Source organism: Lepisma saccharinum, chromosome 13 (assembly GCF_977018435.1).
Source record: "Lepisma saccharinum chromosome 13, izLepSacc3.1, whole genome shotgun sequence".
NCBI classification, from domain to species: domain Eukaryota; kingdom Metazoa; phylum Arthropoda; class Insecta; order Zygentoma; family Lepismatidae; genus Lepisma; species Lepisma saccharinum.
In genome coordinates, this window is record NC_139241.1 from 48,645,885 (window position 1) to 48,706,832 (window position 60,948).

A 60,948-nucleotide genomic window follows, 5' to 3' on the forward strand; every position below is an offset into this window, starting at 1 on the left:
CAATGTTGGTTTTCAGGGTATCTAAATCGTGGGGATTATTTTCATACACTTTCCCCTTCAAATAACCTCACAAGAAAAAATCGGGTGAGGTTAAATCAGGTGATTTTGCCGGCCAAAGCCCTGATGAAATCAGGCGGTCATCAAAAAATTCACGCAGAAATGCCATGGTGGCATTGGACGTATGGCATGTTGCCCCATCTTGTTGTTACCAGCATTGCTCGTAGTTCATTTCCTCGCCACGACTGCTAGCGCCATCTCTTGTGTCATGTACAGCCAAGACCCTCGCAAACCAGCTTCCACAGAAATTATTACATTATCATCGTAACGACCAGCGAAAAAAATTTTGAAGTTTGGGTTTGGGGACTTTTCGATCGCACTGTATTTGGTGGAACATTGATTTTACATTTTTCAGGAGACAAAGCTGAAAAAACATAAAATGTAAAATCAAGGAAAATTTTAGAGCATTTTGCTAATCGTTACCATCATTCATATATTTCCGCTGAAAAAAACTTTAGAGTATCTCTTCCCACCATGGTGCAGTTATTCTGTGATCAAATAATGAAGTCAAATAAATAGTGTTGTCAAAATTACAGTACAAAAAGAAAAGGTAATAGTTTAAATGTATTTATTGTCCATGGAGTTCCATCTTAGCTGAATGGTTAGCTCTTGCTTTCAATGCAAGCAATGCTGGATTCATTCCATGGTGGGAGCTCCATCATGAGGAGAATTGGACAGCTTCTTGAAAGGCATAATAGTGGAATCCAGTCTCAAATGACAGAATGAAACATTGATGAGACTCGAATAATTTGGCACATAATTACAAAGTGTGTGGCGGGCCTTGGCCGCCAGGTGGGTGTTGCATTAGTAGGGAGTGTCTGCAATAGCATGCATGTGACAAATTAATTCAAATTATATTTTCTCTTTAGCAATATTTTGTGTATGAATGATAATTCACCTTTGCTCATGCTTTCGGTTTGCACTTTCATTCAGATAAAAGACGTGAACGACCACAAAAGAGAAGATCGAATGGAGTCCTTCTTCCTTGCCGAGACGACAAAATACTTGTATCTGCTTTTCGACGAAGACAACTTCCTCCACAACACAGGTCAGCGAGGAACGGTTATCCAGACAGCTTATGGAGAATGTGTCATAGATGCTGGAGGATTTGTTTTCAACACAGGTACTGAAATGACTCATTAGGAGGATATTTATATGCTTTTGGTGGGGTTTTAAATTTTTTTAGATCAGGGTGATTTAAAATGAATGAAACAATTACAGTACTGAACAATTCTTAGAGCAAGGTTTGCGCTGTTATCGCACAAATGAAGGTGAGTAGAAGGCAATTTGGAAACAGTTCTTGCAGAAACTTTCACTATCATCCTGGAAGATCTGTTGCATGATGGTCAGACTATGCGAGATACAGAATGTTTGCAAATATTATATGATTATATGATTACAGCACAGTTGCCTATTTTGTTTACATTTTTATGTGCTCACCGGAGTATAGATAGTTGGAATAAAATAGTGATGGTATTCTATGAATCAATATGGTCACTTTATGATTAGTGTTCATATCGTACAAGTTCACATGCGTGTACGACTCATGTTGTTCAGCTGGTATGTGAACTAGCATATCTGACAAAACATGTGTTCCTGAACACAGGGTTGGATTGTCCAACAGATGCCATCTAATAAAAACAGGGCCAGCATCCTCCCCAAGAAGTTCCAACCCATTGTACACAAGAGCGAAGATTTGGGCTTCTTGCTTGTTACCTCACACTGTGCTGTTACTTTTTTCAGGTAACAAGTAACAGAAATAAGTTATTTTTCTTTATCTTTAAACGTGGTGTCTAAAAAAATAGATATAGAATGTTATTTTTCATGTATGCACATTTGTTATGAACAAATATTTGTTCATGATGCAATTCTTTCAAATATTAAGTGTTTACTTTCAATTATATTGTTAGCATTTGTTAGCACTCTTTGTAGGACTGAGTCAATACCAGTTGTATTGGCTGGATTTTATTTATCGATACTTCTGTGTCATTTTGATCATTTGCAGGGTTCACAAAAATGTCATGCAATACTTTCACAGTCTAATTATGGAAGTTATGCAAAATTTGAAGTTTTTGTGGTTATATAACATATATTTTCATATTTTGACATAATTTTTGAATATTTGAAAGCAAATCTGTGGTAAATTGATGCATATAATTAGATATATGGAATACTCACCCTAATATCGATCAATATTTTGAACAACTTTTAATTGTTATAATTTTCAAACATCTGTATCTGTTTTGGTGAGAATTGCAAGGGTATTGGTTGAAAGTGGTATCTGTTCAGTCCTAGTTCTTCCATTTAGAATTTTTCAGTTTATATTTTATCTCTTTATAAATAATTTTTACTGTAAAAGAAAAATTATGGTTTGGTCAAATGTTTAACAAAGGATTTCTTTGTAATTTTAGTAATAACTGTAGTTAATACAGTGAAACCTCAATTCTACGTTCCTGGATTTTACATTACCCGCATTTTAAGTTTTTTCAGCTTGGTCTCCTGGAAAACATAAAATCAAAGTTCCACTGTAGTTTCCATTTTTGGGTCATATTTTGATAATGTAAGGGCAAAAATGCATATATTTTTTAAGATACTCAAACTGCATACTTGCTACCATGGTAATTCTTTAGTTTTTAGGTGATAAAAATCCCAAACCCTATAATCAAATATTTTCATTCTACCTTGCAGAGGCTCACCCAATTGATCCAGGGGCATTGCATTGTTGCAGTGGACAGAGAGATGCAGAAATCCGAGAACAGATTCCAAAGAAGATTCTCTCCCTCTTGGATCCCTCGGCCTTCAAGCCATTTCAAGGCGAGAAACTGTCCAGGAAAATAGAGCTCAAGAAGCAAACCAGAACAAAAGCTTTCAAAAAATCTATTTCTGACGTGGAAGATGCTTCAAGGACAAGTATCCAGAAAAGTGAACAAAGTGCGATAACCAAAAGGGAAGTGGAGAGTTTAGAAAGTATTCATGCAGCAGAAATTACCACATCTAAAAGTGAAGAAAAAAGTGTCGGGTTTGATGACGTTACAAGAGACCTTGTGAGGAAACTCGTCGAGAAACTGAGCAACAATAAGAACCACCCTCAAAAACAGCCAGGTGCCGAATCGAGTGTCAGTACCACGTTTAGATTGAACGACAACAGTGAGATCATCAAGAATCATGCAATTGGTGAAAAAGTGAAAGAAAATGTAAGCATAAAGCATGGCGTGGGTGAGGAAGGCCACGACGACAATGAAATTTATTTCACCACGCCTGAAACTGGTACTTCTCACAGTACAGAGACCATTAACGACGATATGGATAAAAATACGGATATAAATGTAATCAATTCTGCCACTTTCGGTAACATTGATGAAGCAGACATGACTGTGGAGGATGAGGTTGACGATTTGAATGGAGGCGAAGGGGAGGTTACCGTTACCACAGCTAGCGATTCATCTCCGAAATTTGTTGCGCGACAGCAGATCACTAAGTTGTCGGAGGCTCAGCAGGATATCTTCGGCTTGAAGAACGATCAGTCATCGGTCACCGTCATATCAGAAGATCAGACGATAATCAGGCCATTCAATGTGAAGAAAGAGTTCAACCCTCAGGTGCTGCTGGAGAGGCTGAGATCTGATACGAGATTCGTTTTGAACTCGACCTGGGAAACCGATTATGAATTTCTGATGTGTCCGTCACAGCCATTCATCAACAGGTTGGCACTTCTTGGGGAGTTTCTCGACCCATCTTAGGTAAGTAAAGCTGCTCTTTCTTTAATTGATTTTGTTTATTTTACTCTGCATTTCTTCCACTTTTGGCTATTTGCAAAGATGTATACGAGTGATGATATGATGCTGCTTGGAGCCCCCATCATTGTGAGAGCAAATGAGGCTCTGGTCTTGAAAGTTGAAAGCCAGCCAGCAATTGGACTTGATGACCATGCAAAAAGCTGCTTGGCTCTTAAGAGGATTTTTTTTTGCCATGGAGTCGTTTCTTCTTTGAGAGATTTAAACAGTAGATATGACTGCCTTCATCAAGCACACACATTAACTGTATGACACATTCAAATGTGTGTTGAATTTATTCCCAGCCACACTGCCAACCAAGCGTGTTCAGCTTGAGAATGTTCCTTCACCAAGTTCATCTACTCATCGTTCATCCTCAGGTAATCAAGGGGTCCCGGGTTCGATACCCGGTGGAGGCACATAGTGGTTCGGATCCCACTTAAAACTGTAGGTCCAGTCCCAATTAGCCTTACTGTGCATAAAGTGGACTTAAAACACCAAATCAATCCATCATCTAAACAGGCAACAAAAAAAATCAAAGGTTATGTATACTGGTGTCCACAAGTGCATGACCCCAAAACGTTAAGAATCCTTTACATTCATGCCGACACGCCATGCTACAATGCCAAGGGTCCCAGGTTGGAATTCTAGCCTGGGCACAGTTGTTCTTTGTAGGTGTCCCTTCATCAATTTCATCATATCATTACTCATCCTCATTGTCGTTATTGCCAAGCATGTTTTCAGCAGGATATAAGTAAAAATTTGTATCTCAGTAACGATGAATGCTAGTTACAAATTTTAGGTTGTTTTTTTTCCAGTACAGATTAGGCTAGATACCTATCAGTGTAAAAGCTTATTTTTATTTATCAAGTAGAAGAAGAATACACTAAGAAAATATGTTTTAAACTAAATTTGAAGTTTGACAGGCCTGCATGCATGCAACTTCAGGAAATGAGGGTGCAAACCTGTAGCTACATATTGTCTGTTGACAAAATTTCAGCCTCCTAAAGTAAACACCATGAAAATTGTCCAGTCAAGGTCATGCCACCCACCTACAGTGTTGCCAATAAGCAACAATTTCAACTTTCAATAACAATTCCAAAAAAATGTAAGAAAATAGTACTTAACATAAAGAACATTACGAGTGATTTTTTACACTGAAATACTTTCTTGGCCATTTGGGAAAAAAAATAAAAACATGTTTCCATGAAATTCACAAGGATTTTTTTTTATTTTACTTCAAACTGTAAAAAATAATGGAAGCAGTGACACAAGAGGGTTGGAAAAAGTAGCGAAACATTCTTATGGTTCATAGATGCTTACAGTATATATTTTATACACAAAATGTATAAGCATGTGAAGTTAAAAAGTAAAATGTTCCAAGATTCGCAAAAATGTTGGTGTTATGTAGTGTAAAATATTGTCGCTAGCTAGCTCACGTTCTATTTGATCACGTAAAATCTTTCAGCGAGAAAGTTTCTAATAAAACATTGAAATTAATTTTAAGAACACATACAGCACTTTTAGAGTGACATGACAACTGTATTTTATGTTTTATTTGAATGGATTTTGCTGCTCATGGATCTTGCGCTTGTCTGAGCGCTGCCTGTGACGTGTGCCCAGTTACATTTACTTACTGGGGAACAAAATATTTCACGGAAGTCCACATGTTTGTTCTTCATCCCACAGTATATAACAGAGGCGGCACCAGGATAATCATCTAGGGGTGCTGGGGGAAATGTGGCATCAAATTAAGGGGGGCGCAATGTTGAAAATAAAGACAACGTGAAACAAACATGTATGGGTGTTCATACCAATCAACGTTTAGTAGGTTTCCATAAAAAATATGCCATTGAAAGTGAATTCTATCATAACAATTGGCTTAATGTTAGTGTATTTGTGTTATTTAGCACCGATTTTCTGTCATCTTGGACCAATCGCAACAATGAGGATGAATGGTTGGACAACATTGATGAATGGACACTTACAAAGAACACAAGGCTGGGACTCTAACCAGTGGACTTCAGTATCGAGAGCAAAATTAGGCTGCTTACTGAGCTGTGCCACCGAGGCGGTGTTTCATTCTTGCAAAATTTTAAAATAGCCAACAAACACATGTTTTGTAATTTGAAACTAACAAGGGTTGTTCAAGGAAGGCCAATGGCATACTATATTACATTTACTCAAGAAAGTGATTATAAAATGTAAACTGAAAACAACAAACGCTGGCTGAATAAACAAAAGGGGAAACAATTCTTAACAACAATGCTAGCGAAAGAGAGAGAGCAGCTGATCTTTGTAGAGGCCGCTGCTACTACATCAAATCAAATGTTAAAATCGTCCATTTCAGTGTTTTTGCATTTCTCTTTGTTGGTGTGTCTCAAAAACTTGTAAACATTAAAATGATTACCTTACTTTGTTTTTTAATGTCCATTTGCCAGGCATGTACACCACCCTCACTTCCACCTTCTATTGTACCGCATGTAGGATGCTGCTCCTCAATGTCATTCATAACTGATGCAAAACCAAATAATCCGCACACCATCACATACGTACAAAGTGTCGACTGAGCAGCTTAGAAGAAATGTGGCAACCCTGGAGGGCCAGGGGGGTGGAGGGGGGAAGGGGAAGCTCCGACCTTCAATGGACAGTTTTCGTGGCGGAAACTATAGTGTTGCCAGCTTAAGGAATTATGCCCGTAAAGTGCCACTTTTTTCACTTAACACCTATAATCACTTAACACCTACAATCACTAGACTCAAACCCATTAAATGCTGCACATGACTCATATTGGTCGCAAATTACAGAGTAACATATTATCAGTCATCAGATGTCTATAATAATGACCCTTCAAAAATTTCTTGTAGTTTTCTACTAAAATGTGCATTTATGGATCGATGACTTCCACCAGTTGTTAATTTATAGAATTTTCTGTATGCAGTGAACTGACAATGTTATGCATTATGAAGAAAACCTGCTGTAAATCTCTTATGGTTTTAATGTTACAGGTGACCAAAGGTTGGGGGTGTGCGACTCTTAAAACACTTTGTAATTAGACCCAGACCACTGTCCCTCCATTGGGAATTGAACCTGGATGTCCTGGATTACAAGATGACAACATTACATCATTAGGTTGACATAAGAGGCACAAAAATGTGAAAGTTTGTTTTTGTTCATTTTATTCACAGATAGGCTAATCTGAACTGGACCTACAGCTTTAAAAAGGAATCGGAAGAACTATGCAATATGTCTCCAGTGATACCCCTTGATTACAAGACAACAGTGTTACCACTTTGCTAATAGGTAGGCATGTACACATATGCATGTGGGGCACATAAGTAGAAGCAATGGGCAAGGTTTGTCTCTTGGCTGCTACACCATGTAAAATTATTTAGCTAGTTCCAAAATATGACATTTTGAACCTCCAAACTCTCAACTGACGCTGCAATTTCTATTCGCCACATTTTTATTGGAAAAAAACCCACCCATTCACAAAAGACTGCATAGACAACAGAAAATGTGATAGATAGCATGCTAATGAAGAACTGTTGTCATTAACGTTCAAGCCCCCATGCATAGATTACCAAGCACACAATCCCATCCTTGAAATATATTTATCTGCTTTATCGCACCGAGTTCCAATCAAGACTTTATACCTGAATAAAGTACTTGGTACAGAATTTGGGAACTCTGAAATAAAATTCCATATTTGTTATTGAAAAAAACTTTTCTGCCACTTTTGGGTAGCGTTGTCACCTTGTAATCAAGGGGTTCCAGGTTCGTTACCCGGTGGAGGCACATAGTGGTTCAGATCCACTTTAAACTGTAGGTCCTGATTAGCCATACTGTGCATAAAGTGGACTTAAAATACCAACTCAATCAATCAATTCTGCCACTTTTGGCTAACTGCAATGATGAGGATGAGTGACGATGTGATAAAATTTGATGAAGGGACACTCGCAAAGAACACCCATGCTCAGGCTGGGATTCAAGCCCAGTACCTCCTGGTTGCATAGCACTCTGTGCTAACCACTTCACCACAGATGTTGGCCTTGAATTTTAAGAATATTTCACTGTATAAACACAGTAGAATAGTTATATAAGTATACATGACCAAATCCAGCAATAATTATTTCGATGATAAACAGACCACTAGGAAAATAATATTCACTTCAAGATTCTTCAAAATGTCTAATAATAACCACCTTTTAGAGGGCTGATGCAATACCACTTTGAACCAATTGGAAATATACCATGGTTTTGCTCCCAAATATTCACATTAGAGAATAATTTAGATACAAAAACCATCCTGGCCTCCACAATCTGGCTGCTAAAATAATTAAAATTATGCATTTTGCATATTGTCCAAGATATAAACATGCTGGAAAAGCATATTGAAGGTATTTGTGATTAAATTGCACCTCATACCATACCAGTGGTATAAAATTAATCCTATTTATTTATTCTTAACCTGCATGGGTAAAAATTACCAAGCTGATATTTAAATATATTTTTTGATCACTTGTGATGAGTATGAGTCCATCCTTCACAGTACCTTTCCAATGAACCCTTATGAGTGTTGGAACCTTGAATCCGCTGTTGAAACACTGCTTGGGTGAATTTCACCGAATGTGCACCCATACATTTCAGTTTGATATTTTAACATGTTCCTTTTTTTTCTAATTTTGCTCAATTGTATGATTCTATGCAAATGTTTAAAATTTATAAAATTAGAGTAGCCTTCTTGACACTTAGCACGAAGAGTGGGATGCGGCAACGGGGAACAAGCTTCACGCGATAGGTGCTTGGCATACCTCATCCCGTCCCTCACCGAGACGACATTCTTCTAACCCGAATGCATATTGTGACACAGCCGTCTTAACCCATGGTCACTTGCTGCAAGGGCAGGACCCTCAGTAGTTTTAAGTACTTGGCATATTCTTATTGAATGTACCGATCTTGATTACCTCCGGCAGACTTTTAACTTTTCCGACTGTCATCTCTGTTGGGCGATAACAGTATTTTATCAAAGGTTTTTAGCTTTTTGCAAAGAGCTGGTCTCTTCCACCGTCTGTGAGGAAGCTTTTAGTTTTTTCTGACTTTTTAATGTGTTGTGTTTGTCTTGTGCAGGTCCCTGTACAGCCTTGCACTTTTAATTTTTCCTATGGGCTTTTTTCACCCCTTGTTTTAATTTTTTTCACTCAGAATTTTAGGTAAGGGAATATTTTCCCACACAATGAAGGCATTATTATTTACATGCTTTTAAATAATTAAAATTCGGAATAAAGAAGTAATTTTGCTTGTGGGTATTTCTTACCCAGTGTGCATCCTTACATTATGGCAGAGAGCACTCATCTTACCATCTTTTCGTAATGATATTAGCTTAATCAATGAAGGTATTATTATTTGGATGTAAGCAATTTTGCTTGTAGTTATTTTTTACCCATTGCAAATTATGTGCTGATAAAATTTTATATTTCAGTTCTGAAATAGCATTAACTGGAAAGAAGAGGTTGCATCCAACAAGAGGTCCATTTGGATTTTCTTGTCTTGAAACCTGGACCAGAATGTGTGATTTTTTAAAATCTAACGTGGCAGTGCAAGTTTCCCAGAGAACTCAAATCTGCAAGTCTGTTATGTAAGAAATATCTGGTCAAGGGTTTATTTAAGAGGGCATTGATTTTGTAATATTTATTTATTGAAGCAATAAGAAGCAAGATGGTTGGGTTGATGTGGGATAGTTTGGTGAATTGTTGTTACTTTTGATGTTGGTTTGTTCATTACTTTCAGATTTTGCCTATGGGAAACTTCATTATAGGATGTCGGTTACTAGAAATGTGAATTTGTAATGGCCACGGATAATGGTAAATGTAGACACATTGGGTCCCTTACGACTGAATGTACAGCTTGCAGATGACAAGGGGATGTGAAATGATGTTGAACATCATCAAAATAATCAACAGATGAATAAAGTTGTGAATATTGTCACAAAAATTATTCCTGCAAGTGCAAAGGTTCAATCATAGCAACATGTTTCAGGAAGAAATAAGAAGGCATTGCCCAAACATGCGTGCATTTAAACATTTCTATGGATCATAGAAATAGTGGCAACTATAACAGTTACCACTTTATTTGTAATTCTTACCATTACAGAAATGAATGTTTAGAAAGTTTACATCAAAAGGATGGTAGCCAAAGGGGGAGGTAATCTGGACTTTTGTTTTGCAAATGTCTGTATGAATAGTTGTTTCACATCAGTGTTTCAAGGAATTCTAGTCATGTTTACATTCAAAGCATAAATTTACTTATACAAATATATTCCATGTAATTTTTCTGGGGAAAAAAATATTTGTCTATCGATTTTGGGAACTCGGATAAATCAACAGCCAGACTTTTGTAAATAGTGACAGGGACTGTCAGAAATATTGTGTGCAAATATTTTTTTTTTAAGTTGCCAAGAATTATTACACATTTGCGTAAGAAGTGAATCCTAGTCATTTTGGGAATTACTACAATTTGGGACCATTTATATTTGTTAGGACTACTGACATTTTGGAGTCCAGGTATGTGTGTCATGCCACTTTTGCAGTCTACGTATCCTGGAAATTATGCAAAATATGTAATTTTATTTATGCACAAACATTGTGAAAGAAATGGATTTAAATGAGCAGAATGTGCAATGTTCAGAATATTATTTTCGTTTTTTTAAAATACATTCATGTAGAATATTTAAAATATTGCATAAAACATAATACATTTCAGAATCTAAAATTTTCTGGAAGAGTACTTCATCAAATTGACAATTTGCAGAGTTTTTTAATATACAAAAGTTTAAAAAAATACTTGTTATATGTATTAACCATGTTTTTTATAAAATAAACCAAACAATTCAAGATTATTGAAGTATACTTATTTAATTCTGATTGTTTGTTGTGGAACCTAAGTTCCACTATTGAAGATACGAAGGCAAATCGAAAAGTCTTTGCGCCTAATTTTTTCTAGCTTGTTATAAGTGTTACAGTAAACCCTCGTTAACACAAACTCGCTCAAGACGAACATTCTGTTAACATGAACAAAATGTTAGTCAAAGCAGGGATGAATTATATCTTATAGAAAATGTTATTGGTTAATGCGAATTTCGGTTACCACGAATTACGAACTGCTTTTTAGTCTGTTGCGTCATTAGATCTCATTTAACACGAACTTTCAAAGTTTTTCATATTTTTTTTTTCTCTTGTTCCTCTGCTAAGTATGTAAGAAATCTCTCAACAATCTCTATCAATTTGTCAACAATCAACTTATACAGTATTGTAACAAACAGATTCAGATCAACAATGCATTCAAATGTGTTTTTCTATTCTTTAAAATGTAGCCAGTATGAGTAATATCAAGTTGCAAGTAGACGGGAGTCGTGGCCAAGAGGAAGCAGACAGGCATAGATCTGCAAACAAAACTGAAAATCACCGGTTAGCATTAATTTTTTTAACACGAACTCTTGATTTTTCGGTCCCTTGGGATTCGTGTTAACAGTATTACAAAAGCGAGATGTACGAGCGATGCAGTAGGCTTTTCTTGGAACGGCCCTATTGTAAATTACGATTTCTTCCACGGCACAGCACTGTTATCAGTTGGCAAAGATGGCCGGAGTGGCTCAGGAAGTCCACACCATACGCCATATGAGCAGCGAAGTGTTATTTGTTTTTTATGGTGCAAAGAGTTTGAAAATGGACGGGAAAATGTGGAGGACAATGACCGACCTCGTTCCTCGCTGACACCAGACATTACCAGTGTTGATGAAATGGTGAAAGCTGATTGACGTTTCATCTGAAGAACATTGCCACTGAACTTGGCATTTCCTATCGTAGTTTTTAAGTCGTGTTCACGATTCCTTAGGATACCGCAAGGTGTCATGTCGGTGGGTTCCTAAGCTTCTTGATGATGTCAACAAGGGCAACCCATCCATTTTCAAACTCCTTGCACCACCACTGCACACTTCACACTGATAAACACTTGTCCCCATACACTGGTTTCATTTCCCTGTGGATAGCTGTGGCTGTTTGTCCTTTGTACCATAAAAAATGAATAACACTTCGCTGCTCATATGGCGTGGACTTCCTGAGCACTCCGACCATCTTTGCCAACTGATAACAGCTTTGTGCCGTGGAAGAAATTCGAAGTTACAATAGGGCCGTTCCAAGAAAAGCTCAATGCATCGCTCGTATATCTCGCTTTTGTAATAACACTTATAACAAACTATACTGCGTACGCTTTTAGAAGAAACATGAGTTCCGCCAATACCTAGCCAGTGCTACTGCGCTGTTGTCAAACTAACTGCTAGCGCAAGGGTAGGATGCACAGTATATATGACTATGAGTACAGTGAAATAATATAGTGAATTTTTCTACACAGGATTATAATATTATATCACTGTAGCATATACGAGAAACCCATACCTGAAAGAAGCTTGAAGGTATTTATTGTAGAGGAACTGCCAGGTCATCATCACCGTTCTCGTCGTCTTCCTCGGTCTCCGTGTCACTGATTTCACTCATTTCAGAGTCACTCTCCTGGAAGTTAATGATTAGATTTTGCACTATGCTGTCTCTGGCCACTTCATTGTGAAAATCCTCTTCCTAAAGCTTTTCGACGTGCGAAGATTATCACCAGCCGCTCTCAGGTTGTGCATTGTTCTCAAAAATGTAATTCTCACCGAACTATATCACCATTTTCGAACAGAAATTTATGCCCATCGTTTTTTTTTTATATTTGTAGCCCAACCGTTTTAGTATTTACCCCATAAAAGTAGAGGAACCAGTGTAATGAATTCTTTCCCTCATGACGCACAATCATCTAAGCTAGTAACACTTTTCTGTTTTCTGGCATGTTTCCCAGGAGATTTAAATAGAGGTTCACCGATTTCTGTGGTAGATGTTTTACCCTGTTTTACAATACGTGACACAGTATGAACACTTACACCACACGCTTTAGCCGTTAAGTTCTCTACTATGCGAAAACACTGTTTCAGCATGCACTTCTTCCGACGCCAATTCCTTGAAGTACGAATACACTTTAAAAATAATATTTCCCCATTGTGAGTGTATTATTGTACCCTTGGTACCTGTACTACTGGTGCCAGGTTTTCGAGAGTGACATTATTTAAAATAAAAAGAACACACACTATTGCACGAAAGGGCTGTATTTAATATTTTCACAAACTGTTCTTTGTGGTGCACGAGTGAACGATAAGTGAATAATTTTAAACCGGCCTTGCTACGAAAATGCTGAACTCAAAGTGACCCAGGCTTTCAATGTTCGAGAACGCCCAGAACAATGAAGGGTCTGTTTATATCGAGACGAATTTAACACCCACAGTTTTCTCTAGACGCAACAACTCAGCTGCGTCAACATGGTGGCAACGAAAAAAACAGGCGGAAGGAAATGAAAGGTGATGTTTCCCTTGTTTCTTCAAGGAACGATAACTCCGGCTGTAGGCGACGGAAATTCATGGGACTTGGAGAGTCAGGTTCAAAATGTCTTTCCCCTTCTTTTGATGAACCTTAAAGTGGCGAGTTTTATGAAAACTTCTTGCGCGCAAGAAAAATACAGAACACTGCTTTTAACTTCTGCGCCGCAGTCTCCTAACCGTACAACATTGCACTCCTGCCATTGGCTGATTGCCATGCACACCCTCTGCATAGCCCCACCCGATATCGCTTCTAAAACTGTGCGTCGTATAGAAAAAAAATAGGTGCAAAGACTTTTCGATTTGCCCTCGTAGAATTACTATCTGGTTGCAGAGACATGAACCAAGCAGTTTTGGACAATGGCTACAATGATGATATTGTAATACGAGAAAGTTACTGTTAAAACTGGTGATTTTGCTGTTCAGACGAAGTAGGAAACTTGACTCATTCTTTAGTGAGCTGCCATATTAAGGTATTTTTAATGTTTTTAGCTATGTGGAATAAATCTTTGGCAAAGTTTCAGAAACAAAGCTGCAAAAACTTATAGGAACAAAGATATGAAGGGAAGTGGTTTCCTTAATCTTTTCTCTGTTTACACCTTGTTGCAATGCTGAGAGTACTTGATTGATTGATTTGTGGTTTTAAGTCCATTTTATGCACAGAAAGACTAATTGGGACTGGACCTTACAGTTTAAAGTGGGATCCGAACCACTGTGCCATGTGCCTCCACTGGGTATCAAACCTCTTGATCACAAAGTGATGATGTTACCACACTACCATTGGGGAGGCACTGCTGAGAGTACTTGAACAGAATGTTAACCTGTACATATGCAACCCTAGAGCACAGAATCTAGGTTGTCACTAATATTTACAGAAAAACAAAATCAAGCACCACTGTTTTCTGTTGGATCACTTTTTTATATTTAGCGTCTCTTTTCCCCCTCAAGATCACTGTCAGCATCTGCAGTGGGTACTCGGTGGAAATGTTTCCTTAGTTATCACTGCCAGAACCTGCAGTGAGTAACCAGAGGAGAAGTTTTCCTCACTATAACCCCAGCACCTGCAGTATGTACCCAACAATTCACAGGCCACTGGAAATATATCCACAAGCTACCGGCAGCTTGCTATAGTCAATTTAACAATCTCTGATTTAGATTTTGTTTTGGAGTCCATGTACAGAAAAGGTCACCAAACTGGGCCTACAGTTTAAATGTGCCTCCACCAGGACCCCTTGATTACAAGGAGAAGACTATGCCAACAGGAATGACTGTCTCAGATTTACAGCATTATCTTAGAGGAAGAGACATTTCAATGTATCACATAGTTCTTAATAGTAGTGTAAAAGGCTTTTAAAGAAACTACCTGCACAAAGCTGGTACTGCGTCTTCCATTTACCATTAAGGCTGAAAAATAAATGACACATACATACAAGAATACTTGATTTATTCAGAACTGGTAACAAATGCACTGATATATATATAAAAAGAACACAACAAGAACAGTCTTAGAATATTTTACGCAATTTGAACAATAATTTGCATGCAAATTTTTCAGCATCTACTTCAAATGCCCTTCTCTCCAAACTTGAGAAACTAAAAGATCAAACAAGAGAAAATGAGTACAAAATATATAAACTACAGGAGATTCCTTGTCACCGTCTTTCAGGGTGTAGCAACAATACACTCAGTGCAATATAAGATTCTACTCGGTCCCTCCCCCTCTTCTACTTCTTATCTGGTCATGCTGAATTTTGAACAAGCCACTATAGTGGTATCATCTCCTTTACTCTCACACGCTTTGTACTTCTATTTTAATGAACAGCTCATCATTCATCAGATAACCAAGGGAAGAGATGTCTTGGAAGGTGATGAACTCTGTGTAACCAAAACCACGAGGGTTGGTATCTTCCATCGGGCGTTTAAATGCAGCCAAATCGCTTCGGGACATCATCGTTTCTTTGAAATGGCGTTGCGTGTCCCTCTGGTTGACAAGGGTGAACGTTATCTTCCCCGTAAATGGCCAGTCGAGGCAAGCATCGTGCTCCCCCTTCATCAAGTGAATGAGCAATGCCATGTACGATGTATCAGTAGCAGACACGTTCAGTCTAGCACAGAATTTGTACCCGTACGGGGATGTGTAGAAACCAGGACTGTAAAACATTGGGGTTTGATTACTCAACATGGCAGTATGCTTCTTGGAAAAGTTGGGCACCCTCCAGATGAAAACACCGTTGCACATCTCCAACATGAATTTCTTGAACATACCCTCCATGTTTGGTACAGCGGCATTTGCAGCATTGAGCTTACTCAGTATATTCTCTATTTGTATATCCTGCACACGGTTCTTTTGCTCCAACATAACAATCCTTTCATACATGGCTGTCAACAACCCCTGATAGGAGGCAACTTCATCGTGCTTGCAGCCTGTTACCTCCGTTTCCTCCTTGACTAACTCATCACCGTGGGTGTTCCCATTGGTGGTTGCACACCCTTTCGGTCTGGGGTCCCAGAAATGTAACGCTTCCTGCTCTTTGAAGTCCATGTGCACTTTATTCATGTCATTTACGCTAACTGTCAGCTTACTGTATGCATCTGCTACGAGCTGAAAGTGCAAGAAAATTTAGGTCATTTACGTTACTCATGTATATTTAATCACTATAAATACAATGACATTCAATTTTCAAGTACAAAATACACACACACAAACAATATATCTACACTATCTACCAAAAAGTAATTGGGCAGGTGTACAAAATGGTTATCTGGTGGTGCGAACCCTGTTAGAACCTCGTGGAGACACCTCTTGCTGCTATATCAGCAGCCACTCGGTCAGGCATGCTCTCGACTAGTTTGTGGAGGACGTCCATTGGAATGTGTCGCCATTCCTCTTGCAAGATCTCACTCAGTTGGACAAAATTTGGCCGCATCTCCCGAGACCTCACCCGCCAGTCCAATGCCTCCCAAAGGTGTTCTATGGGATTGAGATGAGGAGTCTGTGCAAGCCAGACCAATCGGTGAACATTGTTGTCGGCATACCACTGCATAGTAGCCTCCAAAACATGCCACCTAACATTGTCATCCTGGAAGTAACAGGGGTCCATTCCGTAAAAATGCCAGAAGGTTGGGAGCATTTCATTGTCTAGTATTGTACAGTATGCCTGTGAGTTCATTGTGCCACGAACAACCACCAGTGGTCCCACTAAATGATACTAATGATTCAAATTAGATACTAAAATTAACCACCATCATAGGTGTCCAATTACTTTTTGGTAGATAGTGTATCTGTCTATATATGCAGCATATAGATAGATATATATAGTCAGCCGTGTCAGTTCTCTTATCCCAGCAAGAGGCAGTTGTGTGCATACAGTGTAAGCATAACGACAATCTATTGCGAAAGGCAGTTGAATGCGAGCAGCAGAATGTCGCAGTTTGAGCAACGGGCAAATGTAAAAGTCCTGCCAAAAATTAGGCAAATCTGCTTCCGAAACATTTCAGATAATGAAGGAAGTGTATGGCAATGATGCCTTGGGCCGCAGTGCTCTTTAAGTGGCACCAACACTTTACGCAGGGGAGTTTGGAGGATGATGAGTGAGCCAAACTGAATGTAAGATCGAACAAGTTGCAACATTGGTGCATGCCATGCGATTTCTTTCTCTTTCCCCCCACTTGAAAGCAAGATTTCATTCAGCCGAGAAGATAATCACTGCCACAAGAGAAGCCACACAGGATCTTTCAGCAGTGTTTCCAACAGTTATACCAATGCTGGCAGATGTGCATAGCGACTATTTTGAGGGACAATGTGGATCTGTGCAAGTGTATGCAGTGTTGTGTGGCTGCCTACATTTCAGGTGCCACTAAACAAACGTATTGAATGTGGTAGTATATATAGGTGCAAGACCTGTCAGATGTTATCACTTCGTCCACCCTGAACATCACACTGTCATGGGAAACTTCATCCTTTACCCTACTCCTCTAACCTGATATACATTCCCACCTGCCAACCTGCAGTGGCTCTTACATGGATGATATGCTCAACAGTTTCATGCATTTAACTAGCTTACCTGTGCTGTACAACAAACTTACTTTGGGGAGCATGAGCCTACACATTGAACTGATAAGTAAAAAATTCAAATGTTTTATTCTGGAGGAGAACACAAAATACAACAATCACTGTCTTAGCATATATTACTTGCATCGCATGTGAAAAATAAAGTGACCTCTATGGCAGAAGAAGAGGCCAGAATAGAAACACAGTACAAAGATGTGGATTAGGAGAGAAGATGAGAGAGATGATCTATTAGTTAATTTCTATAGAAGGAACTCAATAAATGTTGGCGTTGAAACTACATTATTCCAATAATGTAAAAGAAGATGCATGTGGCTTTGCTCAAAGAACAATGAATGATGGGCGATTATCATGGTGGAGGGGAGGGTGTACCAAATATGAATTTTTACTCTCAAATTTTGCTTTTCTTCTTTTCCTTTTTACACTTTCATTACTAGAAATATAGGCGCACCCAGAATTTTCTATTGGGATTGGGGGGGGGTCATTACTAGAAATATAGGTGCACCCAGAATTTTCTATTGGGATTGGGGGGGGGGTCAACCAAATGGAGGAGAAAAAAAAGTGTGATTCTTATTCTCAAGCAAGAACTTTGGTGCAGGATGAACTGAAAGTCCTACAAAAGGGTGCAATGATTGATAAATGCTGCTGTGCCATTCCAAACAGTGATTATTGTTATTTGAAAATCACATGAAAAATTTTCCATTATAAAATTGTGGAAAACAGAAATTTTCTGTATAGCATGATGGCCCAAGTGAAGGGGTTCTCACCCCCATAACCCCCTCCCTCTCTTCCATGCACCCATGACTGGGAGGTGAGAGGTTAACATAAGAGAGGCCACCATCTTCTAGAGGTTAATAAAAGCCACTTGCAGCTGTAATGCGAGAACAAATCCATAACCTTGAATTCACCATTCTCTCTTTTTCTAATACTCGCAAGCAGTTTGATGCAATTGATTGATTTATTTATTTTACTTTGCTTTTATGCCACTTTTGGCTAATCACAAAGACGAGGATGAGTGATGATATGGAAGAAGACACACTCATGCCAAATTCTGGATTCGAGCCTGGGACCCCTGGCTGCGCAGCGAACTGTGCTAACCAGTTTGCCATGGAGGTCGGCTTGAGATAATTGAAATAAATGTGGACTTAAACTCAACTATCTCATTCCCTTAAGCCAGTCAAGTAAAACCACAAAATGTTTTCTAACAAACATTATGGTTGTTGTTGTTTCATGTTTTAAGTCCACTTTATGCACAGTGAGGCTAATCGGAACTGGACCTACAGTTTAAAGTGGGATCCGAACCACTTGTGCCTCTACCAGGTATCGAACCCGGGACCCCTTGATTACAACAAACAACAACAAACTCAATTATCAAAAATCTAAAATCATCACACTTCTGATAAAAGCTGAGCCTCAAGTGGTTTTCGGCACAAAAATTTACAAAACTATGCACAAAGGTTTAAGATAAATCTGATAAGACAATTTCCCACTTACATTCAAGTGATCATGAATCTGAGAATCCAAATGTGACGGTATTTTATCCTTCGGGAGAACAGCATCACAACCAAACTGTTTGAAGTTGCAGACAACTGGGGCCTTGGAGCACTCATCAAGATGAATCTGGGAGTTCTGTCCAACGAGGTAGTCTCCACACCATTCGCAGGACCCGGACAATGAGGATGCAGATTCTCTTGGCTGCAAGGTAAAAAAAATCTAAACTGAAGCACACTAATTCATCTATTAAAAATATCACTAAAATATATGTTCTTCACAGATGGGAAGGAAGAAAGAAAGAAAGAAACTTGTATTCTTGATTTTTAGCACTACTTTTCTGCCATTTTTGACTAATCACGACACTGAGGATGAGGGATGATTAGATTAAGGGGCATTCGCAAAGAACAATCATACCCAGGCTGGGACCTGAATCTGGGAACTTTGGTGTCAAGATTGGCAACCACTTAATGTGCTTGACCACTGAGCCAATGAAAAGAACATGTTATGGATGTGTTAAAACACAACTTTTCCTGAGTGTGTGTGGCCACCCACAATCGTGAGGAAACTTGGAAGCTACAAATGATGTAACAAGGTCATACAAAATCTACAACCGGGAATTTGTCGTGCTGACCACACGACACCTTGTAACTGGTTGACTGATCTCCCAACTCTGGCAGTCAGCAACAACCTCACGGGCTGTTATCCACGTCAAGAAGCTATGTCCTTCATTTGCCAATAGTTACTATTCTTTAAAAAATGGCAGAATGTTGGGCACAAGACCTTGGCCTCCAAAAGGGGATACTTTCACCACAGAACAGGTCAAGAATATATTCCTAAATAAAGGCTCAAAACAAGACATTTCAATTGAAGATTGGAAAGTCATTTTCGTGTCGGGGAAATATATTTAATCGGAAAGCTGTGGGGAATAGGAAGTAACAGACACCCTTGTGCTGAGAATATTTCCAAGGAGTCGCAGAAATACTTTTATTCCTATTTTACGATTAATACCACCTTTTCACAAATTACGGACAAAGTTTTGTAGAGGTTCTGGCAACAATTAATTCTTTGCATGCATCTTTATCCACGAAATGGCTCCTAAGGTTCTCTTAAAATTTCGGCCTGTGTATGGGGCCGGTGGTCACTCACCATCATGAGGAAATAGGGAAGCTACGAATGAGTAGAGTAATCCGATTATGGAAACCTACAAGAACAACGACTGGGGCTTCATTGTGCTGATCTCCCACCTCAGTAAGTAGGAGTGAGGCTGGCAGTCTGTGTGTAGGCCTTGGCCCTTACCGGCTGTTGCACCATGGGTTATTTATTATATTATACAAAGGGCTCGGGTGTAAAACATGGTGACATTTTGGTTATTTTTGAGTTACAAAATTAAATGTGCCATTTTTCAATTTTCGAGTGGGATTGCCATGTCATACAATTTGCACTGGACTCAACTGAAGCCTCCTAAAATTGGTAAACACAACAAAACAATTTCTCTACAGTACAGCTTCTAATAACCCTTTTTCTTAACCCTCTATACTGATATTATACGTCTGAGAGACGTCTTTGTTTTTTCTCGCACCCACCCCTCTCTCCCCTGACAAGGTATTGCTCTCTCCCTCCCAGTACCTACGAGATGGATTGTTGTCTACGTGCAGTGAAAATCTCACACCTATACTGTTATTTGACTTTGAGTTTTATGCTGGCAAAGTTGCTGGTCCATCTCAAACACATATGATACCAGTTACGGAACTTTTTCTAGTAAACCTTAACTTCGCATTTTTGTATTTGCTGTGAATATTTTGGGTTAATATGACATATCATGCCACATGATGTTCCTGAATTCCTTGACATTAGAAAAACGTGCACTTTTATATGATCCAAAACTTAAAAGGAGAACAAAATTATCATGCCAGAAATGTAGCAGGCCAATTTGCCTGGCATGCACCAGAACAGGATTGCTTTGTGAAAACAAGTGATTGTACCTGTATTTGTTAAAAACAATTTTCTGTTCCTTGCAGATTCTTGTAATATAAATATATATTCTATGTTAATACAAACAATAATTTTCACTACCATTTTGCATGAAAAGAAAATGGTTATTACTATTATTTTCTAATAGGAAAAATTGTGTGCTCCAAAAAACAAAAGCATTTGATCTCCAAAATGTTAGTTTATAAATTCATATTCTTTCATAATTTTCATTTTTATTTTCAATTGTGTATTATAAAAAATAATAATAAAGATAAAACAAAAATATATAATAAACAGGATTATATATATATGTTAAAAAATGCTGCATGTTACATTAGCTATCTTGGAATTCTTAATATATATTTCTTGTCTTCATTTCTTTTGAATTTTTTTTTACTTTCAGGTACTTCAAAATGTATGTAAGAAGGACATGAAATAAATAAATTACTTAAAATCTATGAAAATAAAGTTTTACATACTGATTAGAATTAATAAAAATAAAGAACAAATTATATTAAACATTTCACCTAATAAAATATAAACAACCATGAAATCTAACAGACACCATGATACCAATTATGTTATGAGATGATACCAGTTAAGGGTTAATGAACTCAGAAATGACAAAAATGTCACCATGTTTTACCCCCGAGCCCTTCATATAATTTATTATAGTAATGGGAAACAGCCCTGGGAGTCCAGTCTAGAAGAATCAGTATAAGGAAAAGAGTTTCATCCAAAAGGTTAAACAGCAGATACCTATCCTGCCTACCCATGCCAACCACCACGATGGGTTGGTACGGTCACTGACTGGGTTGTAATGATTCCACTGAAAGCCACTGAGTTTGGTACAACCCAGAAATGTCTGTGACTGTACCTTCAGACACTAGCCTTAGTCTGATACTTGGCTACAGTTTGAGGGTACCCTCGGACACTGAGTATGAAATCGATCCTAGGCAAGTCTGGAGTTCAAGTGCTACTGAATGGAGGAATGGAAAAACTTTTGCAATAAGGTTACCATAGTTGTGGCATCCTATATGCAGGCTGTGGTGCGTTGAATATTGCAATCCAAACTAAGGTCAGGTGGTGAAGTGTCAACATAATTATCTGTTAGGACATGGAAAATTCTTATGATTGATGAAATGTGCATTTGTCTTGCTGCAATGTATTCTGATCATCAGCAACAAGAAATTGTCTAGTCATGTGAGTATGAAATCTAGAGGCATTTACATCAGTTATATTCCAGGAGAAGAAAAGTTTATTCTTCTCGTGCCATGTCACTCCCCACTCTTCTCATTTCCCATCTAGACCATATCACAAGCAAGAGAATCATGTCTACATAGGCACTTGTACACACGAGCAATTGTGGGCCTATCAGCTTTTCTTATAATACAGGACTGTTATTTTTATATTTGATGATTAGTAAATAATTGTGTAATAAAATGTGATTGCTCAATTAGTCCTCAACTGTAACATGATGAAGTCTAACTTAGTGGGGAAGGGGTTAACACTGAATTTCATGTTGGTTTATCATATAGAATTTTATGCTGTAAAAATTGCCTATACCTATATCGGTTGATACCAACAGAGTTACACAATGTCAGTGTCCAAGCACATTGCATAGACAATCAATCTCACCACCAAATGTTCCAGTCCAAATTCTGGCATAGGCAAGGGTGTTTATTCACCAATTTCATTCATGCTCACAATCATAATTAGTCAAAAGTGGCAGAAGACAAAATAAGAAAAATATAAAAGTACCAATAGAATGCCAATTAGTATTTCTATCTCTAATATGAACATATTTGCAATTTCATTCAGAGAATATTTAAGACTTATAGCAGCATTTAAACAAATTATAAACAAAAGCTCACCTGATACAGGCATTCTTGTACATGCTGTTCAAGTTCAACTGGGCACAGCCTAGCTTCACAGCCAAACAATCCATAAGGACATTCTATTCTTTGGTTTTGGATTTCTCTCCTGGTGTAATTGTCTAGGAAGATGTCTTCCTTCGACAAAGGCTTTCCATCGACAGGGCACACACGGCCTCGTCTGCTGTAATGTAACATATACGTGCTTCAGAAATATATATCTACATTAGCCATTCAGAATGACTAAGTGTATTTAGATTAACTTTTACATACCCCAAGACCTATTCAGATGACAAAATTACAAATACATTAGTGTCCAAAACTAAAGCAACAAACACAAATCCTTTCCTCGTGTGATTTTTTCGTTGACAAATTTGCCAAGTTTAACCTGTTGCTATCATGATTTTTTTGTTGATAAATCCTGGCAGGGGTGCCCACAGGGGGGTTTTATGGAGCAGGTTGCGCCATCGAGATTTGGGGGGGGGGGATTTTTTCCCTTCAAATAATATAAAATTCAACATTTATATCTTTTCCAAAATATATGTAAAAATTTTACACCTTAAATGCACCATATTTAGTCCATTAGATGAAGAAATGAAACTGTTTTGGGCATTATCGAAGGGGGGGGGGGGGGTGTTGAACTCCTATACATTAGGCCTTAATTGACACGTGGATTCTGAATTAAACTTTGGGGGGGGACAGTATCCAACTCTAGGTCTTAGATTATGGCGAGTACTTTAGTTAGAGGGGGATTGAGTATTAAATTGAAGGGGGTATCCAATTCTTGTGTATTACTATTGTCTTAGACTGTTGCGGAAATTCTGGTGTGGAGAAGGGGAATTAATTTTTTGGAGGAGGCAATATCTACTCTTCAATATTAACAGTAAGTCTAAAATTGGCATGGAAATTTTGGTGGTAGGATTGAGTATGAAATTCAAAGGGAGAGATTTAACTTGATAAAGTATTAAATCTTAGATTGTCAAGGGATTTCTGTAGTGGCGAGAGAGTTCGAACATTACATTTTGGAGACTGTATTTAGCGATAAGGCATCCACACGTTTTCGACCCCGAATGTGCCAAGGAAAAGCTGGAAAAGAAAATACTAAATATCTCAGGATCTTAAAGTATTGACACCCCATTAAATTAATATTCTTCAAAGCCTGCAAAGAAATGGATGTAAAAATTTTCTTGCTCGTTTCGCTCACAATCATTTGTTGCTACGATGTGAGTTTGGCGCTTTAATGAGATGAATATGAAGTTTTTATACTAAAGCTGCATTACAAGACAAGCGATATTCTCGATTGATTGACTTGGTTTTTTAAGTCCAATTTAGGCACTCTAAGGCTAATCGGGACTGAACCTACAGTTTAAAGTGGAATCCACGCGATATTCTCAATTATGATGAACGATTTTAGGGGTGGTCTTGAGTGATGGCACCCCTGTTTAGGGAGGAGGGGCAGATCAATTATAATGTTCAGTAAAGCTAAGAAAAAGTTACTTTTGGTAGACACGCTGTCGTAATTAAATATTTTGTGGGGATTACGATATGGTTTAAGGGCGCAAATGATATGATTTGGGGCAATCGCATGACATGATTTTGGGGGGGATGCGCCACTGGCTTTGGGGGGGATGGGCACCCCTGAATCCTTGCACATTAAGGTTAGTTTTTCTTCTATCTTAAACCAGTTGTCTATGACATCATAAATATTACTATCAGCTGATCGTATTATGTGGTCAAATGGACACACGGGAAAGAATTTCCGTTTGTTGCTTTAACTTTGGACATTAGTACAACGTGTATATAAATGAATGGTGCGGTTATAAAAATTAATAATAAATCTATTTATTACCTTACATGGGTAAAACCTACACCGTAAGCAGTGGCAACTGTCCAAGTTTCTGATCCATTATTCACAATCCTTCCATATGCGCACCATTGGTCACACGACACACATCGACGTGGTAATCAAATTCACTCCATACTCGCTGTAGATCGTCCACCGTGATGGTTTGCAGTGCATTGGCGGTACATAAACTTTGTCTTTAACAAACCCCCAAAGAAAGAAATCGCATGGTGTTAAATCCGGTGAATGGGGTGGCCAGGGTAGAAGGTTGGTGTCTTCTTTTGCAGCACGTCCAATCCAGCGATGGTGAAGAACACGATTAAGAACCTCTCTCACATTCCTGTGAAAATGGGGCGGAGCACCGTCAAGTTGCAAAATGTAATCATCGTAATTGGTGTTAAGCTGGGGTAACAACCAGGTTTCCAACATGTCTAGAAATGATTCACCGGTGACTGTTGCTTCTTCGAAGAAAAATGCACTTGCTCCCGGGAAACCGCACAGAAAATGTTCACTTTTGGAGAGTCACGCTGATGCTCTATCTGGGTATGTGGTTTCTCGCTTCCCCAGATACGGACATTGTGTTTGTTCACCTTGCCACTTACATGGAAAGTGGCCTCATCACTGAAGATGAGTCTTTCTACAAAACCATCTTCTTCTTCCATTTTCAACTGCATCTCTTCACAGAATTCACGCCTTTTAACTTTGTTGGTTTAAGGGCCTGCACTATTCGCAGTTTGTACGGTTTAAAACATAGTCGCTTACGCAACACCTTCCACACAGTATTCTTTGGCTAGTCCAATTCCCTGATTGCTTTATTAAGTGACTTCCGAGGACTTCGCTGAAACGCCTGGCGCACTCTATCAACGTTTTCATCGGACACATGATTTCGACCAGAACTCTTCCCTTTACACAAGCATCCAGTTTCCACGAACTGTCGGTACCACCGATTTATGTTATTCTTGTGTGGTGGGTCTTTCCCAAACCGTGCACGAAACTCATGTTGCACTGTTACCACAGATCTGGACACCTCAAAACTGAGCACACAGAAAGCCTTTTCCCATTGCGATGCCATCTCAGAACTAACGCTCGCGGCGGAAACTGACTGACTCGGAATTGACGATGCGGCCCCGCAGCAAGCGTGACAAGTAAACAGCAGATAGCGCATCAAAAACTTGGACAGTTGCCACTGCTTACGGTGTAGGTTTTACCCGTGTAAAGTAATAAATAGATTTATTATTAATTTTTATAACCGCACCATTCATTTATAAACACGCTGTATAGTATCATGTAATGTAAGCATGTGTTTGAATGCCTTGCGTGGCTAGAGTGCAATTTTTTTAGGATGCTCGAACTGCATGATATTCACAGCCATATTCAGGCATGGAGGTTAATGAAACTGAGGTGCAAAATTGTCTCATAATGACCCAGGTTGTATGTTATTTTGTGTGGAAATGATATAGTTAAGGACAAAAATATCAGTGAAAGAATCTCTAATTTTGCACTTGGAAAAATTTGATTATGAGGTGGACACGATTCTATTGCTAAGTAAGGCTACCAAAAATCAGTTTTTGAAACATTACATAAAAAGCTGTTTTTTTAGTTCCTGTTTTATAATCATCTTTTCTGGTGCTTCCGTTAAGAAATTTTATCTAGAATCAAACCCTCGAAGTTTCTTACCCTCATTTGTATTTTGGAGACTGTAAAAATGCTATTGGTCATTTCAAGTTACGATAATTCTGGCTTGCATACAGCTTATGTTCAAAGCTGAGTTTCTCTTAATTAGTCCATCCTGGATGAAGTTTTACTGTGGTCACGTTCAGTTATTCTGGGTATTTCCTAACACTAGGGGGAGTTGCAGCCCCTCCCAAAATTTTCAAATAAAAGCAGAAAAGAACTCAGAAAAAACCAAAGTGGTAAATGCAAACTCAAAAATGATATTAGATTACCATTTTCTTCTTTGAACATTTTTTTTTAAATGAAGGCTAAAATTGGTAAAGGTAAGGTTCACATAGCATCATGCCATGAAGGCTCATTTAGGGGATGTGAAAGCAGGGCCCCACACATTTTCGATCTCAGCCATTTTTGAGGTGACATGATCAGCACCATGCTCCTGCTGCCTTTACACCCCAGGGTGTGCCCTCAGGTACTCATTGACTTGAGGCTGGGTGAGCCTAAAAGCCACTTTAAGTGGTGACCAGGCCAGAAAAATTCCGACTTTAGATCACTCACTCTGGGAACCGAACCATGGTCTCCCGCATGGCAGTCAGATGCCTTAATGATAACACTAGTAATCTTCATTCACAAGGTCCACAAAACATTCAAAGAAAAAGAGTTTGGGAGGGGCATCTTTTTAACACTAGGCTAGGGGCAGTAACAATTTAAACCCAGTCCTGTAGCACTACATAACCCCAGTGACCATGTCAAATCCATTCAATGTGTAATATACATTTCATCATGTTGCCAGTTGGAGAAAGACGTGACCAGAATCCAAAATTTATGTTTTTTTCTTGTTCTACAAATGTTAATATTTTTCTTAACCAGAAAGAAGACAGGAACAATGCAGCGAAAATGTGTGCTTATCCTTCAGATAGAACTTATAAAGAACATTTTCAAATAATCCATATTTTTCCCTTGGGTAATTCGGCATTTTCCAGCATGACGCCATTTGGAAATAGTGGGTATGTAGGAATTAACCCCAACTTTCTATCATTTTTCTTAGCTGAGGTAACAATTATTTCAACTGTTTGCAAAGGCGAAAAAAGCCACACAAGTCATGGAACAAAAATGACCGCCATTTTCAAAAATCATGTCAAGTTTTAGAAAAATAGTGCCGGTTTTAAACTATCCTTGCATAGGGGTTACAACAAAAAAATCAAAATCTTTAAAAATAGTCTAGCAACCAGTGGTGGACCATTTGGTTTGGATTGACCCATGCGCAAATTGGCTACCTAAAATCGTTCCAGCATAAAACAAGGTAGTGCATAGAATTTTACTCTGATCTCACTTTTACAATTAGAACATTTAGGGTTGGTTGTGCAAACATCACTAACTGGAGATCTGATTTGATCTATGATCCGAGAATGAACTAAATTCAAGCTCCTATCATTTTGTATAAAGCCAACTGTCGTTTGTCAATATTAGATCAAATCCTGATCATAGGTCAAAAAAAAATATGTTTGGCAAAGTGGAAAGGATTGTAAACATTGATAAATCTAGACATATCGCTAGTATGCCAGTGATGTTACCAATGGTAACATCTGAACAGAAAATATTTTAGTTGCTTTCAAAAAATGCATATATTTAACCCCAGAACACTCAGTAACTAGCACTACGTAAATTTTACGTACATGAAGGAATCTTTTTTTAACACAACCTCGACACATGAAAACAAAATGACGATTCTTTGTGAACATTATTTTGTTAATTTTCCTTATATTGGAATTTTATTATTCATTTTAAAATGTACAAACATGGTTTAATTTAACATAGAATATTTTAAGAGAATGTTTTGATTGACAAGCCCGTACATACATTAAGAATGAAGGGGAAAAGTACAAACAATGAAAAACAAACAATAATAATATTCATAATACTGTAAATAAAGAACGAAAGTAATTTTAAAGTCTTACAAGAAAATATTGCATGCTTCTAAACTTTTGTTTTCAAAATCTAACTATCCAAATCAAATTTACGAATGTCACAATTACGTGAAAGATGTTTCTAGTTTTACTAGAGCCACGTAAAATTGACGTACAGTGCACAACATAACAAACCAAATCAAGACGATCAGCGCTTGCACCCTACTTACCACAGTGCTGCCTCGCATCTGACAGAATGCCTGAAGCACTGCTAAGTGGAGGGGTGAGTGGGTGCAAGGTGGGAGGTAGGGGAGGGATTTGAGCGGAAAGCATACGTAAATTTTACGTATGGTAGTGTTCTAGGATTAATATTTGAATAATTATTAATTATTGAATAACTCAAGTTTGCATTTTCCTGAATGGAAAAAATATTGAAACAACTATTGAGTTTGTCCTCTCAGATGGAAATCATGCACAAAATTTTATTTCATTTTGATAAAACATTCGAAATAAAATAAGATATGTACAGTTTACATATCATGAGGAGAGGAAGTACTCAGTTCATAACACAGTAGATATATACACTACAGCCCAAGTTACATGCTCTATTCCATTCTGCGGGCAAAATTGAATAGCAGTGCGACTAGGCTGGATGCAGTAAACCGTAATGATAATATTTTTATATTCCACCCAACACAAGTTTTACAATAATATCAACGAAATAAAACATAAGCTGGTCATAATTTTGGTTTGTCTCAACACTTGATTGCTCTCAATTTACCTCTCGCCGATCATGAAATTAAACATTATCATTATTCACCCCACTGTGCATGTTTGATTGTTCTTTATTATCATCATTATTATTATTATGGAAACAGGATTTGTGAATGAATTGTTTTCCTCCCATGTTTGAATCCTGCCGCATATGTTCAATTGCAACAATTTTTTTTAAAAAAAGTAAATATTCATTACTACAACCGGTACAACAATGGTACAACAGCTGAACTACGTTCAAGTCTACTGATCAGAGAAAATTCACAGGTTAACTTTGAACTTAGATCATCGTGACAATCTCAGTTCAACTTTTATACAACACAAAATCAGAGTTAAGCATGACTGCAGGTCAATTTTACTGGCTATTCGACGATCATCTTTTTTATACAATCAGCCGTTGATGTTCAATTTGCAGTTGTTGGAGTACTTCTACTGAAAATAAAAGTAGCAAAGAAAACACAAAAGGAGGTGATCAGGTAACAAAACCCATAAATAAATTAAAACACTGTTACGTAGGAATGCACACAGACACACACAGGAATGAGACATACTTCTAACAATAAGATAGCAATTATAACAACAAAATGCATAAGCCTACATACTTCAAGCATGTTTGAATGCAGTCCATGCAAAAACGATGGCCACAAGATGTAAGTGCAGGGTTACGCAGACAAGACAAGCATATTGGGCATTCATATCTTTGGTCTAGTGTAGATCTCACACGTTCCATTGTGCATGCAACCTGGAACAGAAATGAAATCTGAAGGTATCACATTAAATTTAACCCATTTTGTAGTTTGTCTAGCACAGTTGAATTATTTGATTACAGTTTGCCAGCCAATCCAAACAGCATTTATCATCATATTCTTCATATAAACAAATACATCAATATAGAACTTACAGGTTCACCCTGGAATATTTAAGGGGGGGGGACTAGGCTACATTAAAGATTTTGAATAGGTAAATGGATTGAAATAACTACCAACAAGTTATGGCCTGGAAATCACTTTATAACCCTACAATTGTCCAACTATCAATAACACACACACATATATTAAACTTTTGTTCTTAACAAGCACTGAGTAGATGTAGTTATCGTACAGGTGATCTCAACAATATCTGAATACTGTAACCTTTTTTCTCGAACAATTGACATTACAACTACACAAAAGAAATACAAATTAATTGAAGCATGAACTTAAACATAAGTATACTGAACTTATATTTATAAAAATTTGTTTCCATTTCTTGATTAGAGAGGAAAAATTACCAGATTGATTGTGCTGTAAAAGTTAAATTGGCACTAAAGTTAGATAGGAATAAACTATTTTTTTATTTGGTGGTGAAGGATGGGGGAATCTTGCCAACTAAACTTTTTTTTGCAAAAATTGCTACAGCATTCATGTCACACAAATTAACTACAAATTCTGATAATAAAAGTAAGATACCGTAGTTGCATATTTAACTCACTACGGTGAGGCAGGGGAGTCATGATATCTCTCTTTTATTCACCATAAAAACAATATTGAAAACTTTTTTTATTCCCAATCTTCATCAAAATACATTACATGTTACTTGCTCCATAACAAATGAATGGTTGTACTCCATGCACATATGCATTCACATGCAGATTCAACTAACTGTAAAATGTAGAACAGTGAATCAAGTTGGATCTTCAGCCTAACTTCACGCTCACACATTTATAACACCTTATACAAACAGATATAAATCAAGTTCCAAAAATACATACAAACACGAACCCTTAGTGGAAGTCATTGCAAAAGTTCATTTAAACTATACAATATATTAGCATGCAAATGTATAAAAAGCAGAAAACTACTAAAATAAAACTGTTAAAGGTAAATTGTGTGATCAAGAGCACTGCTATATAATAATCCTTTTCAGGCATACATCAAAAGTATGGCCCAGCATAAAATAATTGGCACACCAATGCATTGATTTGGTTGTTTGTGGAATATTTGAACATGCCAATGAAGAAACACATCATTAGATGTTATGTTAGTTGTTACATCCACTAAAAACTAACTTGGGACATTACCCTAACATGTGATAAAAGCAGTTGTTTTGTTTTTGCTATGTTGTGAATACTTGTTGAGTCACAGAGACTGCATATCTTTGGTCAAATGCCAGTATTGTTTTTCACATGTTTTCTAAACCACACAGAAATTGTAAGTATTACATATTCTTCAATGAAATAAGTAACTAATTATCAACAAATTTAGTGGTTTCAAACCTCACTTGCAGAGAAACTATTGTAAGTTGTTGCTTGATTGTTATACTGTGATATAACTTCAAGTAACCTCTATAAGTTTCAATGCTTGTTTTACAATGTTGCCAACACCAGCTTTTAAAATTTCGAAGAATAGTGCACGGGTCCTTACTTGGGACAGTGTTAAAAGGGTTCTTGTGTTTTTCCAACTGTAACACATGAGACAACTGTTAATGAGAAAACTATGGTGAAAAAACTGAAAATTTGGAAAGAAATATGAGGATACACACACATTCGATTCTAATCCTTATTACACCTCTTGCAATTCATCAATAAATAAATATAAAAAATGCACTGGGTCACTTCATCTCAAGTCATACAGTTTAGTAAAGAAATGTAAAGAAAAATTTATGCAAAGAATAATGCAATTTTCAAACCACTGTAAAACAAACACCAAAATTTTGAATTTTTCGGTTCTTTTGTTTGTTTGGGAAAAATCACAGAACATGAATTTTGCAGGGATAATAGAATATGCAAACTGGATTATTAGCAATGTCTCTTCGATTACAGTTTGACATTTCTTTTAGAAATTATTTTCGTTGAAACACACTTCAAAATTTCTAAAAACTGGCCTGAATAGAGTAATTGGTTATTGTACCTCCAGAAGGTGCAATCACATCGGGCAATATTTTTATGCATAACCTGGAAGAAGTTTTTTTCAAAAATATCCTCAATATTCTGTAACTTTCTTAATTTTTACTGTACAATGGGTTACACTGGCAATGCTGTTTCTAGCTGCTGTTTATCAGGAAACCTGTAGAGCGAGAAAGATATTGATAACATTTTGAATTTGGTTTATTTTACTTTGCTTTTCTGCCAATTTTGGCTAATCACGGTGACGGTGAGTGATGTGAGGAAATTGATGAAAGCACACTCACAAAGAAAACTCACGACCAGGCTGGAATTCGAACCTGGAACCTCTGTGTTGTGTTAACCAGAATTGTTATATATATATATATATAAATCGAAGAAGGTAAAAGGAAACACTCACCGGACAGTAGAAAAATTCAAAATTTTCGCTAATTTCATAGCATCATCGGTGTGAGGAGAAATAGACGGAACCGGAACCGGCCCAACTTCCGGTTCCGTCTATTTCTCCTCACACCGATGATGCTATGAAATTAGCGAAAATTTTGAATTTTTCTACTGTCCGGTGAGTGTTTCCTTTTACCTTCTTTGATTTTTACTTAGCCCTTTTGGCCCTCCTTGCTTTTATCCATTATATATATATATATATAATATGGTTTGTGAAGATTGTGTTGTTCATGAATATTTTCAGCCCATGGAGACATGTTATTTTTAAGAAAGAGACATCTGTTACTTTAGCGTAAAGCTTAACAGCATGAAGGCTTCGTGCAAGTGAACACTAACATGACATTCCAGAAGAGCAGGAGATGGGACATAGCATACCTTTTCATAAATGTATTATAAAATAAAGTAACACACACACAAAGGACTGAAAACTCAATTTATCAAAATAGAAGTGAAATTATCACTGTTAGATTCATTGGTGTTTATAATCTTGGGTCGTTCGGTTACGGACTGATAGTAATTTTCAACATTTTGTTAAGTTAGGAGTGCTAAAGCCTGTTTGGCAAAATAATGCACTTGAAAATTCTATTTTTGTCTTTTCCATCAAAAGCCAGGGAGGGTCACATGAACCGTTGAACCAATCAGTTTTGTTCAGTTACCGTGGTGAGGGGAAATTCTCATGGTATTCTGCTTTGTCAAATTTTTCGTTTCCAGTTGTTTGCGAAACAGGTGGCACCCTCAACAAGGTCAAGCACGGCGAAGGCTAATGGTTGCCACTGCTTCGCAAGCAAGTAGGTTTCCGATTCCCTGCCTTACTCTGGAATGCAATTGAAGGGTGTATGTTGACAGCACAAAGTGTTGTGTATGACAGGACAAAAATCAGAAATGAAGCAACACCGCTTTCCCCCCATTGAAACTAGCACAAGTGGAGGCGATAAATCTGGGTTTCATGAAGTTCATTCTTTAGCTGATTAAGTTTTGGTGGTGTTATATTTTTTCATGTCACATGCTCTTTGGTTTTGTGACTGCACAGAACCGGTTTTTACTAATAAAAAGTGGCGAATGTACACAGAGATGGGAGGTTTTTACTTATGCGTGCCATAATTTGGGATGAAACATATCCACTTTTTTTTTTTTTTTTTTTTTTTTTTTTTTGTGCTGGAACAAATCTAACACAGGGTGTCATTTTAATGGTGCCCACAGACCACAGGAATATATAGAGGACATCAAAACAAACAACTTTTCTCAGTAACATTTTTCTTGGTGTGTCGTTTCAGTGCTACAGTCGTTCAAAAAAGCCCGTTTTGCCACCTGATTACTGGCAATCCAACACAACATTTGATAGCATTTGTGACGTTATTTCCTGCAGCAAAACAGTGCATGGTAGTGTTGCAAGGAACACACATATTTTGTGAAAAATGACAAGACTACCAACCACATTTTGAACTGTAAAACAAAGACTGATCGCGTCCAGTAGACCAAACACCCAGGGTAATATGGTCTAGCAGCAAGAATCCCACCAGGGGAAGGAGGAAGTGAACCAACGATACGAAAAATGGTACTAAAACAATGTATTCAAAATGAAGTGGCAATATCGGATATTGTCCCTTAGCCTACATGTCAAATATCATTATCAATAAAAAAAATTATTGGACTTACAGTTTACGCTCAGCTACAATCTCGTTGCAAGGTTGATATATATAGGTTAGTCTATTCACTTGTCCTGATACATGCGTTATGGTATTGTGGTGCTGATAATGGAGGTATCCGAGGTTTACATTGTGGCTACAATACCTACAACCATACTAACAACCTAGATCATGAATCAGCAGCGAATATACTGCCATTTTCACAGTTGCAAACTATTACATGTGTATGCTGTGCGTAGATAAACAGTGTCGCCAGAGAGCTTGTTTTACTACTACTTAAGTCCCTTTATTTTCAACCATTTCTGTCCGTTCCTCATAATGCAGTCTGTCACTTTCCTAGGAATTTTGTGAGTTCTTTCATTTCTATTTTGTCAACTGTTCAGTGTGTCACAGGCAACCAGTATCACAAGGACGAAGTGGATAGACTAAACTGTAGATGCCAACATGGCAAAGAGATTTGTAAATATTTGACATGTAAGCTGACTGGCTGAGACGAAATTCGAGATTTCCACTTCCTTTTACATGCGTTGTTTTTCTATCATTTTCTATCCTATCGTTGGTTCACTTCCTGTTGGGGTTATGTTACAGAATGCATTTTCTCGCTTTGTTTTACTCTACATAATGGGGCTTGTTGTAGCTATGCCATTTTTCACAGAATGTGTGTGTCCCTGGCAACCATGACATGCATCGCTGTATGACAGGAAATGACGTCTCAAATGCAATCAAACGTTGGGTTGGGTTGCCAGCATCCAGGTGGCAAAATAGGTTTTTTTGTAGCGCCGAAACGACACACCAACGAGAAAAATGTTACTGAGAAAAGTTATATGTTTTCATGTTCTCTATACGTTTTCTGTGGTCCGTGGGTGCCATTCAAATGACACCCTGTATATTACATAAAAACACTGAAACTTGTTGATCAAAAAAATCAACATACTTCTCGAGGGGGCCAGAAATGGCCCCAGAAAGTAGATCACAATGTTGGTGGCTGAGCATATTGTGTAACTGAGTCATTCTTTCATCAAGGGTTCTGTGTTCAAATTCTGACCTGGTGTTTCTTTGTGTGTGTCCGTTCATCAATGTCAGCTCATGCGCATCATTGTGATACACTAAAAGTAGTGAAAAACTACATAACAATAAGAATAAACACAAATATTGAAATAGCCGATTGTGTTTTCCAACAGAGTTCTTCAGATGGTCCAACTTGACCATGGGAAATGGGAAGTGAACACTGATAAGTTACTGAAGGCCACTTAAACGCATTTGCAGAACCATGAGGTGTCAAGGAGGAGTTACTTCTTGGAAGTTTGCGAGATACAGAAGTTACTTGTCACCTGACATTGGAGATCATGTACACAAGAAATGAAGTCACTTATAGCAAGGTCTCACAGGGTGCATAGTGGACCTGTCTGTCTTCCAGTAACTGTGACAGGCTCCACTGTGTGAAGAATTGTTATTGCCATGAAAGTGCCACCATGGGATTTAGCCCAGAAATACTGGATTCAATTCCTACCACTAGCTTTACTAAGACCACTCCCTTTTCTTTCGCAAGCGAAATTTGCTCACTGTACATTTGTTCATGTATTGCTCTATAACAATGTTGATACACTACACCAGAGTACTGCATGGGATCACTTTTGCTCTTTCAAACTTGTTTCAGTCTCCCACACTCCAGTGTATAGAATCAAATATGATTTCAATGTGACAATAATGGTTGAGATGTATTGTAAAAATACATCCTGGTAGTTTCAGGCTATAATCATCTATTCATTTTCATATATTGCAATGTATTGGTAAGATAGACTAAACTACATGTGAACAAGGAGATGATGACTAACTTCACTTAAGTTTCAATTTCACTACATCCTTCACCTCATGATCCATATTTGAGGGCTGATAAATTACGGTTAAATATGAACCAACGGGCTACGAGCGTATATGATCATTTTGCCTGTTTGAGCGTTATTCGTTGAGTGAAGAAGCTGTCAATTCCGTATGATATCTAGTGTCGATGCAGCACTCTAGTCTACACAAGTGTTTGATCATTTCTTATGGCATCAACAGGTTCATGTTGGAGGCATAGGCGTGCGGAGACCCTCTGATTAGAGGGGGGGGGGGCAAAAGCCTTGATGAAAGTACAGTCGGGAAAGAAAAGCCTCACTGTATCTCACTGTTTTAGTTCCATTGCATTGATGGGTATATACAAACTACAGCAACATAGAGGCACCATAACAAATAAATAAATTGTCTCTGAAATGTGCCACGCTTATTTTCCTCCAAATAATTGTGTTCATGCATTTAAGACAAAACTGTTTAGCAGGAAGAGTCTGAAGTACTTAGTAGTTATAACATCTGTCTCTGGCAATTTACAATGCATTACAGAAAAGAACATAATCGCGAGCGAAGCAAGCAAAAAAAAAAAAAATTGATGCAAATTTTTGCACTGAAAACAATATTGATTTAATATGACACAAAAAATTTCACAGGCACCATGCCATGGCCTTCTCTTTAACATTTTTTTCTATAAAATTTGATATCGAGAGGGCAATTTTCCTTTGTGCCACCCTGCAGTTGTTCTTGGCCGTCTGGAAGTAATAATGCAAGAAAGACGTGAAACTAATTCCATCTTAAGTATCATTTTGTCCTGTTTGCCCCCTGCACCCCTAGAATTTGATTTCCATCCAAGCTTGGGGAAGGGCAATGCTCTCCCCTGCCGAGTTACGCCTATGACGATAAGCAGCAATGCATGAATTAGGTGAAAGGAAAATCTCAGGGGGTTCCATCCTGTCTGCTGGCATAATCCAGTTTACATGAGAGTAAACGTATTTTTATGCTATTTGACAGAAAAAAGATCACCTACGTATACACAAGATTAGCGCTTGACCTGGGGAGGGGTGTCAAACGCAGCACAAGTTTTAAAGAGCATCCTGCCAGCTAGGACAATTTGAATAAGTATATAGTGCATTCTCTCAATGTTGATCCATATAATCACTCCTCCCCTTCTATATCAAAACTCGACCAAGCATTCCTCTTAGGATTTCCACATGGAAAACTGCACAAGATAGCAAAAACTATGTTCTTCGAAGGCTGATAGTGCCGAAACAAGACCTACCAAAAGTTTAAGAAAAATTGATTGAATTGTTGTTTTTAACATCCAGTTTATGCACAGAAAGGCTAATCGGGACTGGACCTACAGTTTAGAGTGGGATAAGAACCACTATGTGCCTCCACCGGGTATCGAACCTGGGACACCTTGATTACAAGGCTATTAAGAAAAATTGTTTGTCTTTATGTCCTCTTCAGTCTTCCAAACTTCGTGGTAAAAATATGTGCTGAGAATGTGGTAAGGAGGGAAGGGGGGAGGGGTAGAAAGTTGGAGTGTATAATTTTAAGAAATGAACAATGTCTACATTTTTACTTTTCAAAATACAAGGGCCTCGAGAGTGTGACTCGCAAAGGGACTCGCATTTCATAACGGCGGCCCTGGGCAACCTTATTTGTGCCTCCGTTGAAAAAATCTGCGAACGTCCATGATTACGGGGAGCCCCTTGTGCACACCTATGGTTGGAGGTTAATCTCGTAAAATATTTGTTCACATCACCTAACCCACCGCATGCACTTTTGCCATGCTGCATGGCTGAAGATATTCACTTTGAAATCGCTCCTGTGACTGTTTTCCTAGCTTGTGCAGCTGTGATGCTGCGTACACATACACATATGTAGGAAAAGTATGTCCATGACTTCTACTAGATTTGTAGAAATTGTGACAAAACCTGAACTGCTCCAAACTCCCTTTTCAGGAACAAACTAGAACAATAACATTTGCCACTGAAAGAATATATATATAAGCATTTTACAGAGTCGTACTACGATTTCGTTTTAGTTCAGTTAGGATAGGTGTTGGTGTGCTGTCTTTTCTGCAAAGTTCAATGAACAAAAAGCTTTTGTCTTCAGCTGGTTAATCACACAATACTGTCATGAATGAAGTCATCACTGAAACTGCAAAACTTCTTCCAATGCAAGTGAATATTGACACTTTCAAGTTTTGCTGATGATTTGCAGAACAATGTACCAGTTCTCAGCCAAACTGAAGTAGAGAACTAGTGTCATTGCACTGCAATGTGGCTGGTTTTAATTAATCTGTAACTCGTGACTGAATGTGACGAGCCACCCATTTCACAATCCAATGTCTGACATCTGAAACAAATTTCCCAGATTCCACTGTCTTCTTTATTAAGTCTCCTCCCTCCCACAGTGCAAAGGTCATGTCGTCCTCAGTCTCCTAAAGATGCAATGTTTCTGTGGTCAGTCCATTCGGTTCAGCACTTACCATTAGGCTCTTCACATGGGTGCAAAAAAGAAATAGTACCATATCTCCGATCTTCTCTCTGATTACACTGCCAGACATTTACACATTTTGGACAAAGGGAATATAATTTTATGAGGCCAATTTTTATATCTTGGGTTCCCCTTGCTGATCTTATCATCTGTCTTTCCACTTTCTTCACTTCCTCACCGTTTTCATCGACAGAGACAACATAAACCTGATTCGGGGTTTGTCTTCTGCAGTCCTGTCATCAGGTAGTATGCCAGAACAGCTAGACTGTTTTACCTGGCAGCACTGTCGGAATTTGGATATGACTGAATCCCTTTATCCTTTTTAATTCCACAAGATTTTGAAATCAAGTACTGTGAAGCTGCTGGCATGGATTTCTGCACATATTGCTTAGGGTATCCATCTGGTACACCAGTTGTCAGTTTCTCTGGGTAACTGGATGCTCCAATTGCTTTGCTGAGGTTATGATAACACACATTTACATTGGGTGCATATATCACACTGCTTTCACATCCTGGGCCAAGTTCATCTACATCATTACATTTAGATAATGACACATTTGCAAAAAAAAATTTCAAGTCTTTTTTTCCTGTGATTTTCTCTTCTGGCCTTGCTAGTGTGTGTTTAAGGGGAGTACACCAGAAGCCAAACCAGAAATACTAATATTCAAGGCATCACTGCTTCTTCACGAATATACATTTCATCACGGTCTTCTTGTACTTTTCTGGTGATAGTGCAGGCGCAGTATCAGTGATCAACCTCTTGTAGCAAATACAGGGTGTACATAAAAGAATATAGCAGATTCAACATTTTTCCTTATTTCTCATCTAATGTAACAAATGTTACATTAGATGAAATATTTTTTTTAACATACCTGCAAACTTGTACTTCCTCTCACAGCTGCAGGCAATGCTACTGTCAAGAAATGAAGACTTCCCAGCAGGAAGCATTCAGTAGTTACTGTACAGTGTGTCCGAGAAATCCCCATACCCCTAGGTTTGAGAACAATGTCAGTGTAATTTTAGTTGTGGTATTGGTAACACTGATTTCATGGTCACAGATGGCACTGTCTGGTATACCTGCATTCAAGGTCGTGTGGAGCATTTCAGTTGTGAAGCCATGGTTGATGTGAGTGGTTGCAGTTTACACAGTTGAGGAACGGTTAGTGGCATGTGTGTGTGTGTGTGTGTGTGTGTGTGTGTGGGTGGGTGCACACACAGGGCACACACAGGGCTAAAAAATGACACGGGTAATGATTGCATTTAGAGATTGCTTTGGTAGAGACCCACCTCGTAAAGCAACCCTGCTTGATTGGGAAAAATGTGTGTTTGCTTCAGAATGTGTCAAAGACAGGCCATGTAGTGGACGCGTCGCTTGGTCAATTACAATGTCTCCGAATAAATCGATTCGCAAAAGAGCAGCTGAACTGAATATACCGCATTCAACAATGAATGACCACATTAAAAAAGATCTGTATATGAAAGCATTTATACCGATGTTTGTGAATGAATTATCTGGCAACGACATGGAGCAACGTCTTGCAGCCTGCCGTGCTTTGTTGACACAATTTCCAAATGCTGTGTCTCGTTAAAGAGTGTTATTTTCAGATGAATGTGCGATATATCGCAGTTCACACAGGAGGAATGTGGTCTTCTGGTCTAAGGAAAATCCGCATTACGTATGTGCAAGAGTTGGAACGAAAACCACCTCATGTGATGATATGGGTCGGGATGACATCACAATACTTGTTAGGATCATATTTTTTTTGACGAATATGTGAATGGACATTCTTATTTACACATGTTGCAAACGTGGTTAATACCTCAGCTGCAAGATAAGGGAATCATGGATCATGTGTGGATACAGCAGGATGGGGCTCCAGCCCATTTTCCTCTTCAGGTGCGTGATTTCCTTAATGAACAATTTTCCAGGCTGCTGGTTCTCCAACATCTCCATCCCCCATTGAAATGGCCCCCACGAAGTCTGGAACTTACAACACCAGACAACTCATTGGGGGGAATAATCAAGTCAAATGTCTCTCATTCTTGGTACAGGACAGATGAAGAATTGCACGGAAGTGTGGAGGAAGCCTTTTGAAAGACTCCTCAGATGCTCCGCTACATGCCAAGGAGGACATGGAGGTGGATACATCCGTGTGTACAGCACAATGGAGCACATACAGTTACACTGGATACATAGTTTGTATATGTAAGTACTGAACTATAGTATGTACTAAATAAACTAAAATTGCACAGACATTGGTCTCTGTGATACTCAAACTTAGGGATACGGGGACTTCTCTGACGCACTGTACAGTGGGCCTTCCAGCGACAATTCAAAACAGAACCCCCACCCCATCCACTGATGGCATAAGCAGTTCCAGAAGATGAGGTGGATCTTTTGCACTTTCGCAAACATTCCGTCCGCGTGTGACAGAGAAGGTGGAAAGTGTTAGAGCATCTTTTCAGTGCATTCCCGACAAATCTGTGCAATTTCTTCCATTGGGGATTTGTGAAAGACCATGTTTACATGGCACCACTACCAACCGATCTGCCTGAATTGAGAAACCAGATTGTTTCAGCCATTCAGTAAATCACATCAGACATGCTGATATGAGTGTGGTAGAAAACTGACTTCGGACTGATGTATGCAAGTCACCAAGGGATCGCACATTGAACACTCATAATGTAAGTTGCACAAACTTGACAGTTCTTCTTTCCTCCAATTACATATGTTCTCATACCTTGTCGCTACGAGAAATAGTTTAAAAAATGTTGAAATTGCTATATTCTTTTATGTACATCCTGTATAGCAATTCCTGCATTTTGGACATGATGGTAGCACAGTTATTTGTGGGCCAAGCCATTTCTGGAATGGCTCAGGAAGAACATCAACTGTGAAGTTTTTCTCACTTTTGTTAAACACAATCACCTTGTGTGTCTTTTCATAATCAGCACCTTTTCAGTGATGTAATTCCTGTCTGTCTACACACAGCAGCACAATGAAAGAAATGGCCCACCTGCATGTCCAGACATGTTTCATGATTTTTTAAAAATCCAAAAATCATGGAATATGGACAATATTTTCCCTAGGTTACATGCAAAAATACTGCCTAATTACACAAAAGGATGACTAGTCATATAAGGCTGTGTGTGTGTTCAACTCGGCTTGAGGAAGTTCTGGGAAACCAGTCCGAACTGTCCCAGAAAAATAATAATAATAAAAACAACTTAAAATAGCTGTATTAGGTACCCTTAAGCCTCCGCGTGAAGGTGACCATTTTTGCATCATTTATGAAAATTATGTTCCATGCAAATAATTTCTGTTGTTTTTAGCTCACCACGATGTATTATAGTGGAGATCGGAAATTCTGTTGATTGAGAAGTATGTACTACCAGGAACAGAAATCTGGATGTCTTATAAATGCTGTCCAGCCTTGGGAATGTTTCCAGTTACATTAACAACACTGTTAGGCATAAGACACACTTCAGAGATTCAATAACTGGGGGTTTGTACAAACCAGATGAAAGATTTTTGGTCGAGTGTGAAAGAATACTTGAGGCGGAAAAGGCGGAAGCTTGTGGAGGAATATGTAGACGAGTCCGTGTGGAGACAATTGTATGGAGCTATGGACACTGACACCTTCAGGAATATCTTGCAGCATGTTGCTGAAAGATACCCTGTGTGTGGTTAGTGTTTCTAGGGTATGATTCGTCTGTCATTTGATACATTTCACCCCTACAACCACGTTAGCAGAAAGTGCATTTTTTTAAATGTTAGTACTTTGAAAAATTATATAGTTTTGTTCATATTGGAAATAGCTGTTAGGTGAGGATTAGGTTTAACAATGATAGTAACTTGAGGTTACTGTTATATTAGGAGTGTTATTTTTGCTGATGTTTGGGAGTTTTTACAGAAAAAAGGAGTGAAAGTAGTCCAGAATAGGAGTCTGTTTTACTTACGCAGACGATACTATGGGATCAAAGGAAACACTTTACTATAGGGGTGACGGATTTCTTACTTTTTACAGGAGAAAGTACTTACGCAAATCATTTTCTGTAGCGTTACGGAAGTTCGTGAATGTAGTTTTGATCCATTTTAATGTGAATGCATGTTGTTTTCTGCGAAAATCTCTGTCCGACACGCTGTTTCTGCTGCCGCCATTGGCTTTCTGCACGAGAGCACAATGTTGAGTGTGACAGATGACGTAAACCCCATAGTCAGTGTTTCAAACTCGCCGTGTTTTTACTAGAACATGACATATTGAGTATTTTTAATTTTTTTTAAACTATGCTTGCCTAACCTTACGGAAAATGGTTTGTGAGGCTAACGTGAATGGTTTTTGGGGCTAACGTCAATGGTTTGCGAGGTATTAGCATAATTTCAAACCCAGGCACAAAAGTAGGTATTTTCTGGTGAACAAGGTTGCAACACTGCATAAATTGACAAAACACTCTCACAACGTGCGATGAACCAGTACGCTATCGCCATAATGTGTGTTACAGAATCGAAATAACAAGTAACAGTAAGTACTCGTGAATGTAAGAAATAGACATTATTTTCATTAGAAATATTCATTATTTCACCTAAAGAAATGTTCCGCATTCCAGAATAGTATGTTAGCAATGTAAAAAAGTGTGAAACAAATAATTTATAGGTGTCACCCCCTATAGTACCAAAGTGGTTATACGAACCTCTAAGAAGAACATAGATCTATCATTTTCTATTTATACTGGTTTGAAAATTGCATTATTTTTTTTATACCAAATACCATCTTTGTTTGTGAGCCTGTAACATTGTAATAAATTAACACAGAAGAAAAAATATTCCATTTTCGTTTGAACATGTCATATGCTTTATACGGTAAGTTTCTCGTATCGGACAAACGGCTGAAATTTGCTAGTTCATTTAATTTGAATATTCGTACTTACGTATTCTGCATTGAGAAACATCACTGAAGGTGGCAATTAGATTATTTCATGGAAATAAGCTCTATTTGCGACATATCGAGTAAGTTTTCTTAGTTTCTTTTTGCCTTTGGTAACACGCAAAATGGCGGTCACAGTTTCTCTATCGTACTCGGCATGCAGTGTTTCCACCCCACTGCACCCAAAAATACCTACGTAGCCCCACGAACCATTCATACATAGCTCCACGAACCATTCATACATAGCCCCACGAACCATTTCTGGTAAGGTTAGGTTAGGTAGGGTCACGTATAGGTTACAATAGTGAAAAATTGGTTTTGAAAAAAATATGCGTAGCCCCACACCCCATTCTCGCATAGCCCCATGGATCCTTGACACGTAGCCCCACAAATCATTTGCGGTAACTTACCTTCTTCAGTTACAAAAACACGTGATTGGAAACATTGACCGGGATTACGTCATCACACACAGACTACATCCACCTGGAAGTAAAGGGATGCAAGAGCTTTTGTGCATCGGTCACGCATTTATATCGAAAAATAGATGATTTACTGGCCAAATTCAATTAATGATGCGAGAAAACACTTCCCCGAACTTCCAGAAGTATAAAGAAACTGCATTCGGTAAGTAATTTCTCCTGTAAATTTGAAGAAATCAGTTTGTCCGTTACGAGAAATTTACCATTATACCAAATACCATCTTTGTTTGTGAGCCTGTAACATTGTAATAAATTAACACAGAAGAAAAAATATTCCATTTTCGTTTGAACATGTGTCATATGCTTTATACTTTATCCCCACAGCAAAATCTATGATGATGAGCATATGTATGATGAGATGAAAGGACCCTACTTATAAGTCGTTCTGTTCAACATTCACAGGATTTCAGCATCATTTCCTAGGCCTTCTTCATTCTTTCTAAGAACATTAAAAGATTAGTCAAAGGGTAAATGGCTTAAAACAGAAAGGAGGAATGATGGCAGCACTTTTTTAAATCCATGAACTTCCTTTTTCATTACTTCGTGTTCATGCAAGTTTATTTTTTGTGTAATTTGTAATGGAATAAAAATACTGTATGATATGAAGGGTGTTTTTTTTAATTCACATTAGTTTCCATTCTTGTACTAATCATTTATACCGACCAAGTAAAAAAGCACAATGCTTTACGAAACTGTCTCTTAATATATGAATAATAGCAGTTTTCACCAGTGTCCATGTAAGACCCAATGTGTTCTTATTTGGGACAAATTTGCACTTAACGAATGGATATAACTGTAGTAAAGTTCGACAGGTTTCGGAGTTAGATCACACAATTATAACAACTATAATGCATTTGCACACAACGTTAGAAAAAAAAAGCAAGAATACTACTATTTGATGGATTCGTCGACAAATATGTAATTTTAACATGGTCGAAATCATTTACTTGCAACACATTGAACGACGATCTTCTTATTGTTGTGTTGTAACATGATTTTGAAATTCGTTTGAAATAACGTCTCTCTTTCTAAAAAAAACAACTTGGCATCTGACAATAAGGATACCAATACGTGATACACCAGCACTAGTACGTACTGCTAATTCCTCAGAGATTATTTTTCATTTACTTAATAGATTCAAATTACAAAGTTTCAAAAAGGTAAGTGGATAGAGTAAATGTGATGGTCGAAATCACTTACCTGTAACACACTGTACGATCTTCTTATTGTTGTATGTCGTAACGCGATTTTGAAATTTGTTTGAAATCATGTAAGTCACCTTCTAAAGCAAAATCACTTGACATGCGACACCACAGACAATAAGAATACCAATAGTTCGTACATATGCACTTTCCTCTGTATACGAAAAATCACGTACGCATTCGCTCAGCAGACAACATTCAAGAATCACGTCTGAAGTGCTACCAACATCAAAGTGTAAACATTAAACATTTTTTTGGTATAGTTTCGGGAGACAAAATACCTCTTGGTTAGTTCCGATCTAGAAAACCCACAGTAATACTTCAGAATTTTGCTTTGACTTTTCCCTTCACAATAAGTTTTACGTTTGCAGGATGATTCATGTCCAAAACACGCGACAACATTCCAAGAAGCAGTGTTGCAATATTCAGGACACAATTTCCCTTGCCGTGCCAAATTTCCCTTTGTCGCCATATTTTCCCTTCACCTAAAATCATACGCGAGTTAACCAAAAACCACATGCATGTTTACCAGGCCTGTAGCCAGGCAGGGGCCAGGGGGGCTCATCAGCCCCCCCCCCCTGGCACTGAGGTTAGCCAACTTCACATTAGGTAAAACTATTTTGTGTAATTTGTTTGCGGTGAAAAGTGAAAATGTAGACAGCAGATATTATTTTCCTCACAACTGATGAAGGATAAATTCAAGGAGCCATGAACAGCAGCTATTACATTCGTTCATCTTATTTATAAGAAGTCTTACGTAGCGGCAAGTATAGGGTGATCCATAAAGAACGCCGGATTTGAAAAGGACGCCATATTTCTTTTGTTTGGTTGGCAGCATTGTTGGTGCGATTGTTGTTATCAGTTATCATTGAGGTTTTGTGTTGAGAAGAGTTTCAGTTGTTCTACTGTTTGTGTGTGTTGCTAACGCCATGGAAAGGTACAGTAAGAAACAGCGAGTTTTGATTGTCAAAACGCACTACAAGAATGGTTAAAGTTTCGCGATGACTGTTCGGAAACTCCGTACGATACTTGGTCATCTTCATGCACCGAACGAATCAACTGTTCGTAGGTTGATCAAGAAATTTGAAGAAACTGGATCAACAGAAGACATCAAAAGCCCTGGATGCCCTCAAAGTCGCCGGAGTGAAGCAAATGTTGCTGTTGTGCGTGATTCTGTTGCTGTGAGTCCTGCAAAATCGTATTGCCGTCGTGCTCAAGAACTGCATATGGCGCCAACAACAATGCAAAGAATCTTGACGAAAGATCTGCAATTTCACGCGTACAAAGTGCAGTTAACGCAGGAACTGAAACCAGCGGATCATGGAAATCGACGGCAATTTGTTGATTGGATTCTAGAAAGGGAACGAGAGAACGAGGGTTTCTCAAAGCGCATCATTTTCAGCGATGAAGCTCATTTTCATTTAAACGGGTTCGTAAACAAGCAGAATTGCCGAATATGGGGATCTGAGAACCCAAGAGTGATTCAGGAAAAGGAAATGCATTATCAGAGAGTTCCGGTTTGGTGTGGGATTTGGAGTGGGGGTTTGGTCGGTCCTTACTTTTTGAAGACGAAGAAGGAAATGCTCTGACAGTGAATGGAATTCGTTACCGTGCAGTGCTAACTGATTTTCTTTGGCCTCGTTTGGATCAAATGAACATCGAAAATGTATGGTTCCAACAAGACGGCGCAACTTGCAACACTTCAGAAGAAACAATCAATCTGCTGCGTGAGAAGTTCCCGGACAGAATAATCTCGTTGCGAGGAGACCAAACCTTCCCACCTTGATCTTGTGACTTGACACCATGTGACTTTTTCTTGTGGGGGTACACCAAGTCACAAGTTTATCAGAACAAACCCGGAAATTTGTTGAAACTTAAGCAAGAAATTCGACGTGTCCTCAACACTCTTGATGGAGAAATGTGTGATCGGCTCATGGTGAATTTCATGGACCGAGTGATTGCGTGTAGGAGTAGTAGGGGGGGGGGGGCATATGCCTGATGTTGTTTTCCATGTTTAAACCTTAATATCTCCTGAAGAGAATGGTATGTGTTTTATGCTTTTTTTCCAAAATTAAATTTCATTTATAGCAACTTCAAATCCGGCGTTCTTTATGGATCACCCTTTATTTAGGAGATTCTCTTCTCTAGACTTCAGAATGTTTCTTCACAGGGGAGCTTCTTTATCTGTACCTTCGTTGCCCCCAGGCCCGTAGCTAGAGGGGGGCAACTGCCCTCCCTGAGAGCCTGCCTTGCCTCCCCTGTGAAAAATACAGAACACATTCCTACCTAGAATTCTCACTAATCTTTACAATTATATCCTGTATTACTCTAGCAACATAAGGTGCGTTGCAAAATGATAAGAACGGTACCGCAGATAGCGAAATGGGGAAAACAAAAAGCAAACGGAACATAAAAACGATGGCCACGGACACAGATAGACGTGTGTATTATACGAAAGCAGTTACTGTTCGCGCAGACGGGTATATGTACGAGCAAGTACGAAAACATGGCACATGAGGTCGGCCGAGTGTTGCAAAATGCAGTGACGTGCACTGAGGAGTAGCTAGTCTAGCAGAGATAGATCAATAAATCTCACGTCTCTAATTATTTTCAAATCACAATATTTATTATCTTGAAGCCTCCTCAGTTCATATGCAACATTTCTTTCCACGCGTTTCTCGCCCCTCGATGTGATCAGCTGGCAAGGCTGAATACCCTAGCTGGCTCTTCTTCCGCCTTACCAGATCCTTGTATAGACATCCGCCCGAAGGGAAGGGCAAGTTTTCTGCCTCTACGTCCCTTGTCCCTCGCCCCCCGCTCCCATGGTTGAAAGCCCGTGGTTTCAGGACCTCCAGTCTATCTCCTATAGGACAGATAGGGTATTGGTTTCCCTTCGTTACCTTTGTAAATCCTCTAAAATTTTCTGCAGTACTTATGTTCTCTGTATTTACATAACCTTTTAAACGTTGTGCAGACAAAAGTGTTATGGTTTCTTTCTTTTTTTTTTCAAATATGGAATATATAATGATTAAATAACAAATATTTGCTCACGCTCTCTCTCGCTCTCGTTTTAGTAGTGTTTTATTTAAATATACTAATAATTTGGCCTCCTATAAAACATATGGGTAAGCTAAACAGTCATAAATACGGATGTATTAATTTGGACAAGAAAACGCGCGTTCTAATTGTTGTTGTTGGTTTGGTTTATTTTACTTCACCTTTCTGCCACATTTGGTTATCGCGAAAATGAGGATGAATGATGATATAATGAAATTGATGAAGGGACCTCACAAAGAACAATTCAGGCCGGGATTCGAACCCGTGACGAGCGCGCATTCTTGTTCCTATGTGTTGTACTCTGCAGTGAATAATGAAATAATTTGGAATGTAAAATGTATCCCACAACTCAAAAAGCCAAATGAATATCATGGAAGAAAGTATAAAAAAGTGTGTTTTGTTACCTGTTCATCCCCTCTAATATATTTAATTTTTGCCATCTTCCATCACTTTTTCTAGCTGTATAGATTTAATCGCGATGAGTAGCTAATGAGCTTATGGAAGTCACGAGGGACAATCATAAACAGAGAACTCCGGACTCCTGATTTCACAGTGCCCTGCAGATGCACTGGGAGGAAATTATTTGTATTTTCTTTTTCCTTTCTTTAGCGTTGCTTTTCCATTGCTTTACCTAACTTCTGCCATGACGATGAACGTTGATTAAATTAAACGGATGAAAAGTGGTTACAAAGGAACACTCATGCACAGGCCAGGGCTCGAGCCCGGATACTTCAGTAACGAGATAGTGAGATGAAGAAATTAGGGAAATCAAGCAATGCAAATTTTTTGGAAAAACGTTAATCATATGCACATATGGTGCTTCAAAAATCCAATTGAAATTTACGTACCACTGAGTAAATACCAGTTTGTTTTACCGATACCCACGTATCCGAATAGTTAGAACTTTCCGCTCATCTTTTGTTGTCGGCCGACCTCCGTGGGGGAGTGCAAGTGCCCCGGATCGGTACCAGGTGGACGCACATAGTGGTTTGGATCCCACTTTAAACTGTGTCCAGTCCCGATTAGCTTTTATGTACATAAAGTGGACTTAAACACCAAATCAACCAACCGTGGGGGAATGGTTATCACTGCACGCTATGACATGAGGAGTTCCGGGTTCGAACCCCGACCTCGGCATGGGTGTTTTTTGTGTTTGTCTCTTCATTAATTGTATTGTACCATCTTCGCGATTAACCAAATGTGACAGCGACGCTAAGTAGCATAAATCAAATCATTGATTGCAGTGGCGATGCTACATAAAGGGCAACTAGGGCACTGCCCCACAACAATTTTAACATAAAAAGTTCATCTGAAGAGACGATCGGTATATACGCGTAAATATTTTTTTTGTTTTTTCCCTCAACCCCTACGTTGCTGCAACCAGACTTACAGGGCATGCACCCTGTGCGAGGTTAATATATTTCTCCGTCCTGTTGGAGAGAGTCCAATTTCGGCTCTGCCCCGGAGACGTGACGTCACTGACTGATCCAAACATTTGCAGCATAGGCGAGGGACGGTCCCCTCACAATGGAAAAGCGCAAAATTCGTAGCCGTCTCTGGGCAGAGAACGAGGTGCCCTGCCCATTCATGTTTGCCTCGTTCACCGTTCAGTGTTTCCAATGCTTGGCAGGCAGTTCATTCGTTCTTCCAGCCTGCAGCAATAAGATAGAAAAAAAATCCCTCGAATGCTTTTCTTCGCGCTTGTTCCGGCGACCTGAAAAGTTGACAACACTTTTTATTGCACAAACTAGTCCCTCGTATTTTCAAAAAGATCCTCCTTTCCTCTTTCCTTCCCATTGTAATACGGATTTGGATTTGAGTTAGTGTGTGAGTTTGCGTTGCGTTCCGTCTGTGCGTATTGGTCGCTTATGAAATAATTAGTTTTTTGCGATATTATAGTTACTGTACGTGTTTATTTATTTGTGTAATTGTGTCTGTGTTCCAGCAACTTGACATGCAGAATATCTTCGTAAGTATAAACGAACTTTTTGGGGGTACATGGCTAATGTAAAGTGTTGTAACTGAACTTAACGCTGCATCATCTTCCTACTTAGTCATTGATATTAGTGGATACTTGGTGAATATGACATTGAATCATGTAGAAACTTTAATATCTACGCCTTTCAATTCATTGACAATGGAAGAGAAACTGCAGTGTAACATTTTCCTAATCATTCCAGTATCTACCCAAAGTTTAGTTACTGCAAGCGACGTCAGTATTCGAGGTTTTTTTTTTATTCATGTATTTTTGTTCCATATGTTGCTGATTTTTCGTATTCCTACGTAGTGAGTATTTAATGCTCTTTGGAGAGATATCTTGATCAGAATGTTAATTTTATTCCAAATTGTTCGAACAATTTACTTACTCCATATCAAGGAACTCCCCTCAAAAACCTTAAAGAGGAATATAGAGGCTAACTGCCCCCCTCCCCACCCAAAAGAAAAATGTGCCCTGCCTGACTGGAAAGGCACGCGCCGCCCCTGATTGATTGTTTGTTTAATTTGGTTTGTTTTACGTCGCTTTTCCTACACTTTTGGCTAATCGTCAAGATGGTACGATAAAATTGATGAATGGACAAACACAAGTAACACCCATGCCCAGGTCGGGGTTCGAACCCGGGATCTTAGGCTTAATAGTCAAATCAACATGTTTTGGATTTTCGAAAGTGGGTGGGATTAACACCTGCTTCTTTTCAGTAGTCCTTCCTCATTTTGCAATCCTTTCCTTTCTTTGACGTTCTATTTTTAGGAATACTGGGCCCTAAAGGGGGGAGGGGGATTATGCCCACACCAACCTCCCTTGGACACGCCTGATTGCTACCCCAAGTGTCGACATCACCGCACGTCACTGGCAAAATGATAAGAACGGAGCCAGGTAACGTCTTTCCCGTGACACCAGAGGCAGCGAATGAACACGTCTCAGCACGCATCAACTGCAGACAGTTGTTAACAGTGATTTGCCCAGGAAAGGTGGCGAGGAAGTCGTGCGGACAAGTGTAGTAGAATGGGCCGTGGAAAAGCGTTGTCAGAACGTGAAAAAGGCCAGATATTGGCTTATAAAGAAGAGGGAGTGGCTGCGAATGTGATCGCACGTCGGCTTGGGCGGAGTGCGTGTGTGGTGAACAATTATCTGCGATTAAGGGAACAATATGGTATAAAGAAAGCGCCGGGAAGGCCGCGAAAATTAACGCCGCGGCAGGAACGTTCTGTTGTGAGGAAGTTGGCAGCTGGGAACACATCACTTGGACAGTTGTCTCGCGATCCGAATATGCGTGTACATAAATCCACGCTCTGCAGGACTGTCAAACGGTGCAATCGTCTTCTCTATCGCAAAGCCAAGGTACAGCCGCGACTCGCTGCACAACATAAAGATCGGCGAGTCGACTGGGCCAGGACTTACGTGACGTGGAAGGAGGAATGGCGGCGTGTCATCTTCAGCGACGAGAAAAAATTCAATTTAGACGGTCCAGATGGCTGGCGGTATTATTGGCACGATCTACGCAAGGAGGAACGGATCTTCTCCAAGCGACAGCAAGGAGGGCAGTCTCTAATGGTGTGGGGGTGGCTTCGGATATCATGGCACCACCAACCTAGCATTTCCTACGGGTCGTCTGAATGCACCAGCATACCAAACCATACTGGAGGACAACCTATTGCCTTTTGCTGCACACATAGCTGACACCCCATGGGTGTTCCAACAAGACAACGCCACAATAGCCTATACACGGCTGAATCAGGCCCGTAGCTAGAATTGATCTCCAGGGGGGGGGGGGGCTCACAGGCTATCAGTGAGGGCTCTGTAAACCAAGTCCAATTTTCCAAAGTTTAACAGTATTAAATGAAGGTAAATTACGTGTGGGGGGTCATTAAGTTATATGAATTTTAGAAATATCATACAAATACTAATTTTTTCTATATCTTTTAAAACATCGTTTTTTGAAGTGTTGACTGCTACTGACATCATCCTTCACTACACACCCCATACTACTTTTGATGATACAGATATTTATATCACACGAAAAAAAAATGCACAATATTCAATCAGCCTACAATGCATTCCACCCAGTGATGTGCAGTAGACTATAAGTTTACGTTTACATGCGTTGTCTACACGTAATCTACGCGTAGATTACATTGGGTTGTAGTTTACATTGACTACGTAGACAATCTAAATTTAATTTTCAAGGGTTTCATGAAGGGAAAGTGACATATTCAACTATATTGGTTCCTAACGAAATGAGAAGAATCCTATTTACAACAAAATGTATCTTCTCTTCTATTATCAAGTATGGAAGAAGATAAATAGTATGCAAAAAACAACAACAGATGGCAGTCGTGAGGTAAGCGTGGTCTTCTTCCCATAAACACTAGAATATTTCCTATATTAGGTTTCTTCCTAGGTAAGAAATTGTTTGAATTTGGGAGGAAGATTATGAAAAGTTCTCTTCACACATCAGCAACTGATACGCAGTATATATATTTTTTTAATTCCACGGCGCCGTTTGCTGAGTTTTCACCTTTCGCCATGCTGTTTACGTTGATTACGTAAAATACGTGTATAAAATAGTCTACGTGTAGAATGTAGACTATCGTTGTTTACGCGTAGACGCACATCACTGATTCCACCCCCGGCGGAAGCAATGAAACCCCCTTCGTTTCCAAATCATGGGAGCTGTTGACCTTTCACGCAGATGCGGAGGGAATTTCCATGATGACATCAAAGTCACAGATTTCTGTCTAAACGGGAGGTCGCAACAGGGGCAGCGAAGGTATAGATAAAGAAACTGCCCTATGAAAGAACCTTCTAGAGTCTAGAGGACAATCTTCAAAATACTTGCCGCTACTTATACTTCTTCTTATAAATAAGATGAACAAATGTATTAGCTGTTGTTCATGTTCTGTGAATTTATCGTTCACGAAAGTTGTGAGCAAAATAATATCTGCTGTCTACATTTTTACTCTTCACTGCAAACAAATTACAGAAAATAGTTTTGCCTAATATCCAGGGGGCTGAAGGCTGTGCCGGGGGGGCTAACGGCAGTTCCAGGGGAGCTCAGCCCCCCTGGCCCCTGCCTGGCTACGGGCCTGGGTTGAATCCACTGTAATGTGGTTTCTGGAGAAGAACGTCTTTGCAATGGCTTGGCCTGCTAATTCTCCAGACGTTAATCCTATGGAGAACCTTTGGGGTATTCTTTGCCGAGCTGTATACGCCAATGGTACCCAGTATGACAACATCCACGATCTACGACATGCTATTGTTGCTGCATGGAACGATCTCGATGTTACTCTGTTGCAAACACTCGTGGATAGCATGTGTGATAGAGTTTTCCGTATTGTGCACCGACAAGGTTCCTTTATTGGCTAATAAGTTATAGTGTTCGTATCATTTTGCAACGGTCGGAGTGGCCTGTCTTTTTTTCTAAACTGTACATATTGCCCTTGTTGTCACAGGCCTGTTACTTTTCAGAACGATTTGTGTGCTCTTTCTGTAATATTATAACCATTGATTATATGTTCGTACGAGGGTCACTATTTATATTTTGAGCCTTGGCAACACTGATTGAAGTTAGGCGCGATTTGACGTTTGCACGGAATCGTCTGGCATTATTGACCATAACGTACTTCAAATGTTTTGTCAATAGCTTCATTTGTGTTGTTTATGTTGCCTTGGAGATTGCGCGACAACAATAAAATGGAATTAACTCATGAACATTTTCGTGCGATGATTTTTTACGATTTTCGACGTGGATTGAGTGCATCGATCAACTTACTTCCACATTTGGCGATGAAGCACCATCCTTTGCCACTGTGAAACGCTGGTATAACGAATTTAATCGTGGCCGCCATTCGCTCACTGACGAGATTCGCGAAGGTCGTCCAAAATCAGTTGTTGTTCAAGAAAACATTGATGCTGTGCAAAACCTAATACTGCAAGATCGTCATGTGACATACTGTGCGATTGAGGCAACCATAGGCATTGAGGCAACGCCGTCGGATCATTTGCCAGCTGTCACACATCTCGTCTAACAACTGACTTTATGAACAGTCAAAAAATCGAATTGATGGGTCATCCGCCGTACAGTCCTGATTTGGCACCCAATGAGTTCTTCTTGTTCCCGAATGTCAAGAATAAATTGCGTGGACAACGATTTTCGTCGGCGGAAGACGCCGTTGATGCGTTCAAAAACCATATTATGGAGGTGTCTCAAGAAGATTGGAAAAACTGCTTTGACAAATGTTTCGAACGAATGCAAAAGTGTATTGACCATAAAGGAGAATACTGTACTTCGAAAAACAATAAAGCAGTTTTCAATGCCAAATTACTGTTTTTTCATTGTTAGGCTCAAAATATAAATAGTGACCCTCGTTCTCTTATTTTCGTTACTTTGTACACTTTCCCACAGCGTTCTTATAATTTTGCAACGCACCTTAACAAAGACACTTATTGATTTTGTGATGTATTAGGGTGTATGGGATTCCGTATAATGTCGTACCAGGATTGGGAGGAAATATTCCCTTCCAGATTCAGACTTCGGAAAATAATTTTTCAATTTTCAGTTGTGATATTTTGAGTAGTCTTGTATTAAAGGTGCCTAATGTGTTCGGATGTTTTTGTTGGGTGTGTTGCTTAAATTTTTGTTTCCCAAGTCTACCTTTTGGTAATAGTGATTCATGTGGTAGAGAGAGGGAGTGGATATTTGATTTTTGTTACTTAGCGTTGCTTTTCTGCCACATCTATCTAATCGTGACAATGAGTGATGACGTGAAATTGATGAGGAGACACTCATAAACAGTACCGCAACCACAGGGGGGCAGGGGGCATTGTCCCCCCACGAACTTGGACGGAAGTCCCTTCTAGGGGAAGCAAACATTGAAGTAAAAAAAACAAGACTAGGAGAATCTAAGAATAGCAGGACAATTGAATACTCATCATGATTAGTTTCCACATGTTCCTTGCATTTTTTTCCAGACGGCCAAGGGCACTTGAAAGGTGCACAGATGGGAAATTGCCCCCCCCCCCCTGGATTTCAAATTTTATACAAATAAAAATATATTTCGTAAAATTTTCTTACTCTCTTCGCTCGCAATGTCTGCTATTCTCATAGTTCAAGTTCAGAGCCATAGCTATGGGGCGGTGGGAGTGGCCCTGGGAGCCAAACGATCTATATGAAAAAAAAAATGTTAAAGAAAATGCCGTGGCGCCCCATAAAATTATTTGCGCCCTATTAAAACAATTACTTTTTATGAAACTTAATATGAAATATTAATGATGACACTGTAATAGGCCTGTAGCCAGGTAGGGGCCGGGGGGCTCAGCAACCCCTTGAATTGTCGTTAGCACCTGGTCATTAGGTAAAACCGGTAAAACTATTGTATAATTTGTTTGTAGTGACAAGTGAAAATGTAGACAGCGGATATTATGTGGTCATAACTTGATGAAAGGACAAATTCACAGAACGAAGATCAGTTATCACATTCCTTCATCTTGTTTATGAACTGGTCTAATAGCGGAAAGTACAGGGTGTCTACAAATGATTGATAGTGGTTTCATGATGTTACATGTATTACTGAACGTACCAAGAATTAACTTTGCAGTTTTGTAGAGAAACTCGACAAGTTTTGTGACACATTACAAGTTATCTCAGTTTTCTGTTCGCCGTGGCGCCGTTGAGCCATATTCGTGACTTTCCGGAACTTGATGCTTTTTGTGCAATCTCAAAATTTAGAGTTTACGGCTGCTTCTTCTTCAGCGAACAACCATTACAGAATACGGGTATCTTGACATGTTAGGAAATTGACTCATGCCACAGTTGGAGAACTTTATCCACCAGTTGGATGGCGCTCTGACCCAGTTCTGCCACGATGTCCACAAAATCATAACCACCAGAGTATCAAACTGATGGGTCGGTCGTTGTGGAAATGATGATCAACAACTGCTGTCATTGTCTCACCGTGACTTTTTTGTGTGTGGCGTTATGTGAAGGATCTAGTGTTTGTGCCTCCATTACCGAGTAATCTAGCAGAACTGCGGGCTCGTTCTATCAGTGCCTTTGATCGAATTGATAGGTACATGCTTCATCGCGTTTGGGAAGAACTTGATTATAAAGTTTGTCTGCAGAATCACGAGGAGGGGCATATCGAACATTTGTAATGTGTCACAAAACTTGGTGAGTTTCTCTACAAAACTGTAAAGTAACTTCACAATAATGTTCAATAATCACGTACAGTAACATCGTAAAACTGATTCAATCATTTATAGACACCCTGTTTTTAGTAGGTTGTATAAGTTTAGAAAGTTCTTGCATAGCAGGGCCGTAGCTAGGCTGAGCTCCCCCTTGACATTAGGTAAAACTATTTTGTATAATTTGTTTGCAGTGAAAAGTGAAAATGTAGACAGCAGATATTATTTTACTCACAACTTGGTGAAGGATAAATTCACAGAACATAAACTTCATCTTGATTATGAGCTGAAGTATACACTAATGAAGAATGTTCTTTCACAGAGGAGCTTCTTTATCCGTACAATTTGCTGCCCCTGTTGCGGTCTCCCGTTTAGACAGAAATCTGTGGCTTTGACGTCATCATCCACATTCCTTCCATATCTGCATCAAAGGTCAACAGTGCCTAAGTTTTGGGAACGAAGGGAAGTTTTATTCCTTCAGCTGGGGGTGGAATGTACGGTAGGCACTATGATTGAATATTGTGCATTTTTTTTGTATGATATAAATATCTGTATCATCAAAAGTAGTGTGTAGTATGTAATAAGGGATGATGCCAATAGCAATTAACACTTCAAGAGATGTTTTAGAAGATAGCTATAGAAAAATGTACTACTTGTGTGATATTTCTAAAGTTTATATTAACTTAATGAGCCCCCCCCCCACACACACACAAACCCAAAATTATTTACTTTCATTTAACACTGTTAAATTTTTGAAAAATGGACTTGGTTTACAAAGCCCCCCCTGATAACCCGTGAGCCCCCCTGGAGATCAATTCTAGCTATGGGCCTGCACTGTAATCCAAGAAGTCATTGATCAATCAAGGGATTCCTATTTGATTGTTAGGTGTCAAAGACATGAATTTCAACAATAAAATAATGCAATTCACACAATATTTTGTAAAAAGGTTACCGTAACCAGTACGTAAACATTGTCTGTAGTGATGCAAGAGTTTCCCCTTTGAAGGAAGTAGAGGAGTCCATGCTGGACTAAGGGGCACATGTTTTTTAATGTTTTAACAAGTACAAAAAAATGTATTACAAATCTTTACACAATTCATCAAAATGTAGATAATATGTAACCATTATTATTTAATTAATTAGATTTTTCTTGCATAACACAACACAATGGTGTTGTTGGATTCTCGTTAGATTCCTTTGTGCGTAAAAATCTTGCATACTGGAAACTAGAGGGAATCATTATGAAGCATGATTTATAAAGGGCTCCCTTAATCAGTTCTGCAGAGAGGCCTAAAGCTGGTGGTACATATTAATTGTCTATTAACATTATCGACCTGTAAATATCAAGTAGATACAGTCCCTATTAGACTATTTATGTTAAACTTTATATTCTTTGGCACTCTGGAAAGGTAATTATCGAAATATTGCTATTTGATGTTGCTCGAATTTTTTTTTGTTCGTTGGAGTTTCAAGATATCATCCCTTTTCTGTTACTTATCTCTTTTGGGGGAGGGGGCAAGTGCGTCTTTGTACCCTGCTATATCTGCTAATGCGAGACAATATATTAAAAATTTGCCCCCTCTACAAAGAATTCCTGGCTACGGGCCTGGTTGCCCCTGTTGTGACCTCCCAGAAATCTGTGACTTTGATGTCATTATGCAAATGACCTCCGCATCTGCATCAAAGGTTAACAGCTCGCAAGTTTTGGGAACGAAGGGGAGTTTTATTGTTTCGTCCGGGGAGTGGAATGTACGGTAGGCCCTATGATTGAATATTGTCCATCTTTTCTTGTGTAATATAAATATCTGTATCATCAAATGTAGTATGGAATGTGTAGTAAGGGATGATTTCAGTAGCAGCCAATTAACACTTCAAGTGATATTTTAAATGATATAGAAAAATGTAGTATTTTTGTGATATTTCTAAACTTTATGCAGATTGTCCACACACACATAATTTTCCTTAATTTATTATAACACTGTTGAACTTTTGAAAAATGGACTTGATTTACAAAGCCCACCCTGATAACCCATGAGCCCCTCCTGGAGATCAATTCTGGCTACGGGCCTGATGTTTACACACATGTTTTACAGATATGCTTCCCGCTACCAGTTCAGATATTCCAGTTAGAATCACAATCAGACGGATTTCCATGCAAAAGGAAAGAGAAACGTGACATCATGTTGCAACATTGCCACAGTCGGAGTAGTTGCCAACTACGGGTATGTGCAGTGTTGTCGACTTTCAATGCATCAAAAGCATAGACATACTACTACGTCAAAACAGTAAACACGTGTCAAAGGGGAAGGATCGTACTTTTCTCGTACCGGTCGTACACTTACATTTGTTGTACCCCAACGGTGAAAGAAACAGTAGGCGAATTGTCCACCATCATTTTCATTCAGTCAGACTTACCCAATGTGATGACAATGAATTGAAATAAAGACGTTAATAAACAGAGAACTATGCCTGCTTCGAACCAACATAGTTTCATTTATTAAAACAACACAGGATGTAAAATAAAAAAGTAATGAAAATAGCGGTGGACAATTTGCCTACGATTATCTTTGCCGTTGACTGTACGTACAACTGTGTACACGTGGCTCAGTCGGAAAATAACGAGACATCCCTGATATGGACGTGAAGGAGAAATTTGAAATTTTTAGGTGTGCTGGGTGTGTTCTCCCCTGCTTCAATCACAGACTCTGCTTCATTACATCGACATGGTCTATCTGGAAGCCTCCTAAAAGTCCGATGAAACCAGGCTTTGGGGTAGTTCAAGACCAGAAGCTGACATCCTCCTGTAAGGACTTGGCATCAATGAATTTCTGACCACGTCTCGACTCTTTCGTGCTGTCACAGGGGACTAGTCAGGGTGCAAGGCGAGTATGAAGGATGTTTCAGGAACGTGTACCCAAGCCCCTGTAGTTTTGCCCTAGTATTTGTAGCCCCACCTGTCATTGCTGCATTATCCTACAAAGAGAATGGAGCTAGTCACAGTACCTGTAACTGTTGATCTCCGCCGTGTGGGAGCCATTCCAGCAGAGATGGATGCCGTTAGCATTCCAGAATACAGATACCAGTTGTCTCCTACATGAGAAACCTGTTTTTTTTTCTTTTTCACAGGCTGTTGTGCTTCCATTGATATGATGTGATTTATTTGCATCCAAGGACTACAATGTTGTACAAGTAGTAGGTACATCTGTAGTATAGGACATGTCAAGTAGAAGTACATGATAATAAAGTTTGGTAATTTTAACATGAGATACACGCATATATATTGGTGTATTATAACCCTTCCATATCAAGATATTATACTATACAATTTCACTTTGATGTGCAACAGCAAGCCTTACATGTATGTAACTAACCATACCTTTTAACATTTATTCTGGTTACACATAGCATTATAGGACATGTCAAATAGAAATACATGATAATAAAGTTTGGTAATTTTAACATAAGATACATTGCATATAAAGATATTATACTTGAAAAATTTCAGTTTGATGTGCAACAGCAAGCCTTGCATGTAAGGTAACTAACCTAACCATACCTTTTAACATTTATTCTGGTTTCAGATACACAAGACCTTCAAAAGATGAGTGTTGCCTCTGTATATTCTTGTATGTTGTAAAATGAATGTTTAATTAGCATGGTTTTGATTTTATTTTTAAACTTTTCCACTTCTGGTTCGTGTCTTAACCAGCGGTGAAACTCCTATGAGGCTTTTGACGCTTAGCCTACCCAAAAAATGTTGAAATTAAAATGTTCTGTACCCTCTAACAATCAAAGTTCGTTAAAATGAATTAATCTATGTAATCTGAACGTTTGGTTCCGCCGATGCTTCCAGATGTCTCGGCAGTCAGGCCAGAAAGAGAGAGCTCGTTCGGGCCGAACTGTGAGGCTTTTGGCAAAAAGCCTCGCGGTAAAAGGCAGCTACAGCGTGAGCTCTGTGTAGGTGGAAGGGGAGGGGACTGCCGATTCGCTGGGTGAAAGCGACTAGCCTCAGAACCAACCTGTTGTGCTTCTAGTTTTCTTGTGCAAAGTGTGTCGTTCACGTGCTGCATTGTTGAATGTTAAATTACTTCAAGTGCATGCGCATGTGTGTTTGTGTGTGTGTCGCATAGTGTATTTATGTTATAAAAATGGCTGATACTGAGAGAACATTGACGTCATTGTTTGAGGAATTAAAAGAGAAACCATTTTCAAGTTGGACTTATGAAACCAAATGTGCTTACAAAGATGTGGTGTGCGATGGACACCACATTTAGATATTAAAGTAGCAGATGGAGGAAGACAAAATAGAAATTTTCAGTGTTCATGGTATAAGAAATCTAACAGGGTGCTCTAATACAAGTAAGTTATATTGTTATACCTGTATTCTGTATGGGGGTGAAAAAGAATGGTCATCATCTTCTTACGGGGTCTGTGTAACAAAAAAGTTTGATAGAAAGGCTGAGAAACATCAAAGTTCAAGAAAGCATCTTCAGAATGAAGAGAGTTTTCTATTGTTAGGTCGTGGAAGAATTGAACATGCATTATCTGAAGGAGCCAAACTTCAAGCCATCAAACACAATGAAATCGTGAAACAAAATAGATTTGTAATCGAGAGACTTGTCGATATTGTTTGCTTCTGGGGTAAGCAAGAGCTTGCTTTTAGAGGGCACTTTGAAGATGAAAGTTCGGACAACAAAGGAAATTATCTTGAATTATTAGAACTTCTTTCCAAACAAGAACAGTTTTTACGTGATCATTTGCACTACTCTTCAGGCTTTAAAGGCACGTCAAGTACAATTCAAAATCAGCCGATTGAATCAGTAACTGACGTAATTAATGAACATATTAAAGAAGAGCTACATTCCTGTGAGTTTGTTGGTGTGCAAGCAGACGAAACTCTC

The 60,948-nt window shown here is 38.7% G+C and overlaps 3 protein-coding genes across 8 annotated transcripts in view; 2 read left to right on the forward strand and 1 right to left on the reverse strand.

Annotated features, from left to right (window-relative positions):
- Positions 1-10,717, forward strand: part of Edem1 (ER degradation-enhancing alpha-mannosidase-like protein 2) — a 26,608-nt gene extending 15,891 nt beyond the window's left edge. The window contains exons 7-9 of one of the 2 annotated variants that reach the window (XM_083134130.1): positions 991-1,180; positions 2,746-3,797; positions 9,313-10,717. In XM_083134130.1, the coding sequence (XP_082990256.1) occupies positions 991-1,180; positions 2,746-3,797 (1,242 nt within the window). In that variant the 3' untranslated portion in view covers positions 9,313-10,717. Of the gene's footprint in view, positions 1-990; positions 1,181-2,745; positions 3,798-7,018; positions 7,088-9,312 lie in introns of those variants that run through there. The other variant, XM_083134132.1, reaches the window with a different exon arrangement.
- A 4,003-nt stretch (positions 10,718-14,720) lies between these two features.
- Positions 14,721-45,202, reverse strand: LOC145997263 (TNF receptor-associated factor 6-like). Of its 5 annotated transcripts, none has more exons than XM_083134128.1 (5): positions 44,807-45,202; positions 29,499-29,638; positions 22,702-22,885; positions 18,857-19,057; positions 14,721-15,895 (listed from the first exon to the last, which is right to left on the reverse strand). In XM_083134128.1, exons 2-5 carry the CDS (start codon positions 29,624-29,626, stop codon positions 15,083-15,085), a joined length of 1,326 nt encoding a protein of 441 aa, XP_082990254.1. In that variant the 5' UTR covers positions 29,627-29,638; positions 44,807-45,202; the 3' UTR covers positions 14,721-15,082. The 5 variants fall into 5 exon arrangements, with proteins under 5 accessions (XP_082990254.1, XP_082990255.1, XP_082990253.1 ...); XM_083134129.1 differs by lacking the exon at positions 44,807-45,202 and adding an exon at positions 44,554-44,627; XM_083134127.1 differs by lacking the exon at positions 44,807-45,202 and adding an exon at positions 35,477-35,506.
- A 607-nt stretch (positions 45,203-45,809) lies between these two features.
- On the forward strand, positions 45,810-46,397 carry LOC145996770 (uncharacterized). Its single transcript, XM_083133302.1, has one exon. The coding sequence runs from the start codon at positions 45,810-45,812 to the stop codon at positions 46,395-46,397; it is 588 nt and encodes a 195-aa protein (XP_082989428.1).
- Positions 46,398-60,948: the final 14,551 nt, after the last annotated feature.

Coding starts and splice junctions, on each gene's coding strand:
- LOC145997263 (XM_083134125.1), bottom strand. CDS start 35,437: ATGTACAGTGAGCAAATTTCGCTTGCGAAAGAAAAGGGAGTGGTCTTA. Junction 29,639..35,377: donor TGGTCTTAGTAAAGCTAGTG/GTAGGAATTGAA, acceptor TTTCTGTTCCAG/GTTGCATGCACAATGGAACG. Junction 15,896..18,856: donor AGATTCATGATCACTTGAAT/GTAAGTGGGAAA, acceptor TTGCACTTTCAG/CTCGTAGCAGATGCATACAG.
- LOC145996770 (XM_083133302.1), top strand. CDS start 45,810: ATGACTGTTCGGAAACTCCGTACGATACTTGGTCATCTTCATGCACCG.